Source organism: Rhinoraja longicauda, chromosome 12, assembly GCF_053455715.1.
Source record: "Rhinoraja longicauda isolate Sanriku21f chromosome 12, sRhiLon1.1, whole genome shotgun sequence".
Taxonomy (NCBI): domain Eukaryota; kingdom Metazoa; phylum Chordata; class Chondrichthyes; order Rajiformes; family Arhynchobatidae; genus Rhinoraja; species Rhinoraja longicauda.
Window position 1 is genome coordinate 43,951,143 of NC_135964.1, and position 62,975 is coordinate 44,014,117.

General features: G+C 47.1%; 1 protein-coding gene across 2 annotated transcripts; it reads right to left on the minus strand.

Annotated features, from left to right (window-relative positions):
- Positions 1-24,404: 24,404 nt before the first annotated feature.
- LOC144598973 (interferon-induced GTP-binding protein Mx3-like) lies at positions 24,405-59,520 on the minus strand. Of its 2 annotated transcripts, none has more exons than XM_078409646.1 (13): positions 59,423-59,520; positions 46,729-46,921; positions 44,455-44,592; positions 43,004-43,158; positions 42,024-42,162; positions 39,321-39,519; positions 37,684-37,762; positions 36,361-36,483; positions 33,605-33,749; positions 30,885-31,043; positions 29,456-29,532; positions 27,754-27,954; positions 24,405-25,755 (listed from the first exon to the last, which is right to left on the minus strand). In XM_078409646.1, exons 2-13 carry the CDS (start codon positions 46,916-46,918, stop codon positions 25,528-25,530), a joined length of 1,833 nt encoding a protein of 610 aa, XP_078265772.1. In that variant the 5' UTR covers positions 46,919-46,921; positions 59,423-59,520; the 3' UTR covers positions 24,405-25,527. The 2 variants fall into 2 exon arrangements, with proteins under 2 accessions (XP_078265772.1, XP_078265771.1); XM_078409645.1 differs by lacking the exon at positions 59,423-59,520 and adding an exon at positions 59,131-59,251.
- Positions 59,521-62,975: the final 3,455 nt, after the last annotated feature.

Here is a 62,975-nt window from a genome sequence, read left to right on the forward strand (position 1 = left end):
GAGAGAAAACAGGGAATTATAGACCAGTTAGCCTAACATCGGTAGTGGGGAAAATGCTAGAGTCAGTTATTAAAGATGTGATAGCATTACATTTGGAAAGTGGTGAAATTATCGGACAAAGTCAGCATAGATTTACCAAAGGCAAATCATGTCTGACGAATCTTATAGAATTTTTCGAGGATGTAACTAGTAGAGTGGATAAGGGAGAACCAGTCGATGTGTTATATCTGGACTTTCAGAAGGCCTTCGACAAGGTCCCACATAGGAGATTGGTGTACAAACTTAAAGCACACGGTATTGAGGGTTCAGTGTTGAGGTGGATAGAAAATTGGTTGGCGGACAGGAAGCAAAGAGTAGGAATAAACGGGTCCTTTTCGGAATGGCAGGCAGTGACTAGTGGGGTACCGCAAGGCTCAGTGCTGGGACCCCAGTTATTTACAGTGTATATTAATGATTTGGACGAGGGAATTGAATGCAACATCTCTAAGTTTGCGGATGACACGAAGCTGGGTGGCAGTGTTAGCTGCGAGGAGGATGCTAGGAGGCTGCAGAGTGACTTGGATAGATTAGGCGAGTGGGCAAATGCATGGCAGATGCAATATAATGTGGATAAATGTGAGGTTATCCACTTTGGACGCAAGAACAGGAAAGCAGAGTATTACCTGAATGGTGACCGATTGGGAGAAGGGGAGATGCAACGTGACCTGGGTGTCATGGTGCACCAGTCATTGAAAGCAAGCATGCAAGTGCAGCAGGCAGTAAAGAAAGCGAAAGGTATGTTGGCATTCATAGCAAGAGGATTTGAGTTTAGGAGCAGGGAGGTTCTGCTGCAGTTGTACAGGGCCTTGGTGAGACCGCACCTGGAGTATTGTGTGCAGTTTTGGTCTCCTAACCTGAGGAAAGACGTTCTTGCCTTCGAGGGAGTACAGAGAAGGTTCACCAGATTGATCCCTGGGATGGCGGGACTTACATATGAGGAAAGACTAGATAGACTGGGCTTGTACTCGCTGGAATTTAGAAGACTGAGGGGGGATCTTATAGAAACATATAAAATTCTTAAGGGGTTGGAGAGGCTAGATGCGGGAAGATTGTTCCCGATGTTGGGGGAGTCCAGAACCAGGGGTCACAGCTTAAGGATAAGGGGGAAGTCTTTTAGGACCGAGATGAGAAAACATTTCTTCACACAGAGTGGTGAGTCTGTGGAATTCTCTGCCACAGAAGGTAGTTGAGGCCAGTTCATTGGCTATATTTAAGAGGGAGGTAGATGTGGCCCTTTTTGCTAAAGGGATCAGGGGGTATGGAGAGAAGGCAGGTATAGGCTACTGAGCTGAATGATCAGCCATGATCATATTGAATGGCGGTGCAGGCTCGAAGGGCCGAATGGCCTACTCCTGCACCTATTTTCTATGTTTCTATGTTTCCACTGTCAGAGTGAGGCCCAATGCAAATTGGAGGAGCAGCACCTCATATTTTGCTTAGGCAGCTTACAACCCATCGGTATGAATCCCGACTTCTCTAACTTCAAGTAACCCTTGCTTTCACTCTCTCTCCATCCCTCTCCATCCTAGTTCTCCAACCAGTCTGACTCCCCTTGATTACATTTTTATCTTTGTATGCTTTGTTGTCACCTTCCCCTAGCGAAGATTGATCTAGAAACATAGAAACAGGATTAGGCCATTCGGCCCTTCAAGCCAGCACCGTCATTTAATATTATCATGGCTGATCATCCAGAATCATTACCCCATTCCTGCTTTTTCCCCATATCGTTTGATTCCGTTAGCCCTAAGAGCTAAATCTACCTCCCTCTTGAAAACATCCAGTGAATTGGCCTCCGCTGCCTACTGTGACAGAGAATTTTGCACAGATTCACAACTCTATTCTACATTTTCCATTATTTTTTCCATCCCCTTTGATGTCTCGTTTTCACACCTTACATTTTCTTTATCTCTGTGTCTCCCTTCCTTATCTTTATTTTATTTATAATGAATGCTTATCTATTTTTTCTATCCACTTTGCTGCTGTAACCCTGCAAATGTCCTCGTTGTGGGACGAATAAAGGATTATTATTATTATTATTATTATTATTATTATTATTATTATTATTATTATTATTATTATTATTATTATTATTATTATTATTATTATTATTATTATTATTATTATTATTATTATTATTATTATTATTATTATTATTATTATTATTATTATTATTATTATTATTATTATTATTATTATTATTATTATTATTATTATTATTATTCCCCCCCCCCCACTCTCTGTCTGAAGAAGGGTCTCGACCCGAAACGTCACCCATTCCTTCCCTCCAGAGATGTTGCCTGACCCGCTGATTTACTCCAGCATTTTGTGTCTATCTTCAAAAGCTTTTCACTGTACCTCGGTACACATGACGATAAACCAAGCTGAATATAATGTGTCGGGACATTGCACTGCACCATTTTAATGCCCTGCTTAGAAATACGTTTCTCATTTGCAGCAAGATTTGTGAATCTGGATCGCTGCTCACAGTTCGATGCATAGGTAGGCATTGATTTATTATTACAAATTAAACGCTCACCCTTTTTAAACGTTTATCTCTGAATCTATTTCACAAATCGGTAGTAATGTCGAATCGGCAGAAAGAAGGCAAATGCAATGCTAGCATTTATTTCAAGAGGACTAGAATACAAAAACAGGGATGTGATGCTGAGGCTTTCTTGGGCACTGGTCAGGTCGCATTTGGAATATTGTGAGCAGTTTTGGGCCCCATATCTGACGGAGGATATGCAGGCATTGGAGAGGGTCCAGGGGAGGTTTACGATAATGATCCCAGGATTCACTGGGCTATTGATTGATGAGCGTTTGACGACACTGGGCCTGCACTCGCTGGAGTTTAGAAGGATGAGGGGGGACCTCATTGGAACTTACCAATTAGTGAAAGCCTTGGATAGAGTGGATGTGGGGAGGATGTTTCCACTAGTGGGGGAGTCTAGGACCAGAGGCCATACAGTAGCCTCAGAATAAAAGGATGTACCTTTAGAAAGGAGATGAGGATGAATTTCTTAAGTCAGAGGATGGTGAATCTGTGGTATCCATTGCCACAGACGGTTGTGGAGGCCAAGTCAATGGATATTTTTAAGGTGGATTTTTAAGGTGGATCCTTGGTTAGTGGGGGGGGGGGGGGTCAGGGGTTTATGGGGAGAAGGCAGGACGCATAGCTCATCCATGATTGAATTGGGGATTAGGCTTGATGGGCCAAATGGCCTAATTATGTTCCTAAAACTTATGAACTTATGATTAGGCAGTGGTGGACTAAGTATAATCATCAGCCATGATCTTATTGAAATAATTTCTTGCCACGGAACTCCATATTGCAATAATCGTTCCAAAGCCTTTTCCCATTGTTTGGGAACTAACTGTTGCATTTCTTCTCCTGGTCGGATGCAGCGTGCGGACTCCGCAAGTCCTTTCCAAACACCACGGGACGGATAGTCGGAGGGAACCCAGCACTTGAAGGCGAGTTCCCATGGCAGGTCAGCCTCCAAATGAGGGGCAAGCACATATGTGGTGGCTCCATCATCACTCCCAGCTGGGTCGTTACAGCAGCCCACTGTGGAGAAAGGCAAGTCAAGTCAAGTCACCGCCTTCCTGAAATACCTGCCCTTTGCCAGCTATGTACAATGTGCTAGCATTTATTAATCTTGTTTAGTTAAGACATTCTAGCCTTAGAGGGAGTACAGAGAAGGTTCACCAGATTGATCCCTGGGATGGCAGGACTTTCATATGAAGAAGGACTGGATAGACTCGGCTTGTACTCGCTGGAATTTAGAAGACTGAGGGGGGATCTTATAGAAACATAAAATTCTTAAGGGGTTGGAGAGGCTAGATGCGGGAAGATTGTTCCCGATGTTGGGGAAGTCCAGAACCAGGGGTCACAGCTTAAGGATAAGGGGAAAGTCTTTTAGGACCGAGATGAGAAAACATTTCTTCACACAGAGAGTGGTGAGTCTGTGGAATTCTCTGCCACAGAAGGTAGTTGAGGCCAGTTCATTGGCTATATTTAAGAGGGAGTTAGATGTGGCCCTTGTGGCTAAAGGGATCAGGGGGTATGGAGAGAAGGCAGGTACAGGTTACTGAGCTGGATGATCAGCCATGATCATATTGAATGGCGGTGCAGGCTCGAAGGGCCGAATGGCCTACTCCTGCACCTATTTTCTATGTTTCTATGTTTCTATGTTTAGTTTACTTTAGAGATACAGCGCGGTAAAAAAGACCCTTCGGCCCACCGAGTCTGCACCGAGTCTGCACCGACCGAGTAATCATGCATTGTCTTTCTGCTGACTGGCTAGCAGGCAACAAAAGTTTTTCTCTGTACTTTGGTACACGTGACAATAAACTAATCTAAACTAAACTAAACTAAACTACACAACCTAGAAACAAGCCCTTTGGCCCACCGAGTCCTTGCTGACCATCGATCACCCGCGCACGTCATATTTTGATTGGGTAGCTTACAACTCAGCGGTATGAACATTGAATAGACATGTTGGTCACTCCAGCACTTTGTGCCTTTTTTTTCTTCTCTTGCACATGCAGTTCCTGTGTCTACAGCTGTTAATTGCATTTGTAAGGGACTCCTGTATTGAAAGCTTCATCGTCCCTCAAAGGAAAAGAGCTCCACAGGAAAGTGGCGCAGCGGTAGAGTTGCTGCCCTACAGCGCCAGAGGCCCGGGTTCGATCCTGACTGCGTGTGCTGTCTGCACGGAGTTTGCACGTTCTCCCCGTGACTGCGTGGGTTTTCTCCGGGATCTCCAGTTTCCTCCCACGCTCCAAAGGCATACAAGTTTGTTGGTTAATTGGCTTGGTACAATTGTAAATTGTCCCTGGTTTGTGTAGGATAGTGTTGGTGTACGTGGATCGCGGGTCGGCGCGGACTCGGTGGGCCGAGTGGTATGTTTCCACGCTGTATCTCTAAATTAAACGTAAACTAAATTAAAAGGTAGTTAAAAGGCTATATGAAAACAATGTGTGCATCAGACTATTGCTGGTGTTACAAGTGCACTTCACACATTATTGCTGGGTCTCATCGTAGTGTACAAGTTGTGATTATTGCACTATTGCTTTGCACTGGTTTGGCTGCCATTCATAAAGGGGTCTTGAACATGTCTTGCCTTTCTGCTGATTGGATAGCCCCCAACAAAAAGGCTTTACACTGTACCTCGGTACACGTGACAATAAACCAAACTGAACTGATCTGCAGTGCTAATTGCCAGTAAGGTAATACAGCCACACACAGCAAAGACGATAGTTCTTCTGCACCTCCTTTACCACATCTCCATGGCAGCCATTCATACTGTGGCTACCATGGAGGGAAGGAATTGGTGATGTTTTAGACACAAAATGGTGGAGTAACTCAGTGGGGCAGGCACCAACCATCTCTGTAGAGAAGGAATGGGTGAGAAGGAAAGGCAGATTGTCTGAGGAAGGGTCTCAATCCGAAACATCACCCATTCCTTCTCTCCAGAGATGCTGCCGGTCCTGATGAGTTCCTCCACCATTTTGAGTCTATCTTCGGTGTAAATCAGCCTCTGCAGTTCCTTCCTACACAGGTGATGTTTTAGGTCAGAACCCTTCTTCAGACTGAAAGGTAGAAAAGGGGAGGTTCTTCTTTAAGGTTAAGCTTTTCATAGCGGGGCTCTGAGCTGTAATCTTGGCAGTCAGCTGCCATTTTATTTTAGTTTAGTTTAGAGATACAGCTTGGAAACAGGCCCTTCGGCCCACTGAGTCCGTGCCGACCAGCGATCACCGCACACCAACACTATCCTACACACACTGGGGATAATTTACATTTATACCAAGCCAATTAACCTACCTACAATCCTATAAGTATTTGATGTGTGGGAGGAAACCGAAGATCTCGGAGAAAACCAATGCAGGTCACAGGGAAAACATATAAACTTCGTACAGACAAGCACCCTTAGTCGGGATCGAACCTGGGTCTCTGGCGCTGGTTCTACCGCTGCGCCATTGGAAACTGTAGATCATGTTTTAAAGCAGCAATCAAGGTGATAACAAAGCTAAACACCTTTTAAAGTTAAAAATCACCTAATTTTTGTGATCCCCCATGAGGTCCTAGGTGGGATGTTAACCTAAATGCAGCATTTATTGGTTTATTGAAATTCCAATAACTAGACATATAAGGGGAACTTTCGAGATTTTTGCGGTGGAGAATATGATAATAATATTTCTTTTGTTTTTCCCCTGCAGGTTCAGTTCTCCAAACTACTGGCGTGTAAATGCTGGCCATTTAAAAATAGAAGAGACAATCACACAATCAATACACAAAATAGACAAATTTATCAGACATGAACTATTTAACCCGGAGACCAAAGATTTTGATGTAGCCCTCATGAAGCTTATATCTCCTTTACATATTTCAGGTAACTTCCAGTACATTTTGTGAAGATATTGAAGTGCATCACCCCATGTGGTTATGTTGGTGAAGACTTTGTCCCATCTCTCCTCTCCGGACAAGCATGCATTTTCTCTACATTCAGCCTTATATAACTAATAAGTAAATGCATTTGCGGATAATGTAATAAAAACATTTTTTTTTCATCATGTCCCTACCAATTTGCTTTGGTGAAATATTCTCAGCTATTCCCGGGAATTCAATTCCAGGAGACTTCGACACCAACCTGCAGAGTAGGCACCTCTATGGTTCTAACATGTGAGAAAGCATCGCTTGGTTCAGAAGCCATGCTGTTAGTAGGTTGTAGAAACAAGCAAGTGCAGATGCTGGTTGATACAATGGATCGACTGGGCTTATAATGGATCGACTGGGCTTATTTTAATGGATCGACTGGGCTTATACTCACTGGAATTTAGAAGGATGAGAGGGGATCTTATGGAAACACATAACATTCATCAGGCCCTGCACCTATTTTCTAAGATTCTAAGATTCTAAGATTGGACAGGCTGGATGCAGGAAAAATGTTCCAGATGTTGGGGGAAGTCCAGAACCAGGGATCACAGTTTAGGAAAAAGGGGTAGGCCATTTAGGACTGAGATGAGGAAAAACCTTTTCACCCAGAGAGTTGTGAATCTGGAATTCTCTGCCACAGAAGGCAGTGGAGGCCAATTCACTGGATGTATTCAAGAGAGAGTTAGATATAGCTCTTCGGGCTAACGGAATCAAGGGATATGGGGAGAAAGCAGGAATGGGGTACTGATTTTAGATGATCAGCTATGATCATATTGAATAGCGGTGCTGGCTCGAAGAGCCGAATGGTCTACTCCTGCATCTATTTTCCATGTTTCTATGAGGCACAAAAGGACACAAAGTGCTGGAGTAACTCAGCAGGTCAGGCAGCACAGCACCTCTGGAGAACAAGGGCAGGTGACGTTTCGGGTCAAGACCTTTCTTCAGACTGATTGTATTGGGGCGGGGGGAGAGGGGGAGAAGAAAGCTAGGTATGGGGAGAGGCAGGACGAAGCATGGCAGGTAATACCGAAGAAAGGCACAAAATGCTGAAGTAACTCAATGGGTCAGGCAGCATCTCTGGAGAAGAGGAATAGGTAAGGTTTTGGGTCGAACAAGTGTTTTGGGCGGGGTTGAGAGGGTGTTTAGTGGGAGGTTACTGAAAATTGGAGAATTCAATGTTCATACTGTTGAGTGTGTGGGAAGGAACTGCAGATGCTGGTTTAAACCGAAGATAGACACAAAAAGCTGGAGTAACTCAGCAGGACAGGCAGCATCTCTGGAGAGAAGGAATGGTTGACATTTTGGGTCGAGACCCTTCTACCGTTGGGTTGTAAGCTACCCAAGTGAAATATGAGGTGCTGTTCCTTCAGTTTGCCTGTGGCCTCACTCCAGCAATGGAGGAGGCCCAGGACAGAAAAGGCGGTATGGGAATGGGAAGTGGAATTAAAATGGTTCGCAGCCGGGAGATCTAATAGGCCTTGATGGACCGAGAGCAAGTGTTCAGCGAAATGGTCGGCAAGTCTACACTTGGTAGTTTGTGCATGTTAGCATGCGAGTTCATTGTCATTTTTGCCCCTTCTTGTTGTGGACAAACCTAGATAGGGGCATGATAGATTTCAATGTAAATACATAAAGACATTTTGGGCAACAGTGCAGTTGATATGTAGAATGTGCTGGCAGAGGAGGTGGCGAAGGGGGATAGAATGACTACATTTAAGAAGCATTTAGAAAGGTTTTGAAGACAGCAAGGTGAACCTCAGTCCTAATGTGGGCAAGTGCAACTCATGTTGAGGGGCAAAACAGTTGGCATGGATATGGAGGGCCGAAGGCCTCGTTTCTGTTGAGTTTTATGGCTCTCGATGTTAAAGACAAGAAACGATTATAGATTCATCAACATTGTTGAGTCCAGTTTGCTTCTAGTTTGGCATTTTGATAGCTGGCAATACTTCTGCCCTCACTTACCTTTTATATTTTCATCCCTCAATTTCTGAGACTTTTATGGTGTCCCTCATCGTCACCATTGCAAACCTGTGGAGCCCTACAATGCTCTGAAAATGATTCATTCCCCAATTTTGGCCTCTTAGGCATCTCCAAACTTTATCGTTGTATCACTGGTTCAATGGCTCAATGGTACTTTATTGCCAAATGTACCGAGATGCAGTGGAATTCATTTTTGTATGCGGTTCAGTACAAGTATCACCATACATAAACATTTAGATACATCCTAGATAAGCATCTCCAATACTGTATACTGAGGCAGTATACAGCGACACCAGTTTGGCCTCATTTTCAAGTCCCAGTTGTTGTAAGTGCAGGGTTCTTGGCCTGACCTTGAAGGCCCGTTGTCCTGGTGTCGTTGCAGGGTCGGCCTGGCCAAGCGTGTCCATAGTGTCCTCCGCTGCTGCTCCACCGCTGTAGGCCCCGTCCAGTCCACAGGTTAACCGCGTGCAGGTTAATTGGCTTGGTATAATTGTACATTTCTCCTCGTGTGTGTCGGATAGTGTTCGTGTCCGGGGATCGCTGGTCGGCGCGGACTCGGTGGGCCGAAGGGCCTGTTTCCGCGCTGTATCTCTAAACTAAACTAAACTCTCACAGATATCAAGATGATCCTGACTGACCAAATGAATCTGGTGAGAGATGAATGTTGGTCAGATACCCGGTGAAGCATGCACTGCCCTGAAATGGTGTCATAGGAATATTGATATTGTATCACTTCCTCGGGCACTAGTGTCAGCCCATCTATATACTAAAACTCTTGTTCATTTGTTGTTTGTTCCTGAACTACAGCCAAAACGGTACACGATAGCGCAACAATTTTAGGCCCACCTTACTCACCATCGTCCCTTTGGTGCTAATGGAAGAAATGTAATTGAAATTGGTGTTATATTTTTAAAGTTATTCACATTTTAAAGTTTAAATCTATCTCCAAGGGAGGGAGGGGGTTGGAGGGAGGGGGGGGAGGGAGGATGAGGGGGTTGAGGGGGATGGAGTGGGGGGAGGGGAAGGGGGGAGGGGGGGGAGGGGGGAGGAGGAGGGGGGAGTGGAGGAGGGAGGGGGAGGAGGGAGGGAGGGAGAGGGGAGGGGGTGCAGGGAGGAGAGGAGGGGAGAGGAGGGGGAGGGGAGGGAGGGGGGAAGGGGGGAGAGGGGAGGGGGAGGGGTGGGGAGGGGGGAGGGGGAGGGGGGAGGAGAGGGTGCTGCACCAATGCAGGAGAGGTTTGGGCCCAACGGGTCCACTTGGTCTAGTATAATTATAAATCTTCCTTCTTCAGTAAGATGGCCACAAACACATCACTGAGGAATGTCGAAACAAAGAACTGCAGATACTGGTTTATGCCAAAGATAGACACAAAGTGCTGGAGTAACAGCGGATTGAGGCAGCATCTCTAGAGAAATAAGATAGTAGACGCCTCGGATTGGGAGCTTTCTTCAGTCTAGGACGAGTCTAGGACGAGAGGTCAGCGCCTCAGAATTAAAGGACGTTCTTTTTGGAAGGAGATGAGGAATTTCTTTAGTCAGAGGGTGGTGAATCTGTGGAATTCTGTCCCACAAAAGGCTGTGGAGGCCAAGTCAGTGGATGTATTTAAGGCAGAGATAGATAGATTCTTGATTAGTACGGGTGCCAGAGGTTATGGGGAGAAGGCAGGAGAATGGGGTTAGGAGGGAGAGATAGATCAGCCATGATTGAATGGCTGAGTAGACTTGATGGCCCATATGACCTAATTCTGCTCCTATCACTCATGATCTTATGATCTTATGATCTTCCGACTGAAAGCAGGGAGTTGGAGGGGGAGGGGGGGGGGGGGGGGGGAGGGTAGGAGAATTGGGGGGAAACTCCACCAGCTAGGCCTTAGCTCGTCATTATGTGACTGGATCCTGGACTTCCTGCTGGAACGACCGCAGGCAGTGAGAATGGGCCCGCACCTGTCCTCCACTATCACCCTGAGTACCGGCACACCACAGGGCTGTGTTCTGAGCCCCATGCTCTACTCCCTCTTCACACACGACTGTGTTCCTGCATTCGACACCAACACCATTGTCAAGTTTGCAGATGACACAACGGTGATCGGGCTGATCACCAACGGGGATGAAACAAACTATAGAGCGGAGGTGCAGAACCTGGCGGACTGGTGCTCGGATAACAACCTGTCCCTAAATACCACCAAGACCAAGGAGCTGATCATCAACTTCCGTAGGTCACATAACGGGGAATATGCCCCGATCTCTATCAATGGGGTCAGTGTGGAGAGAGTGTCCAGCTTCAAGTTTCTGGGCACTCACATTTCGGAGGACCTAACATGGTCCAATAACACTGCTGCGCTGGTCAAGAAGGCACAACAAAGACTGTTCTACTTAAGAACACTGAAAAAGTCTGGTCTACCCCAACAGCTGCTGACGACCTTCTACCGCTGCACCATAGAGAGCATCCTAACGCATGGAATCCCTGTGTGGTACCTCAGCTGCACGGAGGCAGAAAGGAAAGCTCTACAGCGGGTAGTCCATAGAGCTCAGAGGGCCATCGGAACACAGCTACCAGACTTGGAGGGCATCTACAACACACGATGCCTCAGAAAAGCCACCAGCATCCACAAAGACTCTTCACACCCCTGCAACAGTCTGTTCGAACTCCTTCCATCGGGCAGACGATACAAGGCCTTCTATGCCCGCACCTCCAGACTCAGGAACAGCTTCATCCCCAGGGCCATAGCTGCTATGAACCGGTCCTGCCGAGCCGGATGGCCACAACGCATAGATCAACTTGCACTTTACCCTGTCCAAAACTGTTATAACTGTTCGTTTCGTTGGGTTGCTGCTGTCTAAATTACCTAAATTAGTGCATCGTATGGGAGGCGCATTCCCAATCTCGTTGTACCCCTGGGTACAATGACAATAAAGATATATTGTATTGTATTGTATTGTATTGTATTGTATTGTAAGAGCTGGAAGCGAAAAAAGACCAGGACAAATCGGGGCCAGCGACAAGCATTTGTTGAGTTACTCCAGCACTTTGTGTCCAACTGATCAGACTATCCTTGATCGGATTTGCTGGCTTTACCTTGCACAAAACGTTATTCCCTTATCATGTAAATAGATCGACTGTAATCATTGTCTTTCTGCTGACTGGTTAACACACAACAAAAGCTTTTCACTGTACCTCAGAAGACTCGGTAACAATAAACTCAACTGAAACTGACATTGAAACCGAACTGTAACTGAAAAATGTATTGGACATAGTTAAAACACTGTTACACAACTAAGACTTTTATAAATTGTATTTATGATTGGTAACTGTTGCCTTATTTTGTTCTGATGTTAGAATCAATAAGCCCAATCTGTTTGCCGAATCATGGACAAGTGTTTCCTTCGGGTACTTTGAGCTGGGTTACTGGCTGGGGAGACACAACGGAAGGAGGTAAGAAATCACTTTCACCACCTTTTGTTACCGTCACTTGATCCCTATGGCTGGCTTGATCACCTCTGTAATTGAAGATGGCCAATGCTCCCCCTCCAATTCATTGTCAGTTTAGTTTGGAAAATACCATCCAAGCACTATTTCCCAGGATGTATTAGTTTGGTTTAGTTTAGAGCTACAGCGTGGAAACAGGCCCCTTGGCCCACCGAGTCTAGGCCGACCAATGATCCCTCCTGTACATTCATTTAGCTTTAGTTTAGTTTAGAGATACAGTGTGCAAACGGGCCCTTTGGCCCATCGAGACCGTGCTGACCAGCGATCCCCGTACACTAGCACTGTCCCACACACACTAGCGACAGTTTACTCTTTTTACCGACGCCATTTAACCTAGTTCCATCCTACGCACAAGATTCAGTGCCCGGGGAAAACTCACACGGTCACAGGGAGAACAAGCTCCGTACAGACAAGCACCCGATGTCAGGATCGAACCCGGGTCTCTGGCGCTGTAAGGGAGCAACTCTACCGCTGCGCCACTGTGGCGCCTCGTCCCGTGACAATTATATAGACACTGCCCCGGAATATAAGCTATGCTCTGGACTCCACCCAGGAGATGGGGCTCTCCTTCATGCTTTATAATTACTGCGTTCCTAGTCCACATCATGCAGTGAATCCCATGGTAACTGACCAAGTAAAATTTTTATTTAGAATTTTTTTTCTTTTATTATTTTTTTATTTATGCATTATATTTATTTAGTTTTAACATACATTTTAAATATTTGATAATTTTCAATTATGGCATTTAAATAATAAATAAATAAATAGATAAATACATAGAAGATATGCAAAATGGTAACCACGATAAAGGAAGCAGGCCATTGTTTGCATGTTTTTGCATACCTTTCATTCATTGTTCTTTAATGCTCCACATCATCGACTATATCTCTCATTTCCCTTATACCTAACCAGTCTGAAGAAGGGTCTCGACCCGAAACGTCACCCATTCCTTCTCTCCAGAGATGTTGCCTGTCCTGCTGAGCTATTCCAGCTTTTTGTGTCTATCTTCGGTTTAAACCAACATCTGCAGTTCCTTCCTACACATAGACATGTTGGTCAGTCTGGGCAAATTGGGCCGAAGGGCCTGTATGACTCTATGACTCCAGCCAGCTGATCAAAACCATGACATGAGCTGCACACTGTCTGTTGGTTACTTATCTTGTCCTAATTTCTATCTTGTCCTAATTTAAAATTATTGTAGCACAGAAGACAGGTACAGGTTACTGAGCTGGATGATCAGCCATGATCATTTTGAATGGTGGTGCAGGCTCGAAGGGCCGAATGGCCTACTCCTGCACCTATTTTCTATGTTTTTATGTTTCTAAGGAGGCCGTTCGGCCCGGAATCTGCCAACCCCTTGTAGATCCATTGAGGTGATGAAGCCCACGGAACTCTGCTGGATGAGTTGTGCAGATTTTTGCAAAGTAATGCTTGCATTAAGATTTTTACATGTCAACAAGCTAATCCTGTTTCTGCACAAAGAAAACATCTCACAGTACACTAACGCCTCGCCTTCACCAAATACAGAGGGTGATCAAAAAGGTTTTCTGTTATTCCAGTAGCTCGTACTGGCCTGTGGCACCTCGATGCTTTGCAACTTTTCAAAGGATGAGAGGGGATCTTATAGAAACATGTAAAATTCTTAAGGGATTGGACAGGTTGGACGCAGAAAAAATGTTCCCTATGTCGGGGGAAGTCCAGAACCAGGAGTCACAGTTTAAGATTAAGGGGTAGGCCATTTAGGACTGAGATGAGGAAAAAACCTTTTCAACCAGAGAGTTGTGAACCAGTTGGAATTCTCTGCCGCAGAAGGCAGTGGAGGCCAATTCACTGGATGTATTCAAGAGAGAGTTAGATATAGCTCTTTGGGCTAACGGGATCAAGGGATATGGGGAGAAAGCAGGAACGCGGTACTGATTTTGGATGATCAACCATGATCATATTGAATGGCAGTGCTGGCTCGAAGGGCTGAATGACCTACTCCTGCACCTATTATCTATGTTTGTATCAAAGTTAATGGTAAATGAAAGGATAGTGCTCTTTGTTGATCAGTATTTAACATTATTTCGTAGATGCCTAGAAGGAATCGGATATATATCATCGTGCTCAGAAACAAGGCCTGCGTCCCATTTTTCCCTTCCCAGCTATTTGAAAGAGCATCTGGTTCACCAAACCTTCCTGCACATTTTCCCATATCCTTACAACATTTCCAGTAAAGTTACATCCTCCAGCGTTCTTTCGAACACTTCAGGAATTCTCTCTTTTTACTGTCTTTGCAGAATGTTACGTCTAATTTATGTATAATTTATGCTTTGTGTTTGTCTGAATCTCAGGGCCTGCGATGCTGCTACGAACAAGATTTCCATTATTCCTGTACCTCATCACACTTGTGCATATGACAATAAATTTGACATTACTTTCTAAATGAAAACACCTCTCTTTAAAAGTGAAGCAGAAACTCTTTGATCTTATCATTTCTGGTCTTTGTCCTGTTTGATGGGATAGCGCTGGCCAAGGCAGAATCCTTGTGTCTTTTTGATTCTATAAATGGAACCGTATAGTTTAGTTTCAAGATACAGCGCGGAAACAGGCCCTTCGGCCCACCGAGACGGTGCCGACCAGCGATCCCCGCACACTGAGGCTATCCTACACACACACACAGTAGGGACAATTTTACATTTACGTCTTTGGAGTATGGGAGGAAACCGATGATCTCGAAGAAAACCCCTCGCGGGTCACGGGGAGAACGTAAAACTCCGTACAGACATTTGATCGGACTTTTATGGTCGCTGTTTTTATTTCCGCAGGTAAGATATCTGAAGTTCTGCAGAAGATCTCAATACCACTGATTAGCAACCAAGAATGTCAAGAAAATTACTATTCGCACCTTGAACCTCGTATGATTTGTGCTGGTGTGCACGAAGGTGGAATTGATGCGTGTCAGGTATCGGATAAAAAATTGGAAACTTTGTAATTTGCAAACAAGCAGCTCATTCTCCACCACCCCCTGGTTACTTCTCATTCCTGATTCTCCAGACCAGCAGAGGGAACACAACCCATCTTAGTTTACTTTAGATAGACACAAAATGCTGGAGTAACTCAGCGGGACAAGCAGCATCTTTGGATAGAAGGAATGGGTGACGTTTTGGGTCGAGACCCTTCTTTAGGTTTGTTTTTGTGTCTATCTTCGGTGTAAACCAGCATCTACAGTTCCTTCCCACACATAGTTTAGTCTAGTTTATTGTCAGGTGTACCGAGGTACAGTGAAAAGCTTTTGTTGCGTGTTAATCAGTCAGCGGAAAGACAATACATGACTACAATTGATCCATTCACAGTGTACAGATACATGATGAGGGAATAACATTAGTGCAAGGTAAAGCCAGTAAAGTCCGATCAAAGATAGTCCGAGGGTCACCATGAGGTAGATAGTAGTTCAGGACTGCTCTCTGGTTGTGGTGGGATGATTCAGTTGCCTGATTACAGCTGGGAAGAAACTACCCCTGAATCTGGAGGTGTGCGTTTTCACACTTCTATACCTTTTGCCTGATGGGAGAGGGGAGATGAGGGAGTGGTCAGGGTGCGACTCGTCCTTGATTATGCTGCTGGCCTTGTCGAGGCCGCGTGAGGTATAAATGAAGAGCTGTTGTTTTCAGTCCAGGATGCTGTAAGAGGCCGGATGTGAGAATTTAACGTTTCACAGCTGCACGGCCAGAACTGCTTAGTCTTTGTCTTTGGGATGAAGCAGAGGGATGTGTCCACCTTAACAGGCTTCACCCTCTTTGGGAACAGCAAGCGGTTTTATCCCTTCAGTTATTACTCCGTTAAACAAAACCAAAATACCGCAGATGCAGCAAATCTGAAATGGGAGTGGGAAATGCTGGTCGGGTCAGTCAGTCAAGGTCAGTGGAGAGTAAAAAACAGAGTTAACATCTCATCGAACCTGGGCAAAATTAGGAATAAGTTATAAGAGGAGGAGAAAGGGGAGGTGGGGTTGTGTGGGAGGGAGCGAAACACAGGGAAGATCTATAAAACTGTGGAGACGGGGAGAGATTATGTGACAAAGGGTATAGCCGATAATTTGTTGTATCACTGCTAATTTATATTTATATATGCTTGTAAAGCACCAGCAAGTAGGAAATTCATCATTCTGTTCTCGGTTCATACGACAATGAAACATTCTTGATTCTTGAGTACACAGGGCGATTTAAGGTTAGGGATTGGTTGATGGGGTGTGTAAATGCTGATTATATTTATCAAAGTGAAGTCACTGCAGGGAATGCTGATTGCCTGATATAGTTGAGGTCGGTATTGAGAATGTAAAGCACACCTGTTATCAAATGAATTAATCTATTCCAAAGTCAGCAAGCTTTTGTCTATGATAAATAGACACAAAAAGCTGGAGCAACTCAGCGGGTCAAGTAGCATCTCTGGAGAAAAGGAATAGGTGACGTTTTGGGTCGACACCCTTCTTCAGACTGACAGCCAGGGGGGAGGGAAACTAGAGGTATGAAATGCACAATGGAGAACAGTCACCCACTCCAGATTACATGCAACTCGAGTCACCGAGAGAAGTAACGTTTAGGTCAGTTTAAGTTTATTGTCACGTGTACCGAGGTACAATGAAAAGCTTTTGCTGCGTGCTAACCAGTCAGCGGAAAGCGAATACATGATTACAGTTGAGCCATTTACAGTGTTGTTGTTGTTGTTTGTCCATCGGGTTCGAAGATGACCATGACTTCACTTTCAGTTGGAGGATTGGTGACTGTGGGTCCGGAAGTGACTGGTGAGGCCAATCCGGGCCCGGAAGGCACGCTGTCTGACCCGCTGAGTTACTCCAGCTTTTTGTGCCAACCTTCGGTTTAAACCAGCATCTGCAGTTCCTTCCTAAGCATTTGTCTTTGTTTGTTTACAACAGGGTGACAGTGGTGGGCCCCTAGCTGTCAGCCAGAACTCCTTCTGGTGGTTAGTAGGTACTACAAGCTGGGGCAGTGGATGTGCCAGAGAGGAGAAACCAGGAGTGTACACACAAATGTCAGAGGTTATCGATTGGATTTACCTGCAAATGAAGGCAAGTGCACAACAGCCAATTTGGGACAGGTTTGTTTTGGAGTCATAGAGTCTTACAGTGTGGAAACAGGCCCTTCGGCCCAACTTGCCCACACTGGCCGTCATGTCCCATCAGTCTGAAGGAGGGTCTCGACCCGAAATGTCCATCTACACTCGTCCCACCTGCCTGCGTTTGGTCCATATCCCTCTAGTCAAGTCAAGTCAAGTCAGTTTTATTTTGTATAGCACATTTAAAAACAACCCACGTTCACCAAAGTGCTGTACATCAGTTCAGGTACTAAGAAACGAACATACAATGGCACACAAACATAACAGCACATCCATAAACAGTTCACAGCGCCCCCTCAGAGGGCCTCAAATGCTAGGGAGTAGAAATAGGTTTTGAGCCTGGACTTAAAGGAGTCGATGGAGGGGGCAGTTCTGATGGGGAGAGGGAGAACCTGTCCTATCCATCACCTGTCTAATTGTTGCGATAGTCCCTGCCTCAACTACCTCCTTCAGCAGCTCGTTCTATACACTCACCACTCTTTGTGTGAAAATTTTGCCCCTCAGATTCCTATTAAATGTTTCCCTCATCACCTCCTTTGGTTCTCAGTTCATCATCATCATATCATATATATACAGCCGGAAACAGGCCTTTTCGGCCCACCAAGTCCGTGCCGCCCTGTGATCCCCGCACATTAACACTATCCTGCACCCACTAGGGACAATTTTTACATTTACCCAGCCAATTTACCTACATACCTGTACGTCTTTGGAGTGTTCCCCTGCTCTGGGCAAGAGACTCTGTGTGTCTACTCGTTCTATTCCTTGCATGATTGTGTACACCTCTATAAGATCACCCCACAAGGAATAGAGTGCTAGCTTGCTCAGCCTCTCCCTGTAGCTCAGGCCTTTGAGTCCTGGCAACACCCCCGTAAACCTTCTCTGCACCTTTTCCAGCTAGACAACACCTTTCCTACGACATGGTAAAATTGGCTTTCAGATTTCTCCGACCTTCTTCTCAAAAGTTTGGCTTAAACAACGTTGTAGCTGGGTATCATCTCCATTCTTCTGATTAATTTTGAGAGCAGGCATTGAATGTTGCCAGCGCATTTGACAAGATGAAGTGTGAAAGTGGGAAGGGAGGAAAGATTTTACACGTCTAACCCGGTCCGAATGCCAAGCCCCACACTGTTGAAAATCCAGAAATCAAAAACCGAGCACAATTGCTTTGGTGGAGATGGTGATTTGACCTCAGATTGGCAATAGAGTTGGGGTCTTTGGGATAAAACGTTACTTCCCTGATATATGTTGAGAATTCACAATATGGAAATTGGACTGCAGTTCCATTTAGCTGCACCGACATCCTTGTGTGCAATGCTGGAGTCTTCGGTCATAGATAGGCAAAGTCATACAGGCCCTTCGGCCCACTTGCTCTTGCCAACCAAGATGCCCATCTACACTCGTCCTGTCTGCCTATGTTTGGCCCATCTCCCTCCCAACCTCTCCGATCCATGTACCTGCCGAATACTTGGGCAGCTTACAACCCAGCGGTATGAATATTGACTTCTCTAACTTCAAGTAACCCTTGCTTTCCCCCTCTCTCCATCCCTCCCCATCCTAGTTCTCCAGTTTCACTGTCCTCATGATTACATTTTACTGATTGTATGCCTCGTTGTCAACTTCCCCTCAGCTAACAATGATCCATTCTACATTGTCCTTGAACTCCGTTCCTTTTGATCTCTCATTTTCACACCTTATCCTTTCATATCTCTGTGTCTCCCTCTCCCCTGACTCTCCGTCTGAAGAAGGGTCTTGACTCGAAACGTCGCCCATTCCTTCTATCCAGAGATGCTGCCTGTCCCACAGAGTTACTCCAGCATTTTGTGTCTAATGCCTTTTAAATGTTGTTGCAGTACCTGCCTCCTCTGGGAGCTCGACACAAAGTGGTGGAGTAACTCAGCGGGACAGGCAGCATCTCTGGAGAGAAGGAATGGGCGACGTTTTGTGTCGAGACCCTTCTTCAGACCTCTGGGAGCTCATTCCATATACCTACCACCTTCTATGTGAAAATGTTACCCCTCAGGTTCCTATTAAATCTCTCCTCTCGCACCTTAAACCTAGGTCCTCTGCTTGTTTCCTCTATTTTGGGTAAAGGACTGTGTGCATTCACTCTATCTATTCTCCTCATGATCTTCTACACCTCTATAAGAGGTGTATCCTCCTGCCCTCATCCTCCTGTACTCCAAAGAATAAAGTCCCAGCTGCCCAACCTCTCCCTACAGCTCAAGCCCTCGAGTTCTCCCAACATCCTTGTGAAACTTCTCTGCACTCTCTCTAGCTTAACAACATCCGTCCTACGGGAGGCGCTGTGGCGCAGTGGTAGAGTTGCTGCCTTGCAGCGCTGGAGACCTGAGTTCTATCTTGGCCCTTCAGCCCATGATATCTGTGCTGAACATCATGTCAGATTAAACTAATCCCTTTTGCCTGCACATGATCCATATCCTTCCGTAATTTGTGTGCCAATCCAAAAGCCCCTCAAATGCCACTCTTGTTTCTGCAAAGTCTTAAAACATTGCAAATGGTGACCCACAGACTATCCTTGATCGGCTTTACCTTGCACTAAACGTTATTCCATTAATATGTACCTATACACTCTAAATGGATTGATTGTAATCATGTACTGTCTTTCTGCTGACCAGGGTTAGCACGCAACAAAAGCCTTTCACTGTTTCTTGGTACACGTGACAATCAACTAAACCGAACTGAAATGCAAAACAATGTGGATTTTGGAAATCTGAAATAAAATGCTTAAAAAATTCTCAGCAGATCTTGTAACTTCTGTAGTGAGAGAACCAGCCTTAATTTTTAAAGTCAATAATTTTTCATCAGAACTGGTCAGTTCTGTTAAGCATTCCCAGTCGCTGCTCCATTTGCTGTGTTTATCAGGGATTTTCTATTTTAGTTTAGTTTAGTTTAGAGACACAGCGTGGAAACAGGCCCTTCGGCCCACGGAGTCTGCGCTGACCAGCGATCCCCGTATACTAGCACTATCCTACACACTGGGAACAATTTACAACTTTTACTGAAGCCAATTAACCTACAGAACTGTAGGTCTTTGGAACGTTGGAAGAAACCAGAGCACCCGGGGAAAACCCACACAGTCACGGGGAGAACGTACAAACTCCGTGCAGACAGCACCTGTAGTCAGGATCGAACCCGGGACTCTGGCGCTGTAAAGCAGCGACTCTACCGCTGCTCTGCCGTGGACTAACATGACCCCTTTCCAAAATGAGAGTGCTTCCCTTCCATATTCTGAAACTACAGTGTGCAAGGGTCGATCGAAGCGTTGATTTTAATGTCTTTATAGTGCCTGCATTCATTGAGCTTTTCACGTGATTATCTAATTCCAGAGGCAATGATGAAGACAGGAAGTTTTGGGGACATGTCTCGGACCTGCAAAGCACACAACAAATCCCTCCGGCTTTCTTCACGACACACACTCTTCTTCCGGTGGTTGGACAGATTCGCCAAACACAACCCAATTGCCGTGCCAAGCTGGAGGATTTTCCTACGAGTAAACCAGAATCCTCTCATTTACCTGAGACGATCAAATTCCAAGTGGCGTGCCATGCTGAGAGACTCAATGACATTCATCTCTTTAAAGTGATAATGTGCATCTTGCAATGCCTCATGACCGTTCAGTGGCTAGTTTAGTCTAATAATTGTCAGGTAAAACTCAAAATTAATGGGAATGAACGAGGAGGAAGGAAGAGTCAAAGCTTAAAATATGGAGGGTCGTGTGGTCTAAATTGTGGCCGGCTGATTAAGTTTCTTTATCCGTCCGTAGGAAGTGTTGGCTGGTTGCAAATTAATACTGTATGTCAATGACCAGGTAAATGACGTCCTGTGAACCAATGTTAATTATTCCTGACTTTTGTTCTTAAGTTTACTTCCATTTTTCATGTCTTTTTCGTTATCTGGAGCAAACCGATTGCCCTGAAGAAATGAACAAATTGTTAACATCCCATGACTTTTAAGAGAATCCATGGAACATTTTAAATGTGAAGGCCTTTGGGGAAGTCTGCTGTACATTTACTTTCCTTATGATGGTGGAGGTACTGGGAGTTTGCATCTTATTGCTGCCACCTCGGTACTTTCTAATGTCAGAGAAAGCTGGTCCGACCGGTGAGACTTTCGCTCCTGAATCAATTGTCTAGTTTCTAATCCCACTAGATGCCTGAATCACAGTTTGTAGCGGTTTTTCGCTGGCACCTTTTAAGATATGTTAAACTAGCATCTCATTTGATCTGTGTAGGAAGGAACTGCAGATGGTGGTTTAAACCGAAGATAAGACACAAAATGGTGGAGTAACTCAGCGGGACAGGCAGCATCTCTGGAGAGAAACAATGGGTGACGTTTTGGGTTGAGACCCTTCTTCAGACTTTCAGCATTTTGTGTCTATCCCATTTGGTCTTTCAGATTGACATCCCAGAACAATTTTTAATGAAACAAGGGGCAATATCCTGTTGTTCCAACTAAAATTTATCTCAAAGCCCACTTCACAGAAACACAGTGGCGCAGCGCTAGAGTTGCTGCCTTAGTGCCAGAGACCCGGGTTCAATCCTGACCTCGGGCGTTGTCTGTACGGAGTTATGTACGGTCTCCCTGTGACCTCCCGGTACTCCGGGTACCTCCCACATTCCAAAGACACGCAGGTTTGTTTATTAATTGTAATACCACCGGGTGGCGCCATACGATGGCAGCCTCGCCAAATCTGTCTCGTCCTTTTCTTCTTTTGTAGTTTTTAGTCTGTTGCTAAATGTATGTTTTAGTGTATCTTTAGTTTTGTATTATGTGGGGGGTGGGGGAAACTTTTTAAAATCTCTTTCCTCGACGGAGATGCGACTTTTTCCGTATCGTATCTCTGTCTGCACTGGGGCCTAACATCGTGGAGCTGGCGGTCCCTTTGCTGAGGATCGACTTCGGGAGCTCCAACCGCAGGGGCCTGCGGACTTAACATCGTGGAGCTCGCAGTCCCTTTGTTAGGAATCGACTTCGGTTGTTCCAACCGCAGGAGATTCGACCGCCCTGATCGTTGGAGCTTCGATCGCCCCGACGCAAGAGCATCGATCGCCCAGACCGCGGGAGAATATAATACATTATTGCCTTCCATCACAGTGAGCTGTGGTGGATGTTTATGTTGATTTTTATGTAGTCGTGTGTCTTGTTGCTTATTTGGTATGACTGTGTGGCAAATCAAATTATTTGTATGTTTTTACATACTTGGCTTATAAATTAATTACAATTATTTAGCTTCTGTAAATTGTCCCTAGTGTGTAGGATGCAACTAGTGTACGGGTCATTGTTGGTCGACATGGACTCGGTGGGCCGAAGCACCCGTTTCCGTGTTGTCTCTAAAATTAAATCCCTGGCCATTTATCTCATTGCTGTTTACAGCGCGAGGTAATTGGGTAAACCATGCAGTCAGAGTGGAAGTGTGCAAATGCCAGAGAGATAGGTCAGGATTGAACCTAGGTCGCTGGAGCTGTGAGGTAACAGTTCTTCTGGCCTCATCTTGTAAGATATTGGTGAATTGTTATTGCTGCCTTGTTTACAAGCCTCGAGCACTCTCTTCCTTAAATTCAGTGACCAAACCTGAATGCATTGAGTGACCGAGTAGGTCTAATGGTGCTTCGCAAGGACCGAGTCTCTACACAACTGTGGCAACCCTTCATCATTCTTGAACTTGAAGGAATTGAAATACAATGCTTGATCTTTTATATGGGCCCACAGAAAATGACCCAAGATACGAACAAAATTAAGGGTGGGTGGCTGTTCGGACTCTTGAGTTCAAAGTCATCGAATCTAAAGAGGAAGCATAAACCAAGCCGCCAACAGAAAGTTGAGATCTCGGGGAAGAACAAGATGACAAGAACTTGAGGCGAATTTTACTTTCTTCCAAAAGTATAACACAAATGTTCTTCAGCATTGTCTCGTGTCAGATAAATTGCCACGATTTAGAACTCGCAGGGTGTATAATATGTGTGTAAATGTTTAAACGCAAAAACATTTGTGTAAATGTTCTCTGGTTTGTTTTATGTGGGGGGTGGGAGAGGGGGGTCGGGGGAAACTTTTTTCAATCTGTTACCTTGCCGGAGATGCGATTGTTTCCCGGATCGTATCTCCGGTCGCTCTGGGGCCTAACGTCACGGAGCTGGAGGTCTTGCCTGGGACTGACCTTGAGTCCCCGGGGGGGGGGGCATGGACTTATCATCTGAGCCTGCGATCCCTTGCCTGGGATCGACGCTCCAAAGCAGCCCGCGGACGTTAACATCAGGAGCTCGCAGTCTCGGGTTGAGACCGGTCGGGAGCTCCAAAAGCTGCACGAGGTTCGACTGGTCCCGACCCGGGGTAGATCGCCGGCACGGGGGAGCTGAGACCCCCCCCCCGGATGAAGGAGCTTTATCGCCCCGACGAGGAAGGCTCGCCGTCAGCTACGGGAGTCAAGATCATCCTGTCAATGGAAGGTTAGAGCCCCCGATCGCTGGAGGACAAAGAAGGGAGAGATTGAACTTTTTTTCACCTTCTATCACAGTGAGGAATGTGGAGGAGTCACTGTGGTGGATGTTCATGTTAAAATGTATTTTGTGTCCTGTTGCTTTTTATTGTTATGACTGTATGGCAAATGAAGTTCCTTGTATGTTGCAAAACATACTTGTCTAATAAAGTTTTATTGTGATTGTGATATCTTTGGTCACCAAATGTGGTGCAAGTGCATCCACCCTTGGTTGCCCTCACTTTCCACAATTAAATGAATGTGCGTTAGTGTGGAATGTGCAGGGGAGGCACGGGTGGCACAGCAGTATAGTTGCTGCCTTACAGCGCCAGAGACCCAGGTTCGATCCTGACCACGGGTGCTAGTCTGCACGGAATTTGTATGTTCTCCCTGTGACTGTGTGGGTTTTCTCCGGGAGCTCCGGTTTCCCCCCCCCACGCTCAAAAGACCTGCAGGATTTGGACATTAATTGGCAATTCTGTAAATTGCAAATTTGTTCCCAGTGTGTAGGATGGTGCTAGTGTATGGGATGGTCGCTGGTTGGAGTGGACTCTGTGGGCCGAAGGGCCTGATTCAATACTGTACACCTACAGTAAACGAAAGTGAGTATAGCTTGGTCAGCTTTCTCCAGGCATTTACTGCTAGTGGTTAAAGGCATTCCCCCCCCCCCCCCATGCAGGATTTAAAACAAAATAAACCATAATAGCAATATATGTTTGCTTCTTTTTGATACAAAACTAATGGGTTTATTACCAATTATCCTACCACTGAAGCAATGTATATTAGAAATAACTTAACAAGACTACAATGCCTTTTGTGCTACGTTGAATAACATTTTAAAGGAACATTCTCCCAGCGATGCGACCTACACCAGAGAAAAAGCTAACAGTGTAACAAACAGAATATCAAACACTAAATTCCACTCTGTATCCCTGTGAATGCTATACCTGATAATTATCTATCTGTTTCAAGCCCAATCCGAATTTGTTTTAAAACGTAGTTAAATTTTTAAAACGTGATTAGCATTAATTTAAATTTAATCACACTTTAAATTCCAATCTCACATCTAAAACATTATATGGAATGTATAATGTATACGGAACATTAGCTAAGTGTAATAACAAATTGCAGGAGGAACTCTGTGGGTCAGGCGGCATCTGTGGAAAAGGGCAGAAGACGTTTCGGGCCAGGAGCTTAGTGCAAACTCAATCTCTTGCGTGTCCATTAAGCTAAGATATTCCACATAAGATGCATCAAAAGACAATTAAAGGTTCCTTGACAGCTTAAACTAGTTTACACTGAGCTGCTCAATATATGGACAATTTAAAATCAATATGTGTAGGGAGGAATTGCAAATACTGGTTTACACCAAAGACACAAAATGCAGGAGTAACTCAGTCACTCAGGTGAAGGGTCTCGTCACCCGTTCCTTCTCTCCAGAGATGCTGCCTGTTCCGCTGAGTTACTCCAGCATTTTGTGTCTACCTTCAATTTAAAATCAATCCATGTTTTCCAGAGTCAGCCAATTTCAGTATAGATGGGATGGAAGCAAGTATATCCCTTGATTGGGACGAGAACATTAGCCAAGAGGGAGATCACACAGATGAAGATTGGGTGAGGAGCACCCTAAGTTCCTCTCACTCAAATATAGAGTCAAAGAATGTGGAAACAGGCCCAACATGCCCATGCCAACCTGTAAGACCCATCCGCACTAGTTCCACCTTCCCACCTGCCTGGGTTTGGCCCATATTCTTCTAAGTCTATCCTATCCATGTACCTGTCCATGGACGGGTTGTCATTCTGCATTTAGACAGGAATAAAGGCCGCTGGTATCAGAGAATGATTGTGAACTCCGAGACTAAACAGAGGTAAGGATTCAATCCCTTCAAGAGCGGATGTTAGCAAGAAATATAAAAATTAGCAAACAAAATATAAACACATCTTTACAGTAGTCAGTGACCTTCGTTCAAAGCTCATTTAACCAAATACAAGCAATTTCGCCTGGGCTTTTCTCAACCGGTCTATTTTGCGTTTGAGGTCATCTCTCTTCCTCTGTGTGTCTTCATCTTCCATTAGATAAACATTGATGCGCTCCTTTTCTTGGATGAGTTGAAGCATCTCTATCCGCAATTTGTCAGCAAATTCATTTAAAATGTAGCACCGTATGACCATGGGGATCTGGTCAGCCATTCGACGAGAGGCAATCTAGGGGTCAAGAACAGAAAATAAAGGAAGATAATGAAACAGGAAGCAAAACTTCCCTGTGTGCTTATTTAACTTCTATTTAATTCCTTTAGCCCATTCTTGAATCTGCCCATCACTCTACCACATTCTTGCCAACCATCTAGTGAGTGCCCATCCATACCAACCCCATTTACCAGCACTTACTCCAGCCTTATACGTTTAGTTTAGAGATACAGCAGGAAAAACACCCCCTTCGGTCCACTGAGTCTGCACCGACCATTGATCCCCACACATTAACACTACACTAGGGACAATTTAACATACCAAGCCAATTAACCTACAAATCCGTACGTCGTCGGAGTGTGGGAGGAGACCGAAGATCTCGGAGAAAACTCAGGCAGGTCACGGGGAGAACGTACAAACCACACAGAGAGCACCCGTAGTCAGGATTGAACCCGGGTCTCAGGCGCTGTAAGGCAGCAACTCTACCGCTGCGCCACCGTGTCTCGGTGATTCACGTGCTTTTTGAGATGCTTCTCAAATGTTATGCAAGTACCATCCTCCACCACCACCGTAGGCAGTCCGTTCCAAATGCCAACCATTGTGGAAGAAATAATCCTTCCTAATCCCCTCTGAACCTGCTACCTATATTATAAAATAGCCTAGATAGGAGGATGATGGCAAAGCTATCATCACTGCTGGACAACGACTCCCACCCCATGCAGGACACTCACTGCACAGAGCAGCTCCTTCAGTGACAGACCTCTTCACTCCAAGTGTGTGAAGGGGAGATATAGGAGGTCTTTCCTTCCTGGTGCCATCAGACTGCACAACCAGCACTGCTCCCAGCAGAACAGCAAATAAAGACAATTACCGCTATTTTATTTTTTAATGAATGCTTATCTATTTTTGCTATCCACTTTGCTGCTGTAACCCTGCAAATTTCCCCGTTGTGGGACGAATAAAGGATTATTATTATTACATCCCTCTATTCCCCACCTCTTCATGAGTCTATCCAAATGACTATTAATTGTCGCCCTCATATTTGCTTCCACCACTTCTCCTGCCAATAGGTTCCAGGCAAAACTGCCTTCAATTCTTAAAAGATACGCCTTTTGGCATTTGATATTTCCAGCTTGGGAAAAAAAGACACTATCTATGCCTCTCATAATGTTATATACTTGCATCAGGTCACCGCTCAAACTCCAATGTTCTACATAAAACAACTAAGTTTGTCCAATCTTCCATCGAGTCATACAGCATTGGAAACAGGCCCAGCGGCCCCAGCTGACCAACATGCCACATCTACACTAGTCCCACCTGCCTGCATTTGGCCCACATCCCACTGAACCTATCCTGTTGAAAGACTGGAGCGACTAGGCTTGTACACACGAATTTAAAAGGATGAGAGGGGATCTTATTGAAACATATAAGATTATTAAGGGGTTGGACACGTCAGAGGCAGGAAACATGTTCCCAATGTGGGATCGTTTGCACACGTGTGTTCATGCATGCTCAAGTGATCTGGCCCGCATGAAGTCGCATTTTGCCCATTCTGGACCATGATGTAAAATGAGTTTGATACCCCTGCTCTACACAGTTTTGCCCCTCACGATTTTTGTGTACCTCTATCAGATCCCTCCTCAAGCCACTTCCATTCCAGAGAAAACAAGTCCAGTCTTTTCTTGTGCCCCACTCTTTTGTTTGGGGGGGGGGGGGGGGGGGGGCAATCGAAGTGAACGCTACGTCCAGCTTTTACCTCGTACACCTGCAAATGTTTCCTCATTCAAATCCGAAGAAGGGCCCCGACCTGAAACGTCATCTATCCATGCCCTCCACAGCTTCTGCCCTGACCCACGCAGTTCTTCCGGCACTCTGTGCTTTTTGCTCAATGTTTCCTCATGTTGGCTCTTGCTCTTCCACCAATCGTCCCAGTGGGAGGCAGGAGGGAGCAGTCCCCCAATGATCGGCGCGCAATGGCTATCTAATGCGCTGCTGTGTCACGCACGGTATATTTACCTTGTAATATGCTTGGAGGTGATATGACATTTCTTGGATGCTGCCATTTGCAGAAGATTTTGGCAAATTGCTCTTTGTTTCAGAAAGGCTGCCACTGTAGAGACTGTCTTGAGAATACACCACACACTCAACCTTAATCTGGGCCTGCAGCAGCTTCTCTGCTTCAGTTTCTTGCATGTTGCTCATATCTGCGATTATGACCTGCACACACAAAAACAAAAAGAGAAAATACATCATGGAGCCCCCACGGCCCAGCTTGTCCATCCCGACCAAGGTGCCCCATCTACACCAACACCACCTGCCTGCACCTGGCCCATATCCCTCTAAACCTTTCCTATCCATGTACCTGTCCAAATGTCTTAAAATGTTGATATAGTTTCTGCATCAACGACGTCTTCTGGCAGCTCACCCACCACCCTCGGCCGGCACGGTGGTGCAGCGGTGCCTTACAGCGAATGCAGCGCCGGAGACTCGGGTTCGATCCTGACTACGGGCGCCGTCTGTACGGAGTTTGTACGTTCTCCCCGTGACCTGCGTGGGTTTTCTCCGAGATCTTCAGTTTCCTCCCACACTCCAAAGACGTACAGGTTTGTAGGTTAATTGACTGGGTAAAATGTGAAAAAAATTGTCCGTAGTGTGTTGTAGGATAGTGTTAATATGATGGGATCGCTGGGCGGCGCGGACTCGTTGGGCCGAAGGGCCTGTTTCCGCGCTGTATCTCTAAAATCTAAAAAAAAATCTAAAACTCTCGGTGTCAGAAAAACATCTATGACTACTGCCTGAGAAACAAGTATGGTTAGGAATTATTCATTGCACCATTATAAGGTGGTGGCTGAAGTTGCCCCTCATATATTCCCATAAAATCTTTCCCCTCACACCTTAAACCAATGTCCTCTGTTTTTTTCCTTTCCCTACTCAGGGTAAAAGGCTCCGTGCATCTGCTCCATCTATTCCCCCAATGATCTCGTATACCTCTGTAAAGTCACCTCTCATCCTCCTACCCTCCCAAGGAATACAGCCCTAGCCCGTCCAACCTCTCCCTATAGCTCAGGCCTTCAAGTCCTGGCACCATCCTCGTCAGTCTTCTCTGCACTCTTTCCAGCTCAACAACCCTATTTTCTATAACAGGGTGAGCAAAAACAGAACACAGCACTCCAACAGTGGCTTCACCAGCGTCTTGTACAACATCCCAACATCCCAACCTCTATACTCACATGTGGTCAGATCCAGGCTCATTTTCTGGTGAGCAAGTTTAGAATCCAAAATGGCTTTGGGCTCCATGAAACTACCTAACTACCACCGACAAAATGTGCTATAGTTACTGGCCCAGGCGATTCCAGCAGCATCTCCCAATCCCACAACCTACCACCAAAACCTTGGGTTTAAGGCGGCGCAGTGGCATAGCAGTAGAGCTACTACCTCACAGCGCCAGAGACCCGGGTTCGATCCTGAAGGACATGGCCAATAGTTGTAGAAGTTACACCCCTGCCTATAGGATTAAAATTAGTGTCACACACCATCCTGCCTTGGTGGTATGGATTCACCTTCCCGAACACTTACTTGAATGAGACTTGATTGCATTTATGTATATCAGATCTGTTTGGATAACTTGCAAGACAAAGGTTTACACCTTTCACATGATAATAATAAGCCTTAACTCCAAAACTCCATTACCGAAAGGCAGAAGGTTTGTGTACTGTACCTTGGCAGCTTTGAACAGGTTATTAAAGGTACTGAAATGTTCCTCTGCAACGACCCTAAAAACATCCCTTGTGATATCTGCAAAAGTAAAAAGAAGACATCACACATACAACTGATAACCAAGATAAGACAATGGGGGAAACCGCCGTGAGGGAGGGGAAGTGGGGGTGAGAACAAAGTATATCTTCGGTTTAATCCAGCATCTGCAGTTCCTTCCTACTAGTCACAAAGTAGCCGACCCCAGTCACTCCCTCTTCTCCCCTTTCCCATCGAGCAAGATGTAAAGTGTGAAAACACATACCTCCAGATTAAGGGAGTTTCTTCCCAGCTGTTATCAAGCAATCGAACCATCCTCCCACCAATTAGTGTCCTGTGCTCCCATCTATCGCCGATGCAGACAATAAAAATATCTTTAATCGTACCTTACTGGACTTCACCTTGTACTCATCGTTCTACCCTTTATCCTCTATCTGCACACTGTGGGTGGCTTGACTGTAATCATGCATTGTCTTTTTAATGACTGGATAACACGGAACAAACAAGCTTTTCACTTTTTTTGTGAACTGTGCTGTCATAAATCCGAATGTTTCATGCAAGGATAGTTTAACAACCTGAAATGTCACCCATTCAGAGTCCAACCTTCCGCCCAACTTGCCCACACCAGCCAAGGTGTCCCAGCTACACTAGTCCCACCTGCCTGCGCTGGGTCCATATCCCTCCAAACCAGTCATATCTATTCCTTCTCTCCAGAGACGCTGCCTGAGCTGAGTTATTTCAGCATTTTGTGTCTATCTTTAGTTTAACAAGACAATCATTTAAGCTTTTTGGTGTGGATTGGGTAATGAATTGCAGTGTGTTCCTTGTCACGGGCTTAAGACGGAAGTATCCATTACCTTTGATGAATGTTCCTGCTAAGGTGCCCAGTATTCTTGCAATTCAAAGAAACCAAACGCAGGCTCGGCCATCGCTTCGCTCAACACCTTCGCTCAGTCTGCCTTAACCAACCTGATCTCCCGGTGGCTGAGCACTTCAACACCCCCTCCCACTCCCAAACTGACCTTTCTGTCATGGGCCTCCTCCAGCGCCATAGTGAGGCCCACCGGAAATTGGAGGAACAGCACCTCATATTTCGCTTGGGCAGCTTGCAGCCCAGCAGCATGAACATTGACTTCTCCAACTTTAGATAGTTCCTCTGTCTCTCTCTTCCCCCCCCCCCCTTCCCAGTTCTCTAACTTCCTGTCTCCACCTATATCCTTCCTTTGTCCCGCCCCCCGCCCCCCCACATCAGACTAAAGGGTCTCAACCCGAAACGTCACCCATTCCTTCTCTCCTGAGATGCTGCCTGACCTGCTGAGTTACTCCAGCATTTTGTGAAATAAATACCTTCGATTTGTACCAGCATCTGCAGTTATTTTCTTACAGTCACATACCTGTGATTGTCTTCAGTTTCATAATAGCTGGGTCTTCCAGTTGAGAGACCTCTTCCTTAATGAAGGATTCAAAGGTTTTGTAGTTGACAAACCCAGGCAGCTCTCTCCCACGATATGAGGTTTCATATTGGTCAATTACAGTTTTCATGCGATTTTGGACTGGCAGTGCAAAACAAAAAGTATAACTTAATAAAATCTATTTCTTTTCCAGTCATGCGTTTGGTGGCAATGTCATAGTCAGGAACTCTCTGCACTCTTTCCAGCTGAACAAAATCCTTCCCATGTTAAGGTGACCAAGACTGAATACAGGTGCTCCTCAGCTTACGATGAGGTTCCGTTCCGAGAAACCCATCGGAAACCGAAAATATTGTAAGTCGAAATGCATTTAATGCATGCGATCACGTGGCCGGAAGCGAGCAGCAGCTCGCTACGGATCGCTGCCGTTTGCACCATCGCAAGCTCGAAGTATCGCAAGTCGAAGCATCATAAGCCAGGGAGCACCTGTACAATCCTACAACTGCCATACGTCATACAGCTGCAGCATAATATCCCAATTTCTACGCTTAATACCCTGACTGATGAAGGCCAATGTACTGAAAGCCTTCTTGACCACCTTATATCTACCTGCGACACCACTTTCAATAGTCAATCAATAGTCCAGTTTATTTGTCGCATACACATCAATGTGTAGTGAAATGAAAGATTACCCACAGTCCAACAATATAAGAGCAATAAAAATAAGCAATAACACACACAGTCATAAACCAACACCAAACAAAAAGATACATCCATCACAGCGAGTCTCCTCCAGTCACCTCCTCACTGTGATGGAAGGCCAGGGAACTACATACCTGCACTCCTAGATTCCACTGTTCCACTACACTCCCCAGGGCCCTACCATTCACGGCAGGGTCCTTGTCAATAGTCAATAGTCAATAGTCGTTTATTTGTTACATACACATAAATGTGTAGTAAAATGAAACATTACCCGCAGTTGAACAATAAGACCAATAAGATTAATCAATAAAAATGCAATAACACATACAATCACAACTAACACCAAACAAAAAGAAACATCCATCACAGTGAGTCTCCTCCAGTCCCTCCTCACTGTGATGGAAGGCCAGAATGTCTTTTTCTCTTCCCTGCCGTCAGGCTGTTGGAGTTGCCACGTCGGGGCGGTCGGGGCTCCCGATATTGAAGCCCCCGCTGGGCGGTGAAAAAAAATCCCGTGGCCTATTTCAGGCCGCGCCAGATGGTGAAAGGTCCGTGGCGGGCAGACCCAAGCCCCGCGATTCGGGGCGGGCGAACACGTTGCCTCTGCCGCTGCCGGAGCTCCCGATGTCGGCCCCCATCCAGGGGCCTGCGGGCTTCCGACGTCCACGCGGCCCGCGCCGGAGCCTCCGGAGACGAGTCGCAGCCGTTCCCGCAGCATTCGCAGGCAGCCAGCACCGCAGGTGGTGAGTCCGGACCGCGGGCTCTGCGATCAGTTAAAGACTGTGCTAGATAATGCAGCATAGTCTGAAGAAGGGTTCCAATCCGAAATGTCACCCATCCATTTTCTCCAGAGATGCTGCCTGGCCCACTGAGTTACTCCAGCACTTTGTGCCCATGTCTGGTAGAAACCAGCATCTGCAGTTCCTTTCCAAGCATGGAACAAGATGTACTGGTTAACATAGACCTCGACAGCACAATGAGACAGGCCAAGCCTGGAAGGAACAACATTGAATAAGATGGTTCCCTATTTCTCCCAGTGTTCATCCCATCCCTCACCATGTTGTCCTTGCCTCTTTTAGATTACTTTCGAGATACAGCGCGGAAACAGGCCCTGCGGCCCACTGAGTCCACACCGACCAGCGATCCCTGCCTACCCTACACACACTAGGGACAATTTACATTTATACCAAGCCAATTAGCCTACAAACCTGTACGTCTTTGCAGTGTGTGGGAGCAAACCGAAGATCTAGGAAAAAACCCCACGCGGTCACGGGGAGAACGTACAAACTCCGTACAGACAGCACCCGTGGTCAGGATCGAACCCGGGTCTCCGCCGCTGTGAGCGCTGTAAGGCAGCAACTCTACCGCTGCACCACCGTGCCGAACCTTGCGTCTTCCAGCTGTTACCATTGGGCAGGAGGTTCAAAGGGCGCACTACTAGGTTCAGGAACAGCTACGTTCTTGGAACTATCAGGAACTCCTCCACCACTCTAGTCTGACCTTGACAACAGAACATCACAGAATGCTTCTATTTCCACTACCATGGACTTTTTTTCCCCCCCATAATTGCATTTTGCACCAATGAGTTGTTTTTTTGCTGTCTTCATTTAAAAAATTTTTTTTGCAGAATTTTAAGTGTAAATTATATATTACAATATATTATAAATGTTGGAATGGGCCGAGGCTCCGGTGCGCGGAGCCGACCAGGACCAGGCCCGAACGGCAGCAGATCGGGGAGTGACGTTGACGAATGAGAGGGGCCGCCGGTGAGCGAGGGGGGCTGTCGGAGATCGAGAGGGGGGCTGTCGGAAAGCCTTTGCCCGCATGAGTGCTTGCGGTCGGTGGAGGATGTGCCGCTGATAACAAAGAGGGACCTGGCGTGGGCCGCTGAGAACAAAGAGGGACCCAGCATAGGAGGGGCGACCCGTGCATACGTCTACTGAATGCAAACAAAGATTCTCACTGTACCAAGTACACGTGGTACAATATATATTTACGCTCACATTTTGTTACACAGCTGTCCAGGAATGTGTTCCATTCAACAAACTCCTCTCGTACTTTGGTGATGTACCTCACGCCATCTACCATGTCCTGAGGTTCCTCCCCCATGGTCAGATTTTTAATGTGGCTGCAGAAGTTGTTGATTTTCTGGCAATTAAAATCACAAGTTTCGTGTTTATCAGCACAAGCATGTAGAAAAGCATTAACCGATAAAAACGTTCACCTTTTGCAGAAACAAGGAACTGCAGATGCTGTTTTGCCAAGGATAGACACAAAGTGCTGGAGTAACTCAGCGGGTCAGGCAGCATCTATGGAGAACGTGGATAGGTGACGCTTCGGGTTGGGACCCTTGGGTCTCAACCTGGAACATAATTTATCCACGCTCTCCAGGGATGCTGTTGGACCCATTGAGTTACTTAGCTCTTCGAGTCTTCCCTTGGCTCCCGACCCACAACATCACCAGGCACTGAGCCTTAACTCGCTGGAGTTAAGAAGAATGAGGGGGGGGACCTCATTAATATTTACCAAACAGTGAAAAGCTTGGATAGAGTGGGTGTGGAGAGGATGCTTCCACTGGTGGGAGAGTCTAGGACCAGAGATAATAACCTCAGAATTAAAGGACATTCTTTTAGGAAGGAGATGAGGAGAAATCTCTTTAGTCAGAGGGTGGTGAATCTGTCAAATTCTTTCCCACAGATGGCTGTGGATATTTTTAAGGCAGAGTTAGATTCTTGATTAGGAAGGGTGTCAGGGGTTATGGGGAGAAGGCAGGAGAATGGGGTTAGGTGGAACAGATCGATGAGCCATGATTGAATGGCGCAGTAGACTTGATGGGCCGAATGGCCTAATTCTGCTCCTATTATTACCATTATTATTTATTTGGTTTTAATGTGTATGTATGAGTGCGTGTATATACGTACTGAACGTTTTTCTTCTCATTTATTATATTGTTTACAGTGTTTACGTATGCTGTTGTGCTGCTGCAAGTAGGAATTTCATTGTCCTATCTGGGACATGTGTCAATAGAACACTCTTGCCTCTTGCTGGCTTATGAACATGGAACATTGAGCTGGAGTAGGTGGTGGCGGGTGGCCAGTATTTCCACTCCCGGAATCTGAGGGAGATCAAGACGGGAAGGCGCAGGGCTGTATTTTCAGAGCCTACGCCACCATCAATATTGGTCCAAGAAGCTTGGTCCACATGCAGGGGCAAACTTAAAGCACACGGTGCAAACTTAAAGCACACGGTATTGTGGGTTCAGTATTGATGTGGATAGAGAACTGGCTGGCAGACAGGAAGCAAAGAGTAGGAATAAACGGGTCCTTTTCAGAATGGCAGGCAGTGACTAGTGGGGTACCGCAAGGCTCAGTGCTGGGACCCCAGCTATTTACAATATATATGAATGATTTGGACCAGGGAATTGAATGCAACATCTCCAAGTTTGCGGATGACACGAAGCTGGGGAGCAGTGTTAGCTGTGAGGAGGATGCTCGGAGGCTGCAACGCGACTTGGATAGGTTAGGTGAGTGGGCAAATGCATGGCAGATGCAGTATAATGTGGATAAATGTGAGGTTATCCACTTTGGTGGCAAGAACAGGAAAGCAGACTATTACCTGAATGGTGGTCGATTAGGAGAAGGGGAGATGCAACGAGACCTGGGTGTCGTGGTACACCAGTCATTGAAAGTAGGCATGCAGGTGCAGCAGGCAGTGAAGAAAGCAAATGGTATGTTGGCATTCATAGCGAGGGGATTTGAGTATAGGAGCAGGGAGGTTCTGCTGCAGTTGTACAGGGCATTGGTGAGACCACACCTGGAGTATTGCGTACAGTTTTGGTCTCCTAATCTGAGGAAAGACATTCTTGCCATAGAGGGAGTACAGAGAAGGTTCACCAGATTGATTCCTGGGATGGCAGGACTTTCATATGAAGAAAGACTGGATAGACTCGGCTTGTACTCGCTGGAATTTAGAAGATTGAGGGGGTGTCTTATAGAAACTTACAAAATTCTTAAGGGTTTGGACAGGCTAGATGCAGGAAGATTGTTCCCGATGTTGGGGAAGTCCAGAACAAGGGGTCACAGTTTAAGGATAAGGGGGAAGTCTTTTAGCACCGAGATGAGAACTTTTTATTCACACAGAGAGTGGTGAATCTGTGGAATTCTCTGCCACAGAAGGTAGTTGAGGCCAGTTCATTGGCTATATTTAAGAGGGAGTTAGATGTGGCCCTTGTGGCTAAAGGGATCATGGGGTATGGAGAGAAGGCAGGTACGGGATACTGAGTTGGATGATCAGCCATGATCATATTGAATGGCGGTGCAGGCTCGAAGGGCCGAATAGCCTACTCCTGCACCTATTTTCTATGTTGAGCAATACACCCTGGGGGGGGGGGGCAAATGCCCAGAAACGGGGTGCCACTTTCAACGTGACACCATTTTGACATACTTTCGATGTGTAACCAAATGTTAGCCTTTGAAGGCTCTGGGCCTGTACTCGCTGGGAGTTTAGAAGGCTGAGGGAGGGGAGATGGGGGAAAAACTAATTGAAACCCACTTTGAATTCAGTTCATTCCCATCCTTTGGTCATGCCAGTGATTCCTCGGGTTTGAAATTAGACCCGAAATGTAACTTTTGGCAGCCAACCTGCCCTTCAATGCAGGGGAATGAAATGGAAGGATGGGCACGGTTCCAGCCTCACTTACTGTGTATGTCGCTGTAGAACAAGCAGACCAAACGCAGCCGTGAAACAGAGAGGGCCTTACCTCGATTAAGAATGTTATTTGCTCGGAGTAAGAAGTGGGGGCTGCGACGCTGTACTTTTTGAGGGATTGCAGCGACTCGTTCAGCTTGGTTTCTATTTCATTTCGTAACCGAGGCAACGATTTCTTGAAAAGACAAGACAAGGGTCACTGTTTTGAGAGTCTGCCCATTCTGTTGCTCACCCCTGCAGTCTACTTCCCAGCCTATTCCACGATCCCATTTTCTTTGAAGGAAGGCACATTACCTACGTACCTATTACACAGCCTTCCATGGTCAAGAGCAAACCCAGAGAGTTTTAAATGTCAATGCAGTACTTTTGAACAAAGATTCAAGAGAAAACAGAAAATTCAGAAAAAAAACCAAACAACCATTATCGCACATCAGCAATCTATTGGTTCTGAGGGATAAATGATATCCAGAACTTAGGGCATCAGGGTGGCACGTGGGTAGAGTTGCTGCCTTACAGTGCCAGAGACCCAGGGTGGATCCTGACTATGGGTGCTGTCTGTGCAGAGTTTGCATGATATGCATAGGTTTCTCTCCGAGATCTTCGGTTTCCTCCCACACTCCAAAGAGGTAAAGGTTTGAAGGTTAATTGGCTTGGTATAAATGTACATTTTTCCCAGTGTGTGTGTACGAGTGTTAATTTGGGGGGGATCGCTGGTTGGTGCGGATTTAGTGGGCCAAGGGGCCTGTTTCCGTGCTGTATCGCTGAATTAAATTAAACTGGAGAGTAATACTTACTGTAACTCCTCTGTGAACCTGTCCATTTGTTTTAAGATCTCATTTGAAAGATGACATCTGTGGACTGGAGCAATATCTCAATGTTGATCCAGGAACATCTGCCCGGTTTCTATGTTTAGTTGAGTTGAGAGACGCAGCACGGCAACAGGCCCTTTGGCCCACCGAGTCTACCCCCACCATCCCTTCACACTACTTCCACGTTATCTCACTTTCTCAACCTCTCCCCACACTGGGGGCAATTTACCGAGACCGATTAACCCTATAAACGCGCCCGTCTTTGGGATGTGGGAGGAAAGTCGAGCAGCTGGAGGAAACCCACGTGGTCACAGGGAGAAGATGCCAACTCCATTCAGACAGCACCTGAGGTCGGAATTTCAGGTTTCCAAAAATATGGCTGCAGCTTATCCCGGAGAATTTCCCAAAAGCGCTGATTTTGAGTTAAATAAAACCGATCTTATATATCCCAAAGTTACCGACAGGCCTCAAGATGAACATTGCTGGATTACATTAAAAAAGAAGCTGACCATTACAACCCTGACGTCAAAGATAATGGAGGTTGTTTTTAACAAAGTAAAACTTACATTAATGTGGTTGACAAGTTCCTTTGTAAGCCGATAGGCCAAATTTGGGATGCCTGCCTTTCCTTCCTCCAAAAGCGGCCTAGTTATTAAAATTGTGAAAAAAATAATACCTTGGTCAAGGTTGAAACATTGCGAGATAATGGCAAAATAGCGATTAAACAATTTTACATTGCTTCCAGACGGAAAACAAAACTCAGTTGATACAATGCGAACTTCCAAGGACGGCAATCTGGCACAGCGGTAGTGTTGCTGCCTTGCAGCGCCAGAGACCCCACGGATAATGGGGAAAAGCAGAAGAATGGGGCTAGAAGAAAGAGATAGATCAACCATGATTGGATGGCGGAGTAGACTTGATGGGCCGAATGGCCCAATTCTGCTCCTATCACTTAACACCTTACGAGACCCAGGTTCGACCGCGACTACGGGTGCTTTTCTGTACGGAGTTTGTACTTTCTCCCCATGACCTGCATGGGCTTCCCCCCACACTCCAAAGACGTACAGGTTTAGAAACATAGAAAATAGGTGCAGGTGTAGGCCATTCGGCCCTTCGAGCCTGCACCGCCATTCAATATGATCATGGCTGATCATCCAGCTCAGTAGCCTGTACCTGCCTTCTCTCCATAACCCCTGATCCCTTTAGCAAAAAGGGCCACATCTAACTCCCTCTTAAATATAGCCAATGAACTGGCCTCAACTACCTTCTGTGGCAGAGAATTCCACAGACTCACCACTCTCTGTGTGAAGAAATGTTTTCTCATCTCGGTCCTAAAAGACTTCCCCCTTATCCTTACGCTGTGACCCCTGGTTCTGGACTCCCCCAACATCGGGAACAATCTTCCCGCATCTAGCCTCTCCAACCCCTTAAGAATTTTATATGTTTCTATAAGATCCCCCCTCAGTCTTCTAAATTCCAGCGAGTACAAGCCCAGTCTATCCAGTCTTTCCTCATATGCAAGTCCCGCCATCCCAGGGATTAATCTGGTGAACCTTCTCTGTACTCCCTCTAAGGCAAGAACGTCTTTCCTCAGGTTAGGAGACCAAAACTGCACACAATACTCCAAGTGCGGTCTCACCAAGGCCCTGTACAACTGCAGCAGAACCTCCCTGCTCCTAAACTCAAATCCTCTTGCTATGAATGCCAACATACCATTCGCTTTCTTCCCTGCCTGCTGCACCTGCATGCTTGCTTTCAATGACTGGTGCACCATGACACCCAAGTCACCTTGCATCTCCCCTTCTCCCAATCGGTCACCATTCAGGTAATACTCTACTTTCCTGTTCTTGCCGCCAAAGTGGATAACCTCACATTTTGGAGGTTAATTGGCTTGGTGTAAATGTAAATTGTCCCTAGTGCATGTAGGACAGTGTTAACATGCGGGGATCGCTGGTCAGTGCAGACACGGTCGGCCAAAGGGCCTTTTGCCTTGTTGTATCTCTCAACCAAACCAAACTTGGGTGTGAAATTTGACTCGTTGGCGTTTGTTGGCCTGGGACCTCAAGGTGACTATTTGGTGCACGCTTGATATGAAGGCCGTTTGCACATGTAACTGGGAAGTGCTAAGCATGCTAGATGTCTACCATCTTCACGATCTGCCATCTACACTTCACTTAATGGAAAACAAGTCTTCATCATTTACCTAAATTGTTCGTGGTCTTCAAAAAATGCCTTTTCCTGTGCGATTGCATCCACCAGTGTAATTTTTTCATTGATGTCTTTCTGGCCACGACACTTAACGATCATGTAACCCTTCACCAGCTCTACCGTCAGGTTCTGCACAATGTCTACGACGTTCCCCTCAGTTCCTTTGTCCACCAGGTCAGGTTTGGTCAAAATACCTTCAAATTTCAAAGGAAACAAAGGGAAAGATGATGGAATTAATTTGCTGCCAGTGATTGTCGGAAATTTTGAAAATTAGAAGGAAGATGGTATGGAACTACAGTGTCACATGTACCGAGGTACAGCGAATTTCAATTTTGTATACAGTTCAGTACAACATAAGCACTTTAATAGGGCGGCACGGTGGCACACCGGTAGAGTTGCTGCCTTACAGCGCCAGAGATCTGGGTTCGATCCCGACGACGGATGTTGGCGGTATGGAGTTTGTACGTTCTCCCCGTGAACGCGTGGGTTTTCTCCGAGATCTTCGGTTTCCTCCCACACCCCAAAGACATACAGATTTGTAGGTTAATTGGCTTGGTACAAATGTAAATTGTCCCTAGTGTGTGTAGGGCAGTATTAATGTGCAGGGATTGCTGGTCGGCATGGACTCAGTGGGCCGAAGGGCCTGTTTCTGCGCTGTATCTCTAAATTTAAAAGATACATTTTAGATAAGCATATCAGATACAGTACAAGTGCATAGCAGTAGATTATGAGGGACAACTGGCAAGGAACATAAAAACTGACTGCAAAAGCTTTTATAGATATGTCAAGAGAAAAAGATTAGTTAAGACAAATGTAGGTCCCTTGCAGTCGGAAACAGGTGAATTGATCATAGGGAACAAGGAGATGGCAGACCAATTGAACAAATACTTTGGTTCTGTCTTCACTAAGGAAGACATAAACCGTCTGCTGGAAATAGCAGGGGACCGGGGGTCTAATGAGATGGAGGAACTGAGGGAAATCCAGGTTAGTCGGGAAGTGGTGTTAGGTAAATTAAATGGATTAAAGGCCGATAAATCCCCAGGGCTGCATCCCAGAGTGCTTAAGGAAGTAGCCTCAGGAATAGTGGATGCATTAGTGATAATTTTCAAAACTCTTTAGATTCTGGAGTAGTTCCTGAGGACTGGAGGGTAGCTAATGTAACCCCACTTTTTAAAAAGGGAGGGAGAGAGGAAACGGGGAATTATAGACCAGTTAGCCTAACATCGGTAGTGGGGAAAATGCTAGAGTCAGTTATTAAAGATGTGATAGCATCACATTTGGAAAGTGGTGAAATCATTGGACAAAGTCAGCATGGATTTACAAAAGGCAAATCATGTCTGACGAATCTTATAGAATTTTTCGAGGATGTAACTAGTAGAGTGGATAAGGGAGAACCAGTCGATGTGTTATATCTGGACTTTCAGAAGGCCTTCGACAAGGTCCCACATAGGAGATTGGTGTACAAACTTAAAGCACATGGTATTGAGGGTTCAGTGTTGAGGTGGATAGAAAATTGGTTGGCGGACAGGAAGCAAAGAGTAGGAATAAATGGGTTCTTTTCGGAATGGCAGGCAGTGACAAGTGGGGTACCGCAAGGCTCAGTGCTGGGACCCCAGTTATTTACAGTGTATATTAATGATTTGGACAAGGGAATTGAATGCAACATTTCTAAGTTTGCGGATGACACGAAGCTGGGTGGCAGTGTTAGCTGCGAGGAGGATGCTAGGAGGCTGCAGAGTGACTTGGATAGATTAGGCGAGTGGGCAAATGCATGGCAGATGCAATATAATGTGGATAAATGTGAGGTTATCCACTTTGGTGGCAAGAACAGGAAAGCAGAGTATTACCTGAATGGTGACCGATTAGGAGAAGGGGAGATGCAACGTGACCTGGGTGTCATGGTGCACCAGTCGTTGAAAGCAAGCGTGCAGGTGCAGCAGGCAGTGAAGAAAGTGAATGGTATGTTGGCATTCATAGCAAGAGGATTTGAGTTTAGGAGCAGGGAGGTTCTACTGCAGTTGTAAAGGGCATTGGTGAGACCGCACCTGGAGTATTGTGTGCAGTTTTGGTCTCCTAATCTGAGGAAAGAGGTTCTTGCCTTAGAGGGAGTACAGAGAAGGTTTGAAGCAACTATCACAAAGTGGTTTGTGGTTGACATACAAGTTGAAGGAGAAGTTAGATGAATACACAAGAGAAAGAAGTAGAAGCCTTTATTTTATTTAATCCTTGAATTATAAAATGGCTTTCAGCAAGTGCAAGGGATATTTTTAAAGCAGAGATAGATTCTTGATCAGTACGGGTGTCAGGGGAATGGGGTTAGGAGGGAGAGGTAGATCATCCATGATTGAATGGCGGAGTAGACTTGATGGGCCGAATACCCTAATTCTGCTCCTGTCAGAGGAGAATCAAGGGATATGGGGAGAAAGCAGGAATGGGGTACTGATTTAGGATGATCAGCCATGATCATATTGAATGCCGGAGCTGGCTCGAAGGGCCGAATGGCTTAATCCTGCACCTATTTTCTATGTTTCTAGGTATCCCTTATGACCTTATAAGTGACATTCCATGGTACTTTAGGGACAGTGCAAGGGAGATGCTGCTGAGGCCTACTCAAAATACGAAGCCCACTCCAGGCCATTGTGCATGTGTTGGGTACCTGGGTGAAGGGGGAGAGAGTGGAGGAAGGGTATGCAATTACCCAGAGTTCTGTCTCCAGTCGGGTCCACTTCCTGGGCCATTTTCAGTGCTTCTGTGGTTGCTATGTCGACGTTACAAGGCACGACGACAAGGTTAATTGTCTCTTGTTTCTCAATAAACTTTTTAATGAGTCTCTTAATCTGGAATAAAGCGGACCACAGTTGTAGAACCATAAAGAGATTGACATCTATGCATTGTAAAGGCACAAGTACTTCAGGCACAAGTGCAATGGACAACAAAACAATTGTCATTTTGCTTTTCCAGAGAATTACATTGAACATTTTTGCAACTAAATGCAGCAGCCGCTGTTTTATTGCTGCTTGATGCATTTATACTGATGTATAAACAGATGTATAGTGCGGTCACGGTGTTGCAGCGGTAGAGTTGCTGCCTTACAGCGCTTGCAGCGCCGGAAACCCGGGTTCGATCCCGACTATGGGTGCCGTTTGTTCAGAGTTTGTACGTTCTCCCTGTGACCATGTGGGTTTTCTCCGAGATCTTCGGTTTCCTCCCACACTCCAAAGACGTACAGGTATGTAGGTTAATTGGCTTGGTGTATGTGTAAATTGTCCCTAGTGTGCGTAGGATAGATGTTAATGTGCGGGGATCGCTGGTCGGTGAGGGCTCGGTGGGGTGAAGGGCGTTTCCGCGCTGTATCTCTAAAACTAAAAAAACCTAATGTCAATATATTGGTAAATTGATTAGGAGTAAAAAATCAGTGTGATAAGTTGATCAGTGAGTGTGCAAAATGTAACGGGAAGAGAGGAGATCCAATATTGCATAACCTTAAAACAGTTCCAAAATACCTCAGAGGCAATAAAAACAAAAATGTTGGAGAGATTAGGCCTGTCGCGTAGGAAATTTAGCATATATTTTGGATGCAAGATTCTACAAACAACAATCGGGTAATTTTGCCAGGGATGTTTTCACAAGAAATTGTGAATTCAAGCCGTCAGATAGAAAGAAATAAGATCCCATTACCTGGTCTCCGATATCTTGGGGCTGGTTACCGACGGCAACTCGGGCGATACCTGGCAGGTCTATCAGAGTCAGGTCAGGGACATTGGTGGATTCAACTTTGAGGCTGATTAGTTCGTGGCTGATTCCCACTCCCTGCCCTGCAATATTGTTCTGGGCTGGAAACAGGAAAGAAATGAAAACATATGAAGTCAGATGTTCTATCGTCCTCAAGTTGACAGCAGGGTCAAGCGGAAGACTTGCTTGTTCCAGGGTCCCTGGCGTAGTCTTCTACTGGGATACTGTGTTCCTGTTCTTTGGTGTGGATGAATTCGCTACAAGTTTACCGATGTAAACAGCCCGACAGGATCATAAGGTCATAATTGATAGGAACAGAATTAGGCCATTCGGCCCATCATGTCCTCTCCGCCATTCAATCATGGCTGAACTATCTCTCCTACCACACCCCATTCTCCTGCTTTCTCCCCATAACCCGACACCCGTTCTAATCAATAATCTTATCTATCTATCTCTGCTTTATAAATATCCATTGACTTGGCCTCCACAGCCTTCTGTGGCAAAGATTCTAGATTTGCCACCCTCTGACTAAATAAATTCCTTCTCATCTGCCTCGAGGAACGTCTTTTAATTCTGAGGCTATTCCGTCTAGTCCTAGACTCTCCCACTAGTGGAAACATCCTCTCCACATCCACTCTATCCAAGCCTTTCACTAATTGGTACACTTCAGTGAGGTCCTTCTAAACTCCTGTGTACAGGCACAGTGCCATCAAACTCCCATCATAAGAAGCTAACCCACTCATTCCTGGGATCATTCTTGTAAACCTCATCTAGACCCTCTCCAGGGCCAGCACATCGTTGCTCAGATATGGTGCCCAAAATTGCTCACAATATGACTTCAACAAGCAGAAAACACCAGTGATATGCTACAGGACTGTCCGGCAAAATAAAATGTTTCAGTACACGTCTAGTGATAAGCTTAATTATGTTTGGTTAGATGTTTTATTTGAACTAAACTTATTAGGCTGAGTGTCGGATCAAAATCACAATAGGGCACGTCAATTTTGCTCTTTGTAACCGGTGTTTAATATTAAGTACTTGATTATAAGTACAATCGAAGTGTAAATTGGTCGCTAGAAAATGCATTTGATGAAATGACTTGCATCCCGAAGGGGCTCATATCAAAGCACCAACTCTTACTTCTGATTTTTTTTTTAATAAACCAAAACAAAATTATGATTTTTCAAATTGTTGAAGGCTTAAATTTTCTTCATTTAGGAAAATTTGTATTTAAAAAAAGCAACTTTGAAGCATGGTTAGTACCTGGTTGCAATTATATTTAGTGCATGAAATTGATAGCAATCTTTCAAAACGAATCTTTGCAGCGTTATATTTAAATCCCAACTCAATATTCATCATCAATCACATGTCTCACACAGCAATGCTTAGGAACATACCTTTGATAATTTCTTGTTCCACCTCAGCTGCACTATTGAGTTCATACGAATATTCCTTGTAGCTGATCTTCCCCTTCCAAACATTTTCCTTTTTGACATTTTTTAACTTCAATTCAAGTGGGCATCTTGTTACAATTCCTGTCGCAATAAAAAACATTACCAGATATGTCATTATAGAAGAGAATGGTTTTGATAGATGTTGTCAGAACAAACCAGTGCAACTAATAATAATAATAATCAGAATTTAACCTATTCATAGAAACAGAAAATAGGTGCAGGAATAGGCCATTCGGCCCTTCGAGCCAGCACCGCCATTCTATATGATCATGGCTGATCATCCACAATGAGTACCCCGTTCCTGCTTTCTCCCCATATCCCTTGATTCCGTTAGCCCCAAGAGCTATATCGAACTCTCTCTTGGAAACGTGCCTTTTATGGCAGAGAATTCCAGATTCACAACTCTCTGGGTGAAAAGGTTTTCCTCATACTCTCTGCGTTAAAAGACCATCTTAACAGAACAATAAGTTAATCGGGATGACATAAAATAATGGTACTTGTACAATTGTATATCAATTATTGTATATTTATTTGTGTGCTACTGCGTTAATGGGCCTCTTAAGCTGCAGCAAGATAAGAATTTCATTGTGTCAGAAGGAACTGCAGATGCTGGTTTACATCGCAGATAGACAAAAAATGCTGGAGTAACTGCGGGACAGGCCGCATCTCTGGATAGAAGGAATGGGTGACTTTTCTGGTAGAGACCCTACTTCAGACTCAACAATTTCATTGCTCCCTTGCCAGTATATATGACGATTAAATATTCTTGACCCTTGATAGATGGTGAAAATAATGATAAGAAGCTGGCCTATTACAAAAGGCTTGAGTATCTCAGCGGGAAATGCAGTATCTCCGGAGAAAATGGAATGGTGACGTTTTGGGCTGGGACCCTTCTTCGGACTGATTGATGGGGGGAGGGAGAGAGAACAGGAAGCAAGGAAAGACCATGACAAATCAGTGCCAACAAAACAGATCACCTTAGTCAGGGAGGTTCCGACATAGGCTGATTGTTGGCTAGGGCCGGTGTGATCCCAAGAGGGATACACCATTGCGACCTGTGAAACTGGTCATGTTCTTCAGAGGCAGTTAAAAAAAAAATGTTCTAGAGATTTTCAAATAATTTTTCAAATAATTTGGATACAAGATTCCACAGAAAACAATGCGTAATTTTTCCAAGGATGTCTCCCCTATAAGCAGTGAATTCAAACCATCAGATAGAAATAAGATTTAATCACTATTTTATTAAGGGTGGCACAGCGGTGTAGTGGTAGAGCTACTGCCTTAGAGCGCCAGAGACATGGGCTTTTGATCTGACCACACAGGTGCTTGTCCAGAGGAGTTTGTATGTTCTCCCCATGACCTGCGTGGGTTTTCTCAGAGATCTTTGGTTTCCAAAGACGTACAGATTTGTATGTTACTTGACTTGGTGTAAATGTAAAATTGTTCCTAGCGTGTGTAGGATAGTGTTAACATGCGGGGATCGCTGGTCGGTCAGGACTCAGTGGGCCAAAGGGCCTGTTTCCATGCTGTATCCTTAAGCAAAACTAAACCTGGTCTCCAATATCATGATTAAGTGATTAAGACACTTCCACAGTATATTAGAGGAAATTTAAAAAAAAATAGAGATTAGGCTTGTAGTGCAAGAAAAGGACCATACATATTTGGAAAGATAAAAAAAATTATAGTAAAAAGCCAGGCGATTTGTGTTGTAAGGCCTGTTGGGGGGAGGGGAGAGAGAGAGAGGGGAGAGAGAGAGAGGGGGAGAGAGAGAGAGGGAGAGGGAGAGGGAGAGGGAGAGGGAGAGGGAGAGGGAGAGGGAGAGGGAGAGGGAGAGGGAGAGGGAGAGGGAGAGGGAGAGAGAGAGGGAGAGAGAGAGAGAGAGAGAATATTGATCATTCTTATTGGTCTTATTGTTCAACTGCCGGTAATGTTTCATTGACTATTGACTGTTGACTATTGAAATTGTCGCGCTGTCGTGTACCGTTTTGGCTGTGTAGAGGGCATGGTACACACATAAACATGTACACACAAACAAACCGAGAATTTTAGTAATATAATAATAGATAATAAATAAATGGCTTATAATCCTTCCCACCTTGTGATGACCAAGCCTGTTTTGATGAGGGAGACTTTCTGTGTGCCTTTGCACTGTTACCTTTGAACAGTAAGGGATATAAATTTCTAAACAATTAATTATTCACTCCATCAGTCTCTTACCACTCCCTCTGGGAAAGGACACTCCCGAGAGTGCCTCCAACACTGAGCTCTTCCCAGAGCTCTGGTCACCAATCACTGCAATGGCTGGAAGTCCGAGATCCTTATCCACACCAAATCCTCTCAAAGAATCAATGAGATCAATGCATGGTCGCACCTCCTGCTCGTAATGAATGGACAATGGGCTATCCATTGCCTGGAGAGAGAAGAGAGAGAGAGAGAGAGGGAGAGAGAAATAGGACATCTTCCAGAACTATTCACAGAATGAAAAAAATAAGCATGCATTTTCCTTTGTTTTAACAAGAGAGGAGGAGGGCAGCACACAGTTTTGAGGCTGAAGAAGGGTCTCGACCCGAAACGTCACCCATTCCCTCTCTCCTGGATGCTGCCTAATCTCCTGAGTTACTCCAGCATTTTGTGATGCCTTCGATTTGTACCAGCAGTTATCTGCAGTTATTTTCCTACAGTTTTGGGGAATGTGTAGGAAGGAAATGCTGATGCTGTTTTAAACCGAAGACAGACACAAAAAAGCTGGAAGACCTCGGCGGGTCAGGCAACATCTCTGGGGAAAAGGAATAGGTGACGTTTCGGGGGTTGAGACCCTTCTTCAGATTGAAGAAGGGTCTCGACCCAAAACGTCTCACCTTCAGACTGAAGTGCATTTACTTGAGTCAATTAAATTGAAATTTACCAATATCCATCGAGTCTAACCTAATGTGGCTCAGCAAAAAGAGTTAAAAGTGGGCGTAAAATTTTATGGAGGCTCGAAACACTGCGAATAACTCGATTGCAATCATGTCTTTGTACACATCTTGACCCAGACTCACTACCACAGCCACATCTGCTACGACCACATGTCTTTGTGCTGACTGGTTAGCATGCAACAAAAAGTTTTACACTGTACCTTAGTGCACGTGACAATAAACCAAACTGAAGCCGAATCGGAAACTTGATCTCATTGTAATTTTCAGAAAATAAAGACATTTGCCTTCACTGAAATAATTCTTTGTTCTTTCTGTGCTCGTTGTGCTTCTGACACACCAAATGCAGACAACCAGACATCCTTCTGAAAGCCATTCTTTGAGGGGTTAAGAAAGTCTCCATTATGGACCGGAACATTGGTTACTTCCGCTGGTCCAAAAAGCTCCATAGGAAGATGATTTGTCTGTGCCGAATATGTAATTTCTGTTCCCTCCCAAGTTAAAAAAAGCAACTTCATAGCTCTGCATCCAGTCACTGATAGACAATAGACAATAGATGCAGGAGTAGGCCATTCGGCCCTTTGAGCCAGCACCGCCATTCTCCATGACAATGGCTGATCATCCACAATCAGTACCCCGTTCCTGCCTTCTCCCCATATCCCTTGACTCCGCTATCATTAAGAGCTCGATCTAACACTCTCTTGAAAGCATCCAGGGAATTGGCCTCCACTGCCTGCTGAGGCAGAGAGTTCCACAACGTCATAACTCTGAGTGAAAAGGTTTTTTCTCCATCAAGCAAAGGTCTAGTCCACACTTCATTCACCCATTTTTTAATGATGAAGACGTCGCTGGCAAGACCAGCATTTATTACCTATCCCTAACTACCTACAGACTTTCGAAGGTAGACACAAAATGCTGGAGTAACTCAGCGGGACAGGCAGCATCTCTGGAGAAAAGGAATGGGTGATGTTTCGGGTTGAGACCCTTCTTCAGACTGATGTCAGGAAGGCCCTTCAGAGGGTCATCACGACGGCCCAGAAGATCATCGGCTGCTCACTGCCCTCCCTGGAGCACCTGTTCAGACTACGCTGCCTCAGTAGAGCAGGCAAAATAATAAAAGATCCATCCCACCCCGGCCACCGTCTGTTTGTTCATCTGCCCTCTGGTCGACGTTTCAGGTCGATCAAATCCCGAACAAACAGACTTAAGAACAGTTTTTACCCCAGGGCCATACGAGAACTGAACTCTACCTTTGCACTAGGCAACACCGTTAAAAAATCTTGTACTTAATATAATTGTATTTAATTGTATTTATGTATTTATTTGTTTTTGCATTTATTGCATATATGTTTGTACGCACCGTCAGGATTGGCTATTTTTTAATTTCGTTGTACTCGTTGCAATGACAATAAATGAATATTATTATTATTATTATTATTATTAGTGGGTGGTGTAGGGGTTTCGTTCCCTTTGCTCCACTTCGGGCCCAACTGCCCGAGTGATTCTCTCCCTTGTCGGTGGGTCAAACGGCCACCCCGACCACCACACCACTCGAGCGGTTCCCAAGAGAGAATACAAAAGGGAGAGTGGGCGTTTCGAGGCGCCCGGATTCTCCTGGATTCTAGATCTCGGAATTATGGTGGGATATGATAAAAGGTTGACTTGACCAGAGCGTGCTGATGAGAGAAAACAGAAACCCAGACGGACTCAAAGCGAGTCTAAAATTTACAGGCTTTATTAAACAAATGGAAAATCGAATCTCACCAATACTACATAACACGTGACTAAACTTATGCTTTAAACGAAGACTATGGAAAGAAAATTATCGGGCATGTTGTAAAAAAACTTACTTTACACAATTTAATTACAAATACCCCCCCCCCCCCTCCCCCCTCTCCTTCTTGTCTCAACCTCTATCCTATTTCGGGAACTTCACCAGGTCGTCTGGGGTACTTACAGCTAGATCGATGCAGGGTCAGGAGCCGTCCAACAGAGCAGCCGAAAACCAAGAAGGAGCCTTCTCTCTTGCTTGCCTGCTCCCCTTTTTCTACCAGAGAGCTTCTCCCTTGAAAACTCCCAGGTGATCCTCTGGACAAAAGGGTCTTTTGATGATTGCCAGTTTCGATCTGGCATGAACAATAGGCTTCCGATGATAATGGGTTTGCTGATGTCACGATGCATCGGCCTAATCGTTATTCCATCACCTGGATGGGCTCCCATTGTCCCGATGGATGGGCCATTTACGATGATGATTGTCTTGCTGCTGGGCTATTCACCCCCGTCTGCTGGGCTCCGTTCCTTCCTTTGTCTTTTCAAGGTAATCTCGTTATCTCTGTCCCGGCCTTTCCTGTTCTCACCACTCGCATAGTCATGTGGCTGCCCAGGCCCACAGACAGGCTTTGAACTTGTTATTCCTTTATGATCCCTTGGGGGGGGGGGTTTGTGTTTTTGCAGCCAGCATGTCTGTTTTAAAAAAATGTCCAGGTCCTTATCCCCGAGTTCTTCCATAATTTTGGAGGATTTGCCCCAATAACTTAGTGGGATGGACAGAGATAGAATGTAGTCAGAGACAGTGAGACTGACTGGTGGGAGAACTGGGAAACATAGAAAATAGGTGCAGGAGGAGGCCATTCAGCCCTTCGAGCCAGCACCGCCATTCATTGTGATCATGGCTGATTATCCACAATCAGCAACTTGTGCCCAAATCTCCCCATATCCCTTGATTCCACTAGCCCCCAAAGCTCTATCTAACTCAAGAGCTCAAGAAGGGGGAGGGGATGGAGAGAGAGGGAAATCAGGGGCCATTTGAAGTTAGAGGTCAACGTTCAAAGCTACCCAAGCGAAAAATTAGGTGCTGTTCCTCCAATTTGTGCCGGGCCTCACTCTGACAAAACACAATGGAGGAGGCCCAGGAAAGAAAGGTCAAATTGGGAATGGGAGAGGCTGGATAGACTGGAACATTTTTTTGGAACATAAGATGCTAAAGGGTGACCTTATTGAAGGTCTTGAAACTGTGGAGGATTCTAAAATAAGAGGGCATAAGCATAATAGACAATAGACAATAGGAGCAGGATTCAATGTGATCATGGCTGATCATTCTCAATCAGCACCCCGTTTCTGCCTTCTCCCCATACCCCCTGACTCCGCTATCCTTAAGAGCTCTATCAAGCTCTCTCTTGAATGCATTTGGAGAATTGACCTCCACTGCCTTCTGAGGCAGAGAATTCCACAGATTCACAACTCTCTGACTGAAAAAGTTTTTCCTCATCTCCATTCTAAACGGCCTACCGCTTATTCTTAAACTGTGGCCTGCAGATGCTGGTTTAAACCAAAGGCATAAGATGATTGGGAAGAGATTTAAGAGAGAGGGACCTCAGGGGCAACATTTTAACTTGGTCGGTAGTCTGTATTTGGAATGAGGTGCCAGAGAAAGCAATACGCAGATACATTTACAACTTTCAAGACATTTGGACAGATTTCCAAATCCAAGCCAGCGCTGCCCTCACAGCTGCGGCTTGCCTGCAGTCCGTTATCTTTTGTGTTTTTTGTTGTTTTTGTCTTAATTGTAGTTTAAATATGATGTAGTGTTTGCGGTTGTGTGTTATGTGGGGGGGGTGGGAACTGTAACATTGTCTCTCCCGAGCGGAGACCCGACCTTTGTTTCTGGGTCATGTCTCCGTTCCCGCTGCGGCCTACCACTGGCCATGCACCTGGAGCTGGCGGCCTCCGGCTGGGACCACCTGGGCTCTGGTTCGCAGAGCCCGCGGCCCGGACTCACCACCTGCAGCGCTGGCTGCCTTCGGAGGCAGCGGGAGCGGCTGCGACTAGTTTCCAGCACGGGCCGCCTGGACGTCGGAAGCCCGCAGGCCCCTGATTGGGGGCCGACATCGGGAGCTCCGGCAGCAGCAGCGACAGCGTCTTCACCCGCCCCGAATCGCGGGGCTTGGTTCAGCCCGCCGCGGACCTTTCACCGTCCGGCGCGGCCCGGAATAGGCTGCGGGTTTTTCTCCGCCCGGCGGGGGCTTCATTGTTGGGAGCCCCGACCGCCCCGACGTGGCAACTTCAACAGCCTGACCGTGGGAGAAGACGGCAGGGGAAGAGAAAAAGACATTCTGGCCTTCCATCACAGTGAGGAGGGACTGGAGGAGACTCACTGTGATGGATGTTTCTTTTGTTTGGTGTTAGTTTATGATTGTATGTGTTATTGCATTTTTATTGATTATTCTTATTGGTCTTATTGTTGAACTGCGGGTAATTTTTCATTTCACTGCACATTTGTGTATGTGACAAATAAATGACTATTGACTATTGATTTATGGAAAGGAAGGGTTTTGAGGGATACGGGCCAAATGGGGGTAAATGAGACTAACCCAGAATGCCAACTTGATTGGCATGGACAAATTGGGCCAAAGGGCTTTTTTCCCCCATAGACTTTCTGGTCACTTTACATAAAGCATATCACGTGAGTGCACCCTATTGCAGTCACTGCTGAACGGAACGTTACCACAACGCTAAAATTTGAAAGCATTTGATTGGTACAGGTGTCAGCGGTTATAGGAAGAAGGCAGGAGAAAGGGGTTAGGAGGGAGAGATAGATCAGCCATGGTTGAATGGCAGAGTAACTTGATGGGCCGAATGGCCTAATTCTGCTCCTATCAGGTATGACCTATGAACACAAAAGTCTCACATTTGTTTCCCAGTTTTTCATCTTTCACCTTCCAAACTCAGGAAGTAGGTGAAAGGAGACAAAATGGCATTACTCTGCAAAAGGAAGATGCAAAGTACTGGAGTAACTCAGTGGGTCAGGCTGCATCTCTGGGGGGGGGGGGGGGGCATGAATGGTCCATGTTTCGGGTTGGGACCCTTCCACAGACGGATTGCAGTGGCAGGATAACAGCTGGCAGAGAGGACAAAGTCAGGCAAGTGATATCGGAAGGACCTGCAGATGCTGGTTTAAAGCAAAGGCACAAAATGCTGGAGCAACTCAGCGTGACAGGCAGCATCTCTGGACAGAAGGAATGGGTGACGTTTTGGGTCGAGACCCTTCTTCAGGCAAGTGATTGATGGGGAGGGGGGGGGGGGTGATTGGCACAAGATTGGACAAAGGCCAGAGATGAATAGGAGACAAAAAGCTGCAAGATAAGGAGAGAAGAGGTGCAAAATTTGATGTCCTTTGTGTACATTGGACATGAAGGTACCTGGAACTCTGCCAGAATTCCTCTGGATGAATAGGGTTTTCCAGGTCTGTGTTTTACTTTCTTTCGTACGGAGTTCGTAGTTATTTTCCAGTTCATCTGTGGAAATTATTCGTTTTTTGTTTCATCTTTTTTCAATTACAAAGAAATAATCATGTGTTTATGAGATGGGGTTATTTTAATGATCAAAGTCAATAGATTAAATATAAACCACCAATTTCAAAGTTAAAAAGGTTGTCACTTTATGTGACTGATGAAGAACGCATACATAGAGTGTAGAGAGGAACTGCAGATGCTGGTATATACTGAAGATGGACACAAAGTGTTGGTGTCAGGGGTTATGGGAAGAAGGCAGGAGAATGGGGTTAAGAGGGAAAGATGGATCAGCCATGATTGAATGGCAGAGTAGACTTGATGGGCCGAATGGCCCAATTCTGCTCCTATCATGTTTTGTTTTTTTAAACTCAATGGGTCAGGCAGCATCTCTGTTGATGTCAGAGATGCAGCCTGACCCACTGAGTTACACTAGCACTATGTGTCTATCTTTGAAGAACGCGCAGGGTTGTGTTGTCTGCCACGTTGTAATATCATGTTATGGCGTGGTGTGGTAGCGCAGCAGTTATTGCTACAGATTCAGAGTACCAGGGACCTGGGTTCCATTCTGACCTCTGTGGCTGTTGTAAATTCGATCTGAGTATGCAAGTGACAAAAGACTAAAAGGGGAGTCAATGGGCATTTTAGAGAAATTGGTATTGGAGAATGGGACAAATGGGGAATGGGCCTGCTGGGGCCAGTATGAATCTGATGGGCCAAGTGACATATTTCTATGTCGCAAATCAGTAAACACATAGCATGTAACAAAGATTTCACATCCACACTGCATCAAGTTCAACAGCATAATCAAGGATTAATCTCACCCCGGTCACTCCATCATCTCCTATCTGCCCATCAGGCAACAGGTACAGAAGTGTGAAAACGCACACCTCCAGATTCAGGGAGTTTCTTCCCAGCTGTTACCCTGCAACTGAACCATCCTAACGACAACTCGAGAGGAGTCCAGAGCAACCACCTACCTCATTTAAAGACCGCATGGATGAACTCCAAAAATTGTTCATCCCTGTCCGGCGAAAATAAATAAAATGGGGAAGGCGGTTCACCTGTGGCTAACGAGGGAAATCAAGAACAGTGACAAATCCCAGAAAAAGGCACAAAAATTGGCCAGAGGAAGCAGCAAACCAGAGGACTGGGAGAAATTTAGAACTCAACAGAGGAGGATAAAGGGGTTAAAGAAGAGGGGGGAAAAAAAGGGCATGAAAGAAAGCTTGTTGGGGAATATAAAAACTGACTCTAAAAGCTTCTTTAGATATATTAAAATGAAAAGATTAGTGAAGACAAATGTAGGTCCCTTACAATCAGGCAGGTGAATTTATAATGGAAAAACAATAAAATGGCAGAACAGTTAAACAAGTACTTTGGTTCTGTCTTCACAAAGGAAGGCACAATCTCCCAGAAATACTAGGGGACCGAGGATCTAGTGGAAGGGAGGAACTGAAGGGAATCCACATTAGTCAGGAAATGGTGTAAGGTAAACTGTTGGGACTGAAGGCAGATAAATCCCCAGGGCCTGATGGTCTGCATCCCAGAGTACTCAATGAGGTGGCCCTAGAAATCGTGGATGCATTAGTGATCATTTTCCAATGTTTTCTCGACTCTGGATGTTCCTGTGGACTGGAGAGTAGCTAATGTAACCCCACTTTTTAAGAAAGGAGAGAGAGAGAGATAAAACGGGGAACTTTACACCAGTTAGCCTTACATCGGTAGTGGGGAAGATGCTTGAGTCGATTGTTAAAGATGTAATAGTAGCGCATTTGGAAAGCAGTGACAGGATTGGTCAAAGTCAGCATTGATTTATGAAGGGGAAATCATGCTTGACCAATCGTTTTGAGGATGTAACAAGTAGAATGGATAAGGGAGAGCCAGTGGATGTGGTGTATCTGGACTTTCAAAAAGCCTTTGACAAGGCCCCACGCAAAAGATTATTGTGCAAAATTAGAGCACATGGTATTGGAGGTTGGGTATTGACATGGATTGGTTGGCAGACAGGAAGCAAAGAGTAGGAATTAACGGGTCTTTTTCAGAATGACAGGCAGTGACTAGTGGGGTGCCGCAAGGCTCAGTGCTGGGACCCGTTAGTTACAATATATATTAACGATTTAGACGAGGGAATTAAATGTAACATCTCCACCCTCTTTGCGGGTGACACAAAGTTGGGTGGCAGTGTGAGCTGTGAGGAGGATGCTATGAGGCTGTAGGGTGACTTGGATAGGTTGGGTGAGTGGGCAGATGTAGTATAATGTGGATAAATGCGAGATTATTCACTTTGGTGGCAAAAACAGGAAGGCAGATTATTATCTGAATGGTGTCAAATTAGGAAAAGGGGAGGTGCAACGAGACCTGGTGTGCTTGTACATCAGCCACTGAAAGTAAGCATGCAGATAAAGCAGGCAGTGAAGAAAGCTAATGGCATGTTGGCCTTCATTGCGAGGATTTGAGCTTAGGAGCAAGGAGGTCCTACTGCAGTTGTACAGGGCCATGGTGAGAGGGCACATGGAGTATTGTGTGCAATTTTGGTCTCCTAATTTGAGGAAGGACATTATTGCTATTGATGAATTGCAGCGTAGGTTCACCAGGTTAATTCCCAGGGGATCAACTGAGCTTGTATTCGCTGGAATTTAGAAGGATGACAGGGGATCTTATAGAAACATAAAATTCTTAAAAGGATTGGACAGGCGAGATGCAGGAAAAATGTTTCCGATGTTGGGGGAATCCAGAACCAGGGGTCACAGTTTAAAAATAAGGGGTAGGCCATTTAGGACTGAGATGAGGAAAAACTTCTTCACCCAGAGAGTTGTGAATCTGTGGAATTCTCTGCCACGGAAAGCAGTGGAGGCCAATTCACTGAATGTTTTCAAGAAAGTTACATTTAGCTCTTTGGGCTAAAGGAATCAAGGGATATGGGGAAAGAGCAGGAACGGGGTGCTGATTTTAGAGGATCAGCCATGATCATATTGAATGGCGGTGCTGGCTCGAAGGGCCGAATAGCCTACTCCTGCACCTATTTTTCAATGTTTCTATGAGACCCTTGGACGATCTTTCATCAGACTTCACAGGAATTTACACTGCACTGTACGTACACTGTACACTGTGGACGGCTCGATTGTAATCTTGTGTAGGTTTTACCACTGATTTTCCGGCACCCTTGTTTTCAGTCTTACTGGGTTATCCATTTTTCCAGATCAAGCGGTCAAGTAATAACAGTTCAACAGCAGAGCTTTATTTGTCATTCGGTACCAAGGTACCGAACGAAACTACATAGCAGTCACACACAAAAACGAACACAAGACACATGACCCCAACACAAACGTCCATCACAGTGACTCCAAACACCCCCTCACTGTGATGGAGGCAACAAAACTTCCACTCTCTTCCCCACGCCCACGGACAGACAGCTCGTCCCCGACCGACCTGCACAGTCCCCGCAAGGGGATGGAAGTCCCCGCGGCCGAGTCGCACCGGGCGCTGAGACGTCTCGCGGCCGAACCGGGCGATGGAAGGCCCCGCGACCGAGCCGTGCGCAGCTAAGTCCCGCAGCCGAGCCACACCGGGCGATGTTAGGCCCCGCGGCCAAGCCGCACCGGGCGATGTTAAGTCCAGCGGCCGAGCCGCACCAGCGATGAAAAGTCCCGCGGCCGAGCCGCGCGGTTAGGCCCCGCGGCCCGGGCACTGTTAAGTCCAGCGGCCGAGCCGCACCAGCGATGTTAGGCCCCGCGGCCGAGCCGCACCGGGCACTGTAAAGTCCAGCGGCCGAGCCGCACCAGCGATGTTAGGCCCCGCGGCCAAGCCGCACCGGGCAATGTTAGGACCCGCGGCCAAGCCGCACCAGCGATGTTAGGCCCCGCGGCCGAGCAGCACCGGGCGATGTTAGGCCCCGCGGCCAAGCCGCACCGGGCGATGTTAAGTCCAGCGGCCGAGCCGCACCGGGCACTGTTAAGTCTAGCGGCCGAGCTGCGCGATGTTAGGCCCCGCGGCCGAGCCGCACTGGGCGATGGAAGGCCCCATGGCCAAGCCGCACCGGGCACTGTTAAGTCCAGCGGCCGAGCCGCACCGGGCGATGGAAGGCCCCGCGGCCGAGCCGCACCCCGCGCCATGAGGAAGAGACCTAAAAGAGAAAGGTTTCCCCCCCCCACCCACACCACCACCCCCCCACACATACACAACCAAAAAAAAACAAAAACCATCCCAACACCGACACACAACAAAAAAAAAAAGGAAAAAATACGAACAGACTGCTAGCGAGCCGCAGCCGTTAGGCGCCGCCACTTCCGCCACTGGGTTGGAAGCTGCCCAAGTGAAATAACACAACGAAACTACACCTCTGGCCCGCTAACAAAATACCCCTCCCGTGGAATCCAAAGCACCATGGAGTGCCAATAACTTAAATAAAACAAATATGAAGAGTAAACTGAAAGAAAAATCCATTGTATCCGAATCTGGTTATAAGTGGGTGCGTTAAAATGAGGGTTTACTGTTATGGGAGATTAATACGATATTATTTTATGCATGATATTATTTTATACATTAGACATTGTTACGGTATTATTTTATACATTGTTGTTTAAGGTTTGTAACTACTTAGGCATTAGGCGCCGTCTCTGCAACAAATTCCTTACCCTTGACACGTCTCTGTAACATAACACTCCTTTGCTTTAGCTTGTACCTTTGCTTTAGCCTTGATGATAAGGGTAGCAGAATCCGAAGGGATGCGGACATTCATCAATGAGTAGGATTTAATGGTGGCAAGAGAAGAGATAAGGAAAAACATAGGCCTTGGGGTGATGGATGGATGTGAGGCATGGACTAGCAGGAAATAAGGGAGGCGAAATATGAAGGGATGTGAGCATTGAGATAAGGATATATTACTAAATGGGATTTAATGGTGGCGGGACAAACAGGTACTACAAAGAAATGAAGGACTGAAGAAAGGAGTGTGGGTATGAGGTAATGCAAAGGAGATAAGGTTTAGAAAAATCCTATAAAAATAGGCTGCCCGGTGTGCTAAGTGGGCAGTCAGATGGTTGACATCCTGATTGTTCCAGCCGTTGTTTGCAAATAAAGGCTTTTAACTTCTTGAAGAATTCTCCGTGTCATCTGTTTCATTTCGAACACCGGTAACCACGACACTGTATTGCCTTTGCAAAACAGTTCGGAGTGAGGATTGAGAGCATAGTTGTTGACAAGGAGTTTTGGGAAGCAGCCTTTTAGAATAAATTGGACAAATTCGAGGGTGAGAGGGGAAATTGGTGGGAGGAGGGGCTGTGGGATGGTGCGTGGAGGCCAGGCAGAGGTGAAACACGAAAAAAAATAACACTTTGAACCAGCAGAGGTAGAAGTAGACAGGGCCAAGGAGGGATTTCAATGTTTAGATGTAGATAAATGAAACTACACATCTTGTATATGTAGGTGACAAATAAACTTGACTTGACTTGGCTCACCACTGGCAACGCCACCTGTGGCCGCTCAGGAAATTTCAACTGAACACTTTATTTGGTCTGGGTTATAAAGGGAACACAAAATTGCCGGAAAGTCAATGTTTAACCTGTGTGTTGTCTTTCCGCTGACTGGACAGCAAGCAACAAAAAGAAGCTACCTGGGTACACGTGACAATAAACTACACTGAATGTGCGGGAAGGAACTGTATATGCTGATTTACACCGAAAACAGGCACAAAATGCTGGAGTAACAGCGGGACAGACAGCATCTGTGGGGAGAAGGAATGGGCAACATTTTGGGTTGAGACCCTTCTTCAGACAACTAAACTAAAGCAAACCAAAGTAAAGAAAGGTGGAGAGTAATCTTAATTTAAGAACTTTTTGTAAAATAAATCTTGGCAAAGGCACCTGTAGGAGCCATTTATGCTTAATTCATGCCCGCCCGCAATCACTGCCTCCCCTCTCCTCACTACCCTCACCCGGGGGACACTCCTGAGCAGGAGGGAGATGGTCGGACTGTTGTCCACTAATCCCTCCAGCCCGCCCGCCCGCCAGCCAGCCCTCCCTCCCTCCCTCCCCTTGGGGTGCCGTGTTTGGTTCCGACTTCCCGCTTGATGTGGGTGGAGCAGTTGCCGTCGCTAACAGCCCACCGCTGCTGCTTGATGACGCGGTCTCCACCAACTGCCGTCGCCGACAGCCCACCGCGCGCTGCTGCTGCTTGATGACGCGTTCTCCACCAACTGCCGTCGCCGACAGTCCACCGCGCGCTGCTGCTGGTTGAGGACCGGCTCCAGCATCGCAGAGGGCAGCTTCAACCACATACAGTCGAAAGCAGACGGGAGATGGTCGGATTGACGGTCGTGGGTTGAAGGGATTCATTCTTCCCTTCTGTCCCTTCAACCCACGCACGGCGTCCTCGAGTCCCCCCTCCCGCCCGGGCCCAGCGCCCCGCACCGTTACCGCACACAAGCCGCAGCGCAGCAGGCAGCTTCTTCTCCTCCTTCAGCGGCCGCTGCCACCGACGGCCCCGTCGCGACTTCAGAAAGATGGCGGCCTCCTCACGCTCCGCCATCTTGTGCGCGCCTCCCGCCGCATCTCTCTCCTCTCTCCCCTCACTTCTCCCCCTCCCCACTCTCAGAGACCCGCCGCCCCCCCTCGAGTAGTCCCACCTGCGCTATCCCCTCGAGTAGTCCCACCTGCGCTATCCCCCTCGAGTAGTCGCACCTCCGCCGCCCGACTCGAGTAGTCGCACCTCCGCCGCCTGACTCGAGTAGTCCGACCTCCGCTGCCCGACTCGAGTAGTCCGGAGCTCCCTCCTGCTCCCTGCACGCTCGTTAAGTGCCTTTCGCCGCCAACGGCTCCACGGAGGGGAGTGGACGTGGGGGTCGAGTGGGTGGAGGGAAGGGTGGGGATGGGAGGGGTGTGAGGAGGAGAGAGTGGGGGAAAGGGGGGGGGTGGGTGAGGAGAGAGTGGGGGGAGGGGGAGAGTGGAACTGGGGAGGGGGTCAGCGGGGGTGGTTGGGGGAAGGAACAGTGGGGGTTAGGGAAGAGTGGGGGGAGGGAAAGAGGAACAAAGGTGGGTGGGGGAAGGGGACAGTGAGAGTGAAAGGGGAGGAGGGGGTGGGGAGGAGGGGGTGGAGAGGAGGGAGGGGAGGAGGGGGAGGCTGGGAGAGGAGGGTGTGGGGGGAAGTGGGGGTGACAGTGAGAATGGGGGTGGGGCGAGTGTGGAGGGGAGGGTGGGGATCAAGGTGGGGGGAAGAAAAAAGGGGGGATTTGGAGAGTGAGAGTGGGGCTGGGGAGGAGAGATTGGCGAGGAAGGGTGGTGGTGGTAGGGGAAGTTAGTGCGGGTGGGGGGAAAGGGGACAGTGGGTTCAGGGAAGATGGGAGAGTTGGGGGGGGGGATTAGGGGGTTGAGGCTGCTACACCAATACAGGAGAGGCTTTGCGTCCAAGGCTCCTCGGTCACACCCTCTCCCCTTCCCAATACCTGCCTTAATTGTGCTCCCCCTCCCCTAGAGGAGCACGGCACCACAGTGAAGGAGAAAGAAGATGGCAGGACGGAGTCAGTGGCTCCCTTTCCCCTCCCCCCCAATTCCCCCCTCCTCACCCACCCCCATTGAGATTTTTAACAAACAATTTATTTTAAAGGAAAAACGTGATTTCCCCAGGTCGCAATGTTCCCGTTAGCGGAGCCGCCCGCCCGCAATCATCGCCTCCCCTCCCCGCTCTCCCCGCTCTCCCACACCCGGGGGACACTCCCGAGCAGGAGGGAGATGGTCGGACTGATGGTCCGCTCATCCGTCCCTTCAACCCACGACACGGCGTCCTCGAGTCCCCCCTCCCGCCCGGGCCCAGCACCGTTACCGCACACCGGCCGCAGCGCAGCGGGCAGCTTCTTCTCCTTCAGCGGCCGCTTCCACAGATGGCGGCGTCGACGAAGGGCCGCTGCCACCGAAGGCCCGTCGCGACTTCAGAAAGATGGCGGCCTCCTCACGCTCCGCCATCTTGTGCGCGCCTCCCGCCGCATCTCTCTCCTCTCTCCCCTCACTTCTCCCCCTCCCCACTCTCAGAGACCCGCCGCCCCCCCTCGAGTAGTCCCACCTGCGCTATCCCCCTCGAGTAGTCCCACCTGCGCTATCCCCCTCGAGTAGTCGCACCTCCGCCGCCCGACTCGAGTAGTCGCACCTCCGCCGCCTGACTCGAGTAGTCCGACCTCCGCTGCCCGACTCGAGTAGTCCGGAGCTCCCTCCTGCTCCCTGCACGCTCGTTAAGTGCCTTTCGCCGCCAACGGCTCCATGGAGGGGAGTGGACGTGGGGGTCGAGTGGGTGGAGGGAAAGGTGGGGATGGGAGGGGTGTGAGGAGGAGAGAGTGGGGGAAAGGGGGGGGTGGGTGAGGAGAGAGTGGGGGGCGGGGGAGATTGGAACTGGGGAGGGGGTCAGCGGGGGTGGTTGGGGGAAGGAACAGTGGGGGTTAGGGAAGAGTGGGGGGAGGGAAAGAGGAACAAAGGTGGGTGGGGGAAGGGGACAGTGAGAGTGAAAGGGGAGGAGGGGGTGGAGAGGAGGAGGGGGAGGCTGGGAGAGGAGGGTGTGGGGGGAAGTGGGGGTGACAGTGAGAATGGGGGTGGGGCGAGTGTGGAGGGGAGGGTGGGGATCAAGGTGGGGTGGAGGAAAAAGGGGGGATTTGGAGAGTGAGAGTGGGGCTGGGGAGGAGAGATTGGCGAGGAAGGGTGGTGGTGGTAGGGGAAGTTAGTGCGGGTGGGGGGAAAGGGGACAGTGGGTTCAGGGAAGATGGGAGAGTTGGGGGGGGATTAGGGGGTTGAGGCTGCTACACCAATACAGGAGAGGCTTTGCGTCCAAGGCTCCTCGGTCACACCCTCTCCCCTTCCCAATACCTGCCTTAATTGTGCTCCCCCTCCCCTAGAGGAGCACGGCACCACAGTGAAGGAGAAAGAAGATGGCAGGACGGTGTCAGTGGCTCCCTTTCCCCATCCCCCCCAATTCCCCCCTCCTCACCCACCCCCATTGAGATTTTTAACAAACAATTTATTTTAAAGGAAAAACGTGATTTCCCCAGGTCGCAATGTTCCCGTTAGCGGAGCCGCCCGCCCGCAATCATCGCCTCCCCTCTCCTCTCTCCCTCACTCTCCCCGCTCTCCCCGCTCTCCCACACCCGGGGGACACTCCCGAGCAGGAGGGAGATGGTCGGACTGATGGTCCGCTCATCCGTCCCTTCAACCCACGACACGGCGTCCTCGAGTCCCCCCTCCCGCCCGGGCCCAGCACCGTTACCGCACACCGGCCGCAGCGCAGCGGGCAGCTTCTTCTCCTTCAGCGGCCGCTTCCACAGATGGCGGCGTCGACGAAGGGCCGCTGCCACCGAAGGCCCGTCGCGACTTCAGAGAGATGGCGGCCTCCTCACGCTCCGCCATCTTGTGCGCGCCTCTCTGCTCTCTCCTCTCGCTTCTCTCCCCTCCCGACGCTCCCAGATCCGCCGCAGCCCGACTCGAGTAGTCCTACCTCCGCCGCCCGACTCGAGTAGTCCGGAGCTCCCTCCTCCTCCCTGCACGCTCGGTAAGTGTCTTTCGCCGCCAACGGCTCCACGGAGGGGAGTGGACGTGGGGGCCGAGTGGGTGGAGGGAAGGGTGGGGGTAGGAGGGGGGTGAAGGTGGGGGGAGGAGAGTGTGGGGGAAAGGGGAAGGTGGGGAAAGGGGGGTGAGAGTGAGAGTAGATGAGAGAGTGGGGGAAAGGGGAAGGTGGGGAAAGGGGGGTGAGAGTGAGAGTAGATGAGGAGAGAGTGGGGCGAAGGGGAGAGTGGGACAGCGGGGGTGTGGGGGTGGTTGGGGGAAAAGGGAGCGGGGGTGGGAGGAAGGGGAACAGTGGGGGTCAGGGAAGTGGGGAGACTGGGGGAGGGAGGGTGGGACTGGGGAGGTGGTGGGGGAAGAGAGAGAAGGGGTGGGGAAGGGGAACAGTGGGGGTCAGGGAAGTGGGGAGACTGGGGGAGGAAGGGAGGGTGGGACTGGGGAGGTGGTGGGGGGAAGAGAGAGAGGGGGTGGGGGAAGGGGAACAGTGGGGGTCAGGGAAGTGGGGAGATTGGGGAGGGAGGGTGGGACTGGGGAGATGGTGGGGGGAAGAGAGAGAGGGGGTGGGGGAAGGGGAACAGTGGGGGTCAGGGAAGTGGGGAGATTGGGGAGGGAGGGTGGGACTGGGGAGGTGGGGGGGAAGAGAGAGAGGGGTTGGGGAAGGGGAACAGTGGGTGTCAGGGAAGAGTGGGGGTCGGGAAATGGGGACAAGGTGGGTGGGGGGAAGG

Excerpts from the sequence above, each read along its gene's own strand:
- LOC144598973 (XM_078409646.1), bottom strand. The coding sequence starts at position 46,918 with ATGGATAGCCCATTGTCCATTCATTACGAGCAGGAGGTGCGACCATGC. Across the intron at positions 42,163-43,003 it reads CCCAAGATATCGGAGACCAG|ATTAAGAGACTCATTAAAAA; the intron begins GTAATGGGATCT and ends GCTTTATTCCAG. Across the intron at positions 37,763-39,320 it reads GAAGACCACGAACAATTTAG|GCCGCTTTTGGAGGAAGGAA; the intron begins GTAAATGATGAA and ends TTTAATAACTAG.